Below are 72,089 nucleotides of genomic sequence, written 5' to 3' on the forward strand. Positions count from 1 at the left end.
CATAGACAAACACCGACAGTAGAATGGCCCATACTAAAGAGCTCAGTGACATTCAACGTGGCACCATCACAGGATGCCCCACCTTTCCAACAAGTCAGTTTGTCAAATTTCTGTCCTACTAGAGCTGCCCGGTCAACTGTAAGTGCTGTTATTGTGAAGTGGAAACAACAACAATGGCTCCGCTGTGAAGTGGTAGACCACACAAGCTCACAGATCAGGACCGCCGAGTGCTGAAGCGGTGGAGCAGTGGAAACACGTTCTCTGGAGTGATGAATTACACTTCACCATCTGGAGGTCCGATGGACAAATCTGGGTTTGGCGGATGACAGGAGAACGCTACCTGTCCCAATGCAGAGTGCCAACTGTAAAGTTTGGTGGAGGAGGAATAATGGTCTGGGGCGGTTTTTCATGGTCCGGGCTAAGCCCCTTAGTTCCAGTGAAGGGAAATCTTAACTCTACAGCATGCAATGACATTCCAGACAATTCTATGCTTCCAACTTTATGACAATGCCCCTGTGCACAAAGCATTGTCCAAACAGAAATGGTTTGTCGAGATAGGTGTGGAAGAACTTGACTGGCCTGCACAGAGCCCTGACCTCAACCCCGTCAAACACCTTTGGGATGAATTGGAACGCCGACTGCGAGCCAGGCTTAATCACCCAACATCAGTGCCTGACCTCACTAACGCTCTTGTGGCTGAATGGAAGCAAGTCCCCGTAGCAATGTTCCAACATCTTGTGGAAAGCCTTCCCAGAATAGTGGAGGCAGCAAACGGGGGACCAACTCCGTATTAATGCCCATGATTTTGGAATGAGATGTTCCACGAGAAGGTGCCCACATATAATTAGTCATGTAGTGTAGCTCTGAATCCACGATATGGCAGAGGTTGAAAAGCCATAACACATACGTTTTCACAACAACAGGTTATGGTCAATAATATCAAAGGTTGCACTGAAATCTAATAGTACAGCTCCCACAATCTTCTTGTTTTCAATTTCTTTCAACCAATCAGTCATTTGTGTCAGTGCAGTACATGTTGAGTGCCCTTTTCTATAAGCAGGGTGAAAGTCTGATGTTAATTTATTTACAGAGAAAAAACATTGTATTTGATCAAACACAATTTTCCCCTTCAGTTTGCTAAGAGCTGGCAGCAAGCTGATAGGTCTGCTGTTAGAACCAATAAAGGCCACTCTTCGGTAGCGGAATGACTTAGGATCCCTCCAGGCCTGAGAACAAAGACTTTCCTCTAGGCTCAGATAAAAAAAAAAAAGGAAATACCATTTTATTGGTCGCATATGAATGTTTAGCAGATGTTATTGTGGGTGTAGCGAAATGCTTGTGGTCCTAGCTCCAACCGTGCAGTAATATCTAACAATACACAACAATACACACATATAAAAGTAAAATAATGGAATTAAGAAATATAGAAATATACAGGAGGTTTACATATACTTAAGTTGGAGTCATTAAAACTCGTTTTTCAACCACTCCACAAAATTCTTGTTAACAAACTATAGTTTGGCAAGTCGGTTAGGACATCTACTTTGTGCATGACACAAGTAATTTTTCCAACAATTGTTTACAGACAGATTATTTCACTTATACTGTATCACAATTCCAGTGGGTCAGAAGTTTACATACACTAAGTTGACTGTGCCTTTAAACAGCTTGGAAAATTCCAGAAAATGATGTCATGCCTTTAGAATCTTCTAATAGGCAAATTTAAATAATTTGAGTCAATTGGAGGTGTACCTGTGGATGTATTTCAAGGCCTACCTTCAAAATCAGTTCCTCTTTGCTTGACATCATGGGAAAATCTAAAGAAATCAGCCAAGACCTTGGGAGCAATTTCCAAACACCTGAAGGTACCGCGTTCATCTGTACAAACAATAGTATGCAAGTATAAACACCATGGGACCACACAGCCGTCATATTGCTCAGGAAGGAGACGTGTTCTGTCTCCTAGAGATGACCGTACTTTGGTGTGAAAAGTGCAAATGAATCCAAGAACAACAGCAAAGGACCTTGTGAAGATGCTGGAGGAAACAGGTACAAAAGTATCTAAATCCACAGTAAAACGAGTCCTATATTGACATAACCTGAAAGGCCGCTCAGCAAGGAATTAGCCACTGCTCCAAAACCGCCATAAAAAAGACAGACTACGGTTTGCAACTGCACACGAGGACAAAGATCGTACTTTTTGGAGAAATGTCCTCTGGTCTGATGAAACAAAAATAGAACTGTTTGGCCATAATGACCATCGTTATGTTTGGAGGAAAAAGGGGGAGGCTTGCAAGCCGAAGAACACCATCCCAACCGTGAAGCACGGGGGTGGCAGCATCATGTTGTGGGGTTGTTTTGCTGCAGGAGGGGCTGGTGCACTTCACAAAATAGATGGCATCATGAGGAAAGGACAATTATGTGGATATATTGAAGCAACATCTCAAGACATCAGTCAGGAAGTTAAAGCTTGGTCGCAAATGGGTCTTCCAAATGGACAATGACCCCAAGCATACTTCCAAAGTTGTGGCAAAATGGCTTGAGGACAACAAAGTCAAGGTATTGGAGTGGCCATCACAAAGCTCTGACCTCAATCCTACAGAAAATTTGTGGGCAGAGCTGAAAAAGTGTGTGTGAGCAAGGAGGCCTACAAATCTGACTCAGTTACACCAGCTCTGTCAGGAGGAATGGGCCAAAATTCCCCCAACTTATTGTGGGAAGCTTGTGGAAGGCTATCTGAAACGTTTGACCCAAGTTAAACAATTTAAAGGCAATGCTACCAAATACTAATTGTGTGTATGTAAACTTCTGACCAACTGGGAATGTGATGAAAGAAGTAAAAGCTGAAATAAATCATTCTCTGAACTATTATTCTGACATTTCACATTCTTAAAATAAATTGGTGATCCTAACTGACCTAAGACAGGGAATCTTTACTATGGTTAAATGTCAGGAATTATGAAAAACTGAGTTTAAATGTATTTGGCTAAGGTGTATGTAAACTTCAGACTTCAACTGTACATAGAATAGTATATGTACAGCAATAGTTGAATCGCATGGACTTGACTGGAATGCTGTATATACTCTACAGTCATGGCCAAAAGTTTTGAGAATGACACAAATATACATTTTCACAGAGTCTGCTGCCTCAGTTTGTATGATGGCAATTTGCATATACTCCAGAATGTTATGAAGAGTGATCAAATGAATTGCAATTAATTGCAAAGTCCCTCTTTGCCAGGCATATTAACTGAATCTCCCAAAAACATTTTCACCGCATTTCAGCCCTGCCACAAAAGAACCAGCTGACATCATGTCAGTGATTCTTTCGTTAACACAGGTGTGAGTGTTGACGAGGACAAGGCTGGATATCACTCTGTCATGCTGATTGAGTTTGAATAACATACTGGAAGCTTCAAAAGGAGGGTGGTGCTTGGAATCATTGTTCTTCCTCTGTCAACCATGGTTACCTGCAAGGAAACACGTGCCGTCATCGTTGCTTTGCAAAAAGGGCTTCACAGGCAAGGATATTGCTGCCAGTAAGATTGCACCTAAATCAACCATTTATCGGATCATCAAGAACTTCAAGGAGAGTGGTTTAATTGTTGTTAAGAAGGCTTCAGGGCGCCCAAGAAAGTCCAGTAAGTGCCAGGACCGTCTCCTAAAGTTGATTCAGCTGCGGGATCGGGGCAGCACCAGTACAGAGCTTGCTCAGGAATGGCAGCAGGCAGGTGTGAGTGCATCTGCACGCACAGTGAGGCGAAGACTTTTGGAGGATGGCCTGGTCTCAAGAAGGGCAGCAAAGAAGCCTCTTCTCTCCAGGAAAAACATCAGGGACACACTAATATTCTGCAAAAGGTACAGGGATTGGACTGCTGAGGACTGGGGTAAAGTCATTTTCTCTGATGAATCCCCTTTCCGATTGTTTGGGGCATCCGGAAAAAGCTTGTCCGGAGAAGACAAGGTGAGCGCTACCATCAGTCCTGTGTCATGCCAACAGTAAAGCATCCTGAGACCATTCATGTGTGGGGTTGCTTCTTAGCCAAGGGAGTGGGCTCACTCACAATTCTGACTAAGAACACAGCCATGAATAAAGAATGGTACCAACACATCCTCCGAGAGCAACTTCTCCCAACCATCCAGGAACAGTTTTTTGACAAACAATGCCTTTTCCAGCATGATGGAGCACCATGCCATAAGGCAAAAGTGATAACTAAGTGGCTCGGGGAACAAAACATCAATATTGTGGGTCCATGGCCAGGAAACTCACCAGACCTTAATCCCATTGAGAACTTGTGGTCAATCCTCAAGAGGCGGGTGGACAAACGAAAATCCACAAATTCTGACAAACTCCAAGCATTGATTATGCAAGAATGGGCTGCCATCAGTCAGGATGTGGCCCAGAAGTTAATTGACAGCATGCCAGGGCGGATTGCAGAGGTCTTGAAAAAGAAGGGTCAACACTGCAAATATTGCCTCTTTGCATCAACTTCATGTAATTGTCAGTAAAAGCCTTTGACACTTGTGAAATGCTTGTAATTATACTTCAGTATTCCATAGTAACATCTGACAAAAATATCTTAAGACACTAAAGCAGCAAACTTTGTGGAAATTAATATTTGTGTCATTCTCAAAACTTTTGGCCACGACTGTACAGATGAAATGGGTAAAACAGTATGTAAACATTATTAAAGTGACCAGTGTTCCATTATTAAAGTGACCAGTGTGACAGATAAGAGTGGCTATTGAGTCAGCTACCATCCTCAGTAGCTTTCCATCTAAGTTGTCAATGCCAGGAGGTTTGTCCTTATTGATCGTTATTGAACAATTAATGATCCATTATGGATCATTATTGAACAATTTAAAAAAATCTATATCATTAATCTTGGCTTTGTACAGTTTGTTCTTATTTTTGTTGAGTTTTTCAATTTGCAGTATGTCAGACAGTCAGATGTGCAGGCAGACTTATTAGCCACTCCTTTTGCCCCATCTCCTTCAACCGTACAGTTTTTACATTTCTCATCAATCAATGGAGCCTTAACAGTTCTAACAGTCAGTATCATAACAGGTTATGTTGATCAATAATTGGAAGAAGCAATTTCATAAATTCATCAACTGCACGGTCTGGATGCTCCTTATTAATCACTTCAGACCAACAAATATTTTTAACATCATCCACATGAGAGTCACAGCAAAATATTGTGTTTATCTCTTATAAACTATTTTAGGCCCAGCTTTTGGAACTTTGGCTTTCCTGGATACAGCCACTATATTGTGATCACTGCATCAAATGGTTACGGATACAGTTTTAGAACAAAGTTATACAGTATTAGTAAAAATGTAGTCAATACATGTAGATGATGTTGTTCCTGTAGTGTTTGTAAACACCCTGGTAGGTTGATTAATAACCTGAACCAGATTACAGGCACTGAAGCTTCCTCTTGAGCGGACAGCTTGATGAAAACCAGTCAATGTTTAGGTCCCCAAGAAAGTATACCTCTCTGTTTATATCTCATACGCTATCAAGCATTTCCCACATATTATTTAGCTACTTACTGTTAGCCTAACACCCCAACAGTAAAGGCTTAAGATGTGCCAAGTGAACCTGCAACCACTACACTTCAAATAAGATCATCTCCAAGCATGACTTTTTATTTATCCTTTATTTAACTAGGCAAGTCAGTTAAGAACAAATTCTTATTTAGAATGACACCTACCCCAGCCAAACCCTAACGACACTGGGCCAATTTTGCACCGCCCTATGGGACTCCCAATCACGGCTGGTTGTGATACAGCCAAGGATCAAACCAGGGTCTGTAGTGGTGCCTCTAGCACTGAGATGCAATGCATTAGACCACTGCGCCACTTGGGAGCCCAAGAGGATATGGGATATGGCTCTGAATATATGACAGGGATATGACTCTGAATATTTACAGCAACACCTCCCCCATAAGCAATCCTGTCTCTTCTACAGATGTTATTTCCTTGTATTGCTGCTGCTGTATTATCAAATTAACTATCTAAATGAGTTTCAGAAATGGCTAATTTATGAATGTTATCTGATGTTAGCAAGTTATTGATTTCATGGACCTTATTATTGATTTCATGATCCTTTCTAAGCTACATATATTCATATAAAGGGATCGATATGATGGTGTTGATAATTTTCGGTCTATCATCGCAGCTCTACTAACACAGTTATTGACATGCAGGAGACCTGGTTCGAACCCAGTTAGTGTCAAGAGCAAGATTAAATAAGGAGTGGAACGGCTATCCTTAGAAGGGCCATGACAGGGCTATTCAACTATATTGTTATGTGGGCCATTTATTTTGTGACACTCCCTTCTAACACCACCTGTGATCACCATAGACGGAAATAGAAGGCACGTCCATGTTCCAGAGAGTCTTAGCTTCATAGCCAAAAACGGTTCAAATGCTAGAGCCAAATTCATAGCAGGAAAATAAATTAAACATGCCACATTGGCTTCAGAAACCGCCAGAAGCTTCCGATGACCACAGTGAGTGTTTGATTCTATCTATTCTCCTCTACCTTTCCTGGCTGACAAAGTACCAGGATGTTGTCTCTGGTTTTGAAACTACATTTAGAGAACTGAATTTGAAAACTGAATCTGAATGCATCTAAGAAGTTGAATATATTTTTTCCAAAACAATTTCTGATGGCACTGAAATCGCTTCATAGTTCTGCCAGACTGTAGGGCACTTCACCTGTGTGTACTTCACCTCTCTATCGCTATCTGGAAGGCCTCTCCTCCACTCCAAGTCATGGTTTCCAGTAATCCCAACAAAGACGTCATACTGTGAAAACTTTAGAGAACGTTCCATTAAGAGTCTCATTAGGTCACTAATGTGGTGTGCCTGAAATGTTTCCAAGAGACCATTACCTTAATGTCAAATAGAACTTACTCATGGGAAAGTTGCAAGAACATTCATGTGTACAAGGGTACAAGGGTTAGGAAAATATTCTATCAATGTCCCACCAAACATACACAGAACATAAGATATTAATGTTCTAGACACGTGAACATTGCAAGAACATTTATGTGTCCAAAAATAAATCAATACACATAACTACTTATTACTGTTGTCGAGCCAATCAAGGCCCTGATTGGTGAACCACTGATCGATTCACAGATCTTTGTCTTTTTTCCAGGTTAGGGATACTCATACGCACAGTGCTTTTAAGATACAGTGTTTTCAATTTACATATTTGACACACTTTAACATACATGATTACACTATGCATGTTCAATTAGTAATTATTATTCAACATATCCTGACCTGGGATTTGAACTTACAGCCTCTTAGTTCACAGTACTTATTTTTGCTATTTATGGGCTTTCTGGGTAGTTGTTTAATGTTGGAGGGGCATATTAACCTGTTTTAATGATACTCCTGAATCACTACGATCAATAAAATATTTTCTTGAGTGTACTTTTAACAGAGCTGAGATTTAATTCAAAGTGCATTCACCCCATTGCTTACACCTATCAAGTTGTTTCAGATCTACACGTGCGTAGGGAGAAGGGGTTAGGGTTTCTTCTGGACAGGGCCTAACTATCACTAGCGCAATAAACACGTCCTAGAGATATACATTATTGGGAGAGTGGCTAGGGAATATTCATCTAACCCTCAGAAAACTGTACACATGAATGTTCTTGCAAAGTCCCATAAAAGTTGCCTAGAGAATTACTGTTGTAACCACGTTCTAGATAAGTTCTGTTTGGCATTAAGGGAATGTTCTCCTACCTTTAACACTAAAACATGTTACCCTAACTAACGGAAAACTGGACACAAACATTAGGGGAACATTACGGATAACATTACGGGTAACATCGCTCTCCCTAGATGTGTTAGCTGGGATCTCTATGTTTATGGTTTAAGAGGGTATGTTAATCCATCATGTTTGTGAGAGAGGGCTATTGATATCGCTTCATCTCATGTGAGGATCCTCATCAATTTGGACTCATGGCTAAACAGTTCGTTCGCCAACTTCGTCACCTCATTCATAGACCACATCTGTGGAATTGTATTGAGAACTGGCACTGTTAGCATCATCCTTTTGAATGCTCCTCTAGTCAGTTGCGTGAGTATGTAATTAGTAGTATGTAATGGGGAAATATGCATGTTCCAACAAGAAGTTTAGCGTCTTGTATCCTCATCTCTTTGGATTTTTTCTGTCAGAGAAATACACATTTATTGGTGACTGGCAAATAATGGAATTAACTTCTCCCAAGAGTAAAAATGTACGTTCTCAGTTTACACTTAGACCCATTTGGAACAATGTTGGTCCTTTTGATGTAATGGTGTACAGCGTTGAACAGGTTGCTAAACAGAAGTTCCTAGATTAGAAAAGGACATTCAATGTTAATGTTATGGATCTCCATTTTTATTTTCAAGGTTCAGGTCTCTTTTTTAAAGGTTATTTCTAAGAACTACATCTCAACTATTGTAGCATATGGTGTGCATGGCTCAAAGGGCAAGTAATACCATGTTATGTGAAAGCAATGTCTAGCAGCCCACTGTATGCGCTTAAGGGTGCAAGGAGTTTTTGACAGGTAGATAGAAAAGAGAGTCTAATTACAAATATTAAGTGTGAGAGGGAGGAGTTGTCTGCAACATTAGACTAGGATAGGCTTAGCTACAGCGCTCTGCACAGTTCACTGCAAAACGTATTATATTTTACAAAAATTCATGCCACTCCATTTAGTATGATATGTTACTTTACATTAGATAACATTACATTGGCCTACGTAAATCCGGGACACTCAGATTAGTATGATATATTGCGTTTGGTATGAACATAGGTTACGTAAGGCAAAAACAAAAGGAGGGTGGTTGGTCAGGGTGGATGGGTTGGTATATAACGCTATTGTCTAGCAACACAAAGGTTGCGTTTTTGAATCTCATCATGGACAATATCAGCTTTTTAGCAACTTTGCAACTACTTTCTACTTTTTAGCTACTTTGCAACTACTTAGTATATTAACTAACCCTTCCCCTAACCTAACCTTAACCCTTTAACCTTACTCCTAAACCTAACCTTAACCCTAACCTTACCCCCTGGCATATCATAATAAAGCAGTAGAGCCTAATATATCACACTAAAGCAGTCAAACATAATATATCATATTAAACAATCAAGACATAGGATACTATACATCCTGCAATTCGGATTATATTGTACGACTACTATTACATTAGTAAGCCAATGTAATGTAACCTAAGATAAAGTAACATTTCATACTAAGTAGAGCCCCATAGTGGAGGTGTCATCATACCCATAAAACCTAACGGTCAAACAGGAAATGTTTCCAATCGTTTTTCCACCATTCATTTTTCCCATAGGGAATTTTAGAAACACTTAAAATAAGTTATGTTTGCCTTGTGGATACAGGCGAATATATTGATAAAAGTCACCTTGTCCTTGAAAGATTTACACCATTATCAAAATGTCACGCCAGAGTAAGCCTACTCGAAACACAGCTGTTATTTTAAGTGTTTCTAAAATCCCCTATGAGAAAAATGTATGGTAGAAAAAGGATAGGAACCATTTCCTTGTTTGACTGCTAGGTTTTATTGGTATTATGACACATACTGTGGTACTCTATGGAATGGCATGGATGTTAGTAAAATAAAATTTGTTTTGCTCTGAGACCAGGTTGCTCTGCATCACAGGTATTGGCTCCAGGTAGGACCCCTGCAGTTTTAACTAAATGACTGCCCCAGAATAATGGACCAGCTTTGTTAGAATAGAATTGTCAGTTGTGAGCTTAACATTTCTGGTAGTGGATTTTAGGGAGGATTTTTTTGGTACGATTTGAGAATGTAAAGATTTTTCTAACAATTTTAGTAACACACTTGTCTATACTAAAAATGTATAAATGAAAAGCTCTATAAATTAGCTAATAACTGTTTTAGTTTTTTTGCATTGGGGAAATCCCAGTTGGCACTCTGCTCATAGCTTGTACATGTAGAGACAGACCAAAATCTGTCAAAACAAATGATCTTCCTATACAAGGGTGTGAGGATGAGATAATATTCTCGGTTGATAGGGATCTCAACTGATTTATATACAGTACAGTTAGCCCTTGTGTTAGATACTACTTACAGTGTCTTTTATTTTTTCATATTTGACATGGTTTTGGAAACATGAATGGGCACGTGTCTTCTGAATGGCAGATAAACTGTAACAAACCTTTCTAAGCAGGGTTGAACTTTATTGGCATACAGGTCTAATGGTCTAGATCAACTATTAAACTGTGTTGACATATATTCATCTTCCTAAATAAACAGTAATATTTGTTTCTGATAATGTCATATTCCAAAGGTGTCAAACCAGCAGTGATTCTACTTTTGTGCCATGCCTGTGATCCATTTTAAACTGAATTTGTGATCCCCTAGTCTTTTTAACCCTAGTCACCTCTTTAGCTGCAGACTAACTAGGAACTGGCCATGACTTAGTAGACTAGTGGATACTGGCACACCATTTGGGAACCACTGAGACTAAGTTTAACACGTGGGATGGTCTGTTCTAAAAATCCTGCTACATTTTTGGATTTATCTTTTTTGTTACGCAATGTTTGTAATGGAACAGTGGTGTCAATTGTATTCCGGGTTCTCAGAAAAAATAATGTTTTATACTAGATGAGCGGAACTAAAGATGAAACGTTAGTTAGCCGTGAGCGAGTTTCAATTTGGAAACTAGTAACCCACTAGCAGAAAGAGTCCTTTGTGAGACGGAGATGTTGACGTCAAATGAACGCTGTGAAGACATAAATTCATAGTTTAGCTAGAACAACACAACATAGGGAGGATGAGCCCTGGTATCCTCCCCCTGTCTCCAAACTTGTATAACTAATTAGGGGTTTGCCATTAATAAGTTAAACTGACCAAGCCTGTCCTCTTGTTTGCACATGGTAGCCTTGTATCCACACAGTTGACTGACCAGACCAAAGGGATATCTGATACATACTATCATACAAATTACAATATGTTGGAGATGCTTGAATACAGCCATTACCAGGTGAGTTTTACCATTACCAACTGTTTTGGGGGGTTTGGTTTTCTATCAGTATGCAGTATTACTATCAGTGTTAGTGTCACTTGTATATTGTCATATTTATGTATGTACTATATTTGTACAAACATAAATAAATACATTGAATTCATGACATTGTCCTCAGGGCACTGTATAGTTCACTGTCACTGAGTAAAAGAAAGAAAGGAGCGTATAACTGGAGGCTGTGATTGAAAAGGTTTGGCTTAATGTTTATGATTGTACAATCCATGTGTTGATCTTCAGACATGCATTCAAGTCAGAAGATCAATCCACAGAATCTCACAGATCTTTATTGGGAGACATTTTACAAAGAACAAAGCCACATTTCACTGGATAACTATACGTTTCCATAGGATAAGATGGTCTACCCCAGGAACCTCATTACCGACACTGAACAAAACTAACTTTGGAAAAATGTTCACCGTCTTCCAACGTCTCTCATTTCCCCCCCACCAAGGTGCAGACCCATCTGGAGAACCCCACCAAGTACCACATTCAGCAGGCCCAAAGACAGCAGGTGAGGCAGTACCTGTCCACCACCCTCGGGGGTAAGCCTGGCAGCCAGGCCAGCAGCCTGCAGTGCCACAGCCAGCCCCCGGAGCACGGGATGCCCCCCGGCCCAGGCAGCAGTGCCCCCAACAGCCCCATGGCCCTGCTGACCCTCACCTCAAACTGCGAGAAGGAGGTAGGCATAAAAGAGAGGACACAGAGATCCAATGCATATACCATTCCCACTGGTTTTTCATTTTGATCTCACAATGGATTTATAACTACTTCAGGAATATGGTGAACTGGGTACAAAATACATATAGATTTCTGGTACACCTTTCAATGTTGTCTATCAGAACATTATTTTAACACAAATCTGGTACTTTAGGTTGGTTTATAATGTTTTTGTTTTATTTTTACAGATGGACGATGTCATTGATGACATTATTAGCTTGGAAACAAGTTATAATGATGATATTCTTGGATTTATGGACCCCGGCCTCCAGATTACAAATACAGTAAATTTACATCCTTCCCAATACAAACAACCTTTTCAAATGTTAAGTGCAATAGCAATCACTGTAATATTAAGGCAGTACAACACATTTACTGAAAAGGAACTACAGCTTTGCATGCTATAGAATATCAATATCTTTCTGACATGTTGCACTGCAATCATTGAATGTTCTGTTCCTTTCCCCAGCTCCCTATATCTGGTAACCTTCTGGACATGTATGGAAACCACGGACTTACCAGCAGTAACTCCTGCCCTGGTAGTTTATCCAACATAAAAAGGGAATTCTCAGGTACATTTTTGGTCTGCCGAGTATAACCAATAATTGACACGACACCATCAGCAAAGCATCTCCATATTAAATATTGTCAACCCTGTCAAATCCTAAATAGATCTTTTTTTTATTTGTTTATGAAACCATCGTAGTGATATACCAATAGTATACTAATAATATACTAATACTAACAGTTAAAGAAGCATATATGCGTCAATATTGTGTGCAATTTGTAAAATGCATAACATACTGTTAGCTATAAATAAAAAAAATTACAAACAATTTACCAATACTCAAGCTCCTGGCATGATGAACATACTTGACAAGACTGCATCCTGTGGCCAGTTTGACAACTACCAAAGGCCTGAGGGCTTTCCAGTTGGTACGTTGTTACTAGATTTTCACATTTTCAAACCATTGTTTATTTCCCTTTTTTTAAATACATTATTAAACTATTTTCATGGTGGCTCACTAACGTACCTGAACTAAAATGTCAGTGGGGATTCATAATAATCGATCTCAGATTGGATATTTTTGTGATATGCAGCATGAAAGGCAGTTATTTACAATTGCCTCTGTAAAGTATTTTGTGTATATTGACAAATTAGATCTATGTATCAGTAAAAATGTAGTTAAGATACCCAATGGGTTACATGAATGGTGTTTAGCTAGAAAAGGGTTGTAACCATCTTGAATTTGTAAGAAATAAGACACCTTCACTTGTCACTCAAAAGTGTTTCCCTTCCGTCCAGAAGCTGAGGTCCGAGCGATGGCCAAGGAGAGACAAAAAAAGGACAACCACAACTTAAGTGAGTTTCTTCGGCGAAGAGGAGTAATCAGTTATTTGGGATACATTGGTATTTTTCAAGTGTTGATTTGCATGTGTCCTCACGTTATATTATAACTCACTCCTTATTTTCTGCTTTTCTTCACCCTGTAGTTGAACGAAGAAGGAGGTTCAACATCAACGATCGAATCAAAGAGCTTGGAACCTTGATTCCTAAGTCAAATGATCCGTAAGTAGCCCAGTTTATCGACCAAAAATGTTGGCGTCCTCCAGAGGACATACGTCTTCATGCAGTTTAAGGATGCTTAGTTGCTACACGCTGACTGTAGACTATTGTCCCCTGCGGTCCCCTAGGGACATGCGCTGGAATAAGGGCACCATTCTGAAGGCCTCGGTGGACTACATCAGGAAGCTGCAGAGGGAGCAGCAGAGAGCCAAGGAGCTGGAGCTTAGACAGAGGAGGCTGGAGCATGCAAATCGGCATCTGCTGCTGCGCATACAGGTACGCACCACCAGAGGGAGCCAGTGAGCGTAGCACAAGGGCACCTTGAGAAGAAAAAAAGTTATACTTAAATCTCCTGGAAATGTATAGCCAGTATAAGTATCTATGTGTTCTTGTGTTTTCTGTGTGTCTGTGTAGGAGTTGGAGATGCAGGCACGGGCTCATGGTCTTGCGGTTGTGCCGTCCCCTTCCCTCTGCTCCTCTGAGCTGATGGCCCGAGCCATCAAGCAGGAGCCCATCCTAGGAGACTGTCCGTCAGACCTGTACCAGAAGTCAGGCCCCGACATGTCCCCTACCACCACACTAGACCTCAACAACGGCACCATCCACTTCAATGACAGCCCATTGGATGCAGGGGAACCAAGGGCCTATGGCTCCAACAAGGCCTCCACTAAACTGAAGGACATAATAGACAACCCCCTGTCACCCATATCATCCCTTCTGTCCTCAGTGTCTCCAGACGCCTCCAACAGCAGCGGCAGCAGGCGTAGCAGCAGCTCAAGCATGGAGGAGAATAATCATGGTTGTTAGCACTGCCCACGAGCTCAAGTCACACTCATATTTTAGCATATTGTTATTACTGTTATTGTTATTACTAGGTTCTGCTATGATCTATTCCATGAGACTTCTCTGCTAGCATCCTAAGATGTCCTCCAGCTTTCCTTCCCTTGTCCACAGACATTCTGTCTTTTGCTTTTGTTTGTTTTACAATGTCATTGTGTCATTGTTCTCTTTCTGGAACCAAACCTGACGGTTCAGATTAGGCTACTCTACTCCTAAACTGACTGCTGAGATTGACTGTACAATAAGATGAACTATTCATGCGTGAATTATTTGAGAGAAAGTGCACAACAACATGACAAGATTAGATTTTTTTTCATATCATGACTATTTGTTAAATTAGAGTTTAAAACATTTGTTTATTACAGTATATGATATCATACAGAAATATATATTTAGTTGAATACTTTGTTAATTAACTGATAATAACATTGTACTAAGCATTTAAGATGAGATAAGACTTCTTACCCTTAAATTAAATTCAGAAGCAATGGTTTGAAAGCCACAATTTTATTTTTGTGAATAAGAAACAACTTTCAGGAACAATGAATGCCCTTTTAATGCTGAAGTGAAGATATTTGTACAAAACAACATTGTAAATATAAACATTTTGTAAAACTGTTTTGTTTGTTTTTTTAATGAGTAGGTCTTTAATTAAGTGAACACATTTTATTTTGATTCCCCTGGCTATTACCATATAATTTACATCTGTGCTCTTATCCCATACAAAGTTGTAATGCACATGAAGATAACATTTTGAACAGTTCAAACAGATATTTAGCTCAGAAGGAGCACCTGCCAGTATTGTTCTTGTATGTCAGAGTGCTGAAATACTATACCTAATATTACTTTATAATCACTAATATTATTTCCTAATATAACTTTCTATAAGACCACTATATGGTTGACTGTAGGAGCTAGCCCATTTATAAAATAATGTAGTTGATGGAACCAACACATTCCCTATTTCATGTCTTCTGAGCCCCTTATCTGACCTAACCTGAATATGAATGTTATTATGTATTGTGTTGTGCCACTCAGTTCTCTACTTGCTCTAATCATGTGGTTGGTGGACCCGTGTACGAGGGTCAGAAGTATGAAGTGATTTTTGTTGTACTGTCTATCATTGTGTTATCTTAGGTGGCAGGTAAGCTGAAAACATTATACAGTTTAGTATCAGTGGAGCTCTGGAACAAGTGCCTTTCATTTCAGAAGAGTTAGGGGTAGTTTAAAATGCATTTACTGAACCTCAATATACATATTTTGTACAATATTAAAGTGCATTGTGCTTTAAAAAATGTGTTTGTAATTATGTATGTAAGACAACAAATGATTAAGTTCTTAAAAATGATTTAATGGAGAAGAAAAAGTGACATTAAAAATATCAATAGCAATACATAGTCATAAAACATACAGTTTTGATGAAAATCCCTTTTTGTAATGTATTAGTAGAACTGTGAGGGGTTGGTATTGTTCAATACGACAAGACAGGACATGCTATTTCCAATCAAATCAATCTGAAAAATCAACAGCACCAACAAATATCCTCTACAACTATGAAAAATTTTGAGCATTCCAGATATCTGTGCCAATATGCAGAAATGACACATCCTTGTTTCAATAATTTCAATCATTCAACATAAATCATCTACAGCAATACAACGTCTTTGGACCAGTTCAAGTCACTGTAGTCGCTGCTCATTACACCACTTCTCAAACGCTCTGTACAGGCTTTCATCACCCGTGTCATTGAAGATCTCTGCAGATGGAGAGAGGAACGGGATTGTTAACACCATCTTTGAAAATATATGCATTTTAAAAAAAATCTTTGTTAATGTGCTGAACTCTGGTTGACAAATTAATTTCTATCTCCTTACCTGCATGCCCTAGGCCAATGGGTAGAGGCATCCTGACCAGTCCACCAGAGTGCTTCAGCCTCTCACAAAGTGAGTGCTGCACCAGCGCCAAAGTAACGTCCTGATGCCACACAGGCAGCTCCAGCCCCACCATGCAGCCTATAACCCGCAGCTTTTCTTCCTCTGTCATGAGGCCTCTCTCACGGGCCACGTACACCATGTAGGACATATCGATGTTGACCGCCTCTCCGTGCAGCAAGGATGGGAGCACCTTCTGCAATCAAGAGGGTCAGTGTTCAGCATTCAGTACTATATGCATGCACAACTCTCTAGAGTGGAGTGTTGCACAGAGCCACGCCGTTTCTAGTCACTAGCTAACATGAACAGGTGTGAGTAAACTTGACACCATGCTCATCTAGCACATAACTACACTCAAAATGGAACAAGAGGTGACAAACGTGACAGGATGACATAATGATTCAAACCCAGTTACATGCAGTAGATCATGTAAATATTTGGCTTTGTTGTAATTTAAGGTGCAGAGGAACATAATTGATTCTACTGTACCATTTCCAGCTCTGGGCTGATAATGTGACCAAAGTCTACCAGTCTGTCCAAATCGTCCTCCCACAGGTTGGGGGCCAGCTCCTCTAGCATGGCTTCTATGGCCACGCGTGTGGACACGGAGGCAGCGTCTTTGTTGTCACCCTGAAGACGGCTGTCAGACTGGAACTTGGAGTCCAACAGGAACGGACCGTGGGTCTCCAAAAGCTCAAAGAGACCTCTGTGTTTCATCAAGGCCATCTGTAGAGCATACGTTTACATTACATTTACATGAAATAGTACATAAATCAGATCTACAGAGCCAAATGAGCATTAACATATTCTCTAAGACTGATGATGTATATTGCTCTCTACAGTATAAAGTCAGATAGTACATTATTGTATCTTAAAGCTAGAATCTTTAGTTGTTACATACATTTTTGGACTTATATAAGTATATATATATATACACCCATTGATTTTTTTAAAAGAATATAACTTATAAATGCTTCATGAGCTTAGTTCAACTGTCATACCCCATCAGAGCCCAAAATGCAAGCTCCAATGTTTGTAAACAAAGTAAATATCAACAAACCCTGTATAGCCTCAAAACATGGTTAAAACTATAAGTTTGATATCATGGATGGTCAGTCTTTGCATCCATAGCCGGGTCTATGAATTTGCGAGTGGTTACATCCCTCAGCTTTTTACCATAACACAGATGGGGTGACCGCTTTGTTTTTGTTTAAATTAAGGATTCTATTTTTAAGTTCATGTACAGTCATATATCCAATCCATATGTGTTGCTGTCGGGCATTGCTGCTCTACCTTTAACATTTCGGCCAGCCCATTGGAGATGTGTCTTCGAGAAACAGTTTGAATGAAAGACAGGTCTAGGAAAGCAGCCACCGGGGGTATGTAACCACCCAGCTTATTTTTACAGTTGGCAAAGTTCACCCCAGTCTTTGCCCCCACGCTGGCATCGACATAGGAGAGGAGGGTGGTAGGGACGCGGATGTAGGGGGTGCGTCTCCTGTAGAGGGAAGCCGCCAGGCCCACGATGTCCAGGCAGACCCCTCCGCCAATAGCAATGATGGGCTCTGTGCGTCTGTCCAGGGAGAACTTATGGACCTCCTCCAGGATCTTCATCACCAGCTCCATGGACTTGTTTTCCTCGGTGGTGGTCAAGGGCAGGATCCTGTAGAGAACATTACGAGCCTCAAAGTAGTCTGTGAGCTGGCAGCCATAGAGGTTGTAGACGGTCTGGTCCATGACCACGAAGCGCCTCAGGGGCTTGGTGCTGATGCTGCTCGTCAGGGCCTCCTGCTGCTGGGGGTCCCTGATGTGGCCCAGGAGCAGGGTGTCGTTGCTGGGGTCCAGCAGACCCAGGGACTCAATCACCTTGTAGGTGAAGACGATGGGACTGACCACTGTCCAGGAGGTGCCTTGCTCCGTGGTGCTCTCATAGCTGGAACATGATGTATTTGTTTGAGTTGCCAGATTGTACAGTATAGTACAGTATGTACAGTATATGTTTGGAGAACAAAGCCTGGGGGTAAATGTAACTTCACACCATTTCACTTTTCTGTGGTGGAAGCTAAATAATGTGGAAGAAATGTGTTTGCAAATGACTATGATAGTGTCGTCTGGCTGGGTAAACAGTGTGACAACTCTTCACATGGTGAAATAAATATTCCCTGTATATCACTGTATAGTGGATCTAAGAACAAAACGAATGTAGATGTATAAACCATGAACCTGATTTGTTATACATGTTATACCTTATAACGTTTTAATTCATTTTGTTAAATTGCAGACCTTAATTATATTTTAATAAAAGTTTTTACTCACATTTTGGCAGCTGATACTCGACCCTTCAGGTTTTTATTAAAACTCTTTACCGTTTTGCGTTTCCATGTACCATTGACTTGAACTAAATGAAACTCGTTATTCTTTACCACTGCAATATTGTGACATTGCAGTGGCTCTTCCACATGTGTCTTCCCGGTGATTGCAACATACGACATATTATGAATTGGAAGACAATGAGTGACAGATACGGAGTCAAGAAATAGAGCATCATGTCCATCTCTTATTACTGTCTGTATATATACTCGACACTCGACAGAAGATCACCAAGGGAGGAGCTATAATGATCAGTGTGCTTACAAAAGTGTTGCTAAAACCCTGAAACGGTTCAAATGTAGCCTACACGGACTTTACACGTGGCCCCACGTGATCGGTTCTTATACAATTTGGTTCAGTGACGTAAAGAAGGTAGAGATTTATGTAAGAGGGAATTACAATTTTTTTTTATATAGAAAATGTTTAGGCTGCTTAATAAAATAATCACTGCAATTAATTGTAAGCAGCTTCTGACTCCACATCAATACATATTTAATGTGTAACTGCATGTGATCACACATCTATATCTAAGTCAAGTCTTTAAGTTCCCTCGAAATATGCAAAATGCAAGGTACAAACATTTGCAAATGAACATGTAAAAAGTAAAAACGTAAAAGTAAAAACATTTTTTTAATAACTGGTAGGCAGCCTGTGAGGATCATGTATTTAGCCTACTTCTGACCCTACCTCAGACTTGTTTCCTATATCCAGAAAATCTGCTCTCAGTAGGACAACTGATGAACATGAGAAAGAATTTGGGGATCATTTGACATCTTTCTATCAGCGTTAGTCTACCATGTTTTTGTGTGTGCCAAATTTACTTTAAGGTAATAACATTTTCGTTTAGTTGATGTATGTTAAGTTATAGCAACAGTTAAAGGACAAAGTGTGTGTTTGTGGCACCAGATTAATGTTCACAGGTCAACCTTACCAGCCACTGTATTACAAGCAAATTCAGTTTACACACTTGGATTTTCACACTTGTGGATGCCTGATAGACAGGACAGCTCGTAAGGTTCAAAAGTCCCAGGACAGATACAGTAGCGCATGACTTGGCATGCAATTATACAGTCTTTCAGCTCCGTTGACATAGTCTACAACAGAAGACTGGTTTGTGCCCACTTGATGACAGTAAAAATACCCTCACTATGGAGAATACACTTTGTTGGGAAAGGTTTACACTAAAAGTTTGCCACTGATAGAATATCGGTCACGGTTTTCTAGGAAAAATGCATCGTTTTTTCGGCGTGTTTCATAAGTCATCAAAACCAATTTACAAAACAGAAACGGGTTTTTAGGTAACGTTAGAGATAGTCCCTGCTGCTTCGCAAGCCGCTTTTGTGGGACCTAACCGAGTTGACTACTTGTTGAGAATTTTGTTTTACGAACGTCGTGGGCATTCACCATGCACGCTGCCAAAGGTATGGTCGAGATACAATGCCATTATGTTGACGTTTTAATTGATTATTTTCCCAGCGTTGCGTAGCGGAGCGGGCACCCTTGAAATGCATGTCGATCTTTTTTTTCTCTCTGAAACTCGAATGAACAACCTGGTTTCAGAGCATTTCCTATTATTTTGAACGTTATTTTGCAATCCTTATTTTATCTTAGTATTTGTTACGTTTCGTATGGTATTTATTCACTTGTGGATGTCAGTCACCCATTTCGTACAACATGTGACGAATTACAATTCGTACAATATGTGACGAATTACAATTCGTATTATATGTTACAAATGTACTAAACATACTACATGTTACGAATTTACAAAATGTAGAATATTTAGAAAATTAGAAAAACGTACACTATGTTACAAATATGTAAAATGTATGATATGTTACGAATTGTAGCTAGGTGGCTAGGTTGCTAACATTAACTAGCTGGCTAATGTTAGTTAGGCTAGGGGTTAGGGTTAAGTTTAGGAGTTAGGTTAAAGGGTTTCTTAAGGTTAGTTTTAGGGGAAGGGTTAGCTTCCATGCAAAGTAGGTCAAAAGTAATACATAGTTGCTAATTAGCTACAATGCTATAGTTGTCCAAGATTAAATTCGAACTCACAACCTTTGGCTATACGTCCACCCATCCACCTGACCAAACACCATTCTTTCGTTTTTGCCTTAAGAAACCATCTGTCTTTGTAACCATAGCAAACGTAACATATAATACTAATTTAAGTGTCCTTGATTTACATTTATTATGTTACGTCTAGCCTATGAGACCATGCTGGAATGATGTTGTTGATAGGCTAGGCTACATAGTTGCTGTCTGTAGGATGCAGGAGGGCAAATATCAACTGGAAAGATGACAGGAAACTTGAACATAGTCTACACATAATCGATTCCCAGTTAGCAAAATGACGTTGAAAATGCGTATTTTCCAGACGTTGAAATTATGTACATTTTCGTCTCTGAATGAAAGTTGAACATACATCTTTTCCGGATGTTAAAAATACATTTTTTTCGGATGTTGAAAATACATATTTTCCGGACATTGAAAATACATATTTGACTGACCTTGAAAATACGTATTTTTTGGTCATTGTTCCTATGGGCAAATTTCAACCGTATATATACATGTAAATGAAGAAAACATATCACATTGCATTTTTAAAAATTAAAATAGGAAAATGGAGCAAACTGAAGATTGCATTATGGAATATGTATTATTACTCCCATTTGTCACATGCACTTATGTTAACTTTTTCAAAAGCTTTAGAACTGCCAATGATCATCTTCAAAGTTTTCAAACCAACAGAAAAAAACAACAGAACACTTCAACTACAATTACATTCTCAGTAACGGTTACAGAAATGTGTTTCTTGTTATGACTGTGATATTTGGTTCTACCTTAGTTGAATGCACTGACCGTAAGTCGCTCTAGATAAGAATGTTTGCTAAAAGCCCAAAATGTAAATGTAAAAAGATTTAGCCAGTATCACAAGTTTGACAGCATGGTACAGCACAGTACAGTAGAGTTCAAATCAAATCAAGTGCAACCTCTATTGCATGCCACACTGCATTTTCCCACCTTGACAAAAGGAACAGCTACGTGAGAATGGTATTCATTGACTACAGTTGAGCGTTCAACAACATAATTCCCTCAAAGCTCATCACTAAGGTTAGGACCCTGGGCCTCCCCCATGTGGAAAGGGTAGGTAACAACACATCTGCCACGCTGATCCTCAACACGGTGGCCCCTCAGGGGTGCGTGCTCAGTCCCTTCCTGTACTCCCTGTTCATGTCACGCTCTGACCTAGGAGAGCTGTGTTTTCTCTCTTTAGCTAGGCCAGGGTGTGATAGGTGGGTGGGCATTCTATATTTCGTTTTCTGTTTTGGCCAGGTATGGTTTCCAATCAGAGGCAGGTGTCTATCGTTGTCTCTGATTGGAAGCCATACTTAGGCAGCCTTTTTCCTTTAGTTTTTGTGGGTAGTTGTTTTCCGTTTTGTGACACAAAGACATTTGTGAAGGAGGTACAACAACGCCTATTCCCCCTCAGGAGATTGAAAAGATTTGGCATGGGTCCCCAGATCTTGCCAGTTGGTTGGCGCTCTGAGTACATGACCTAGTAATCAATATGGCCCCGCGGGCCTTGTGAATGTTGACCTGTTTAATGGTCTTGCTTCCATCGGCTACGGAGAGCGCGATCACACAGTCGTCCGGATCAGCTGGTGCTCTCGTGCATGCTTCAGTGTTGCTTGCCTCGATGCAAGCATAAAAGGCATTTAGCCCGTATGGTAGGCTCGCGTCACTGGGCAGCTCATGGCTGGGTTTACCTTTGTAGTCTGTAATAGTTTGCAAGCCCTGCCATATCCAACGAGCATCAGAGCCGATGTAGTAGGATTCAATCTTAGTCCTGTATTGAAGCTTTGCCTGTTTGATGGTTCGTCTGAGAGCATAGCAGGATTTCGTATAAGCAACCGGATTAGTGTCCCGCTCCTTGAAAGCGGAAGCTCTAGCCTTTAGCTCGGTGTGGATGTTGCCTGTAATCCATGGCTTGTGGTTTGGATATGTACATACCATCACTGTGGGGACGATGTCGTCGATGCATTTATTGATGAAACCAGTGACTGAGGTGTTATACTCCTCAATGCCATTGGACGAATCCCAGGAACATATTCCAGTCTGTGCTAGCAAAACAGTCCTGTAGCGTAGCATCCGCGTCATATGACCATTTCCGTATTGAGCGAGTCACTGGTCAGATTTGCCAAATAGAGGGCGAGGGAGAGCTTTCTATGCATCTCTGTGTGTGGAGTAAAGGTGGTCTAAAGTTATTTTTTCTCTGGTTTCACATGTGACATGCTGGCAGAAATGAGGTAAAACGGATTTAAGTTTGCCTGCATTAAAGTCCCCGGCTACTAGGAGCGCCGCTTCTGTTTGAGTGTGGTCTTAGTGCCAGCATCAGTTTGTGGTGTTTGCTGTTCTCTCTTTCCGAAGCACGGAAAACCCAGCCAACTGTATATTATCCATGTCGTCTTTCAGCCACGACTCTGTGAAACAGAAGATATTGCAGTTTTTAATGTCCCGTTGGTAGGATAGTCTTGAAGGAGCTCATCCAGTTTATTCTCCGGTGATTGCACGTTGGCCAATAGAACGGATGGTAGAGGCGGGATACCCACTCGCGGTTTTGGGCCTGGTCCGGAAGCAACAGTATATCCTTCGTCAGACTCATTAAACCAAAAATCTTTGTCCAGTTCGAGGTGAGTAATCGCTGTTCTGATATCCATAAGCTCTTTTCAGTCATAAGAGACAGTAGCAGAAACATTATGTTCAAAATAATTGACAAACAATGTGAAAAAAAAACACAAATTAGCAGAATTGGTTAGGAGCCATCCCCTCCGGCACCATTATTCCATTCAGAAAAGTACAGTAGGGTACTTTACAATATAGTACATTATACTGTACTTGCTATACTGTGTTGTACTGTACAATGGTATACTGTGTTGTACTGAACTATACTCTACATTACTGTACTTTCCAAACTTGTGAAACATAGAAATCTATGATTGGCACAGATTTGGTCCGGACTGAACCAAATCTGAACCAATCATAAACGTCTATGTTCAGACCAAGTCAAGTCCGGACCAGATGTCTGTGGATGTTGAAATGAAGGCCGGTCTGGACCGGACCAAATCTGAACCAATCATAGAAGGGGGAAAAAACGACATCTGTGGACATTGAAATAGAGACCAGGGCGGACAGACCAAATTTAAATATCTTTTCAATGTCCATGGATGTGGGTGTCGGACGGTACTCACTGAGTTATATTTGCTTTTAAAAATGAAACATTATAATATTGATTTGAATTCAATTAAATAGGCTACAAATACGCAAAAGTTATAACCCAACCTGTTGCAGTAATTCATTGGTCCTCCTTCCAGGTTTCATCAGTCTTTGGTAGAGCTCTGTGTCCACCTAGTGGTGTAGTTCTGTTATGACACAGAGTAGTCTGATTTGTCAGATTATAACACGTCTTTATCATTAGAATCACTCCTTCACCTTAATCATCACCTTATTTTTTTAGCCTCCCTGTCTCTAATTTTGTATTTGTATAATGGTCTACAGTACTCATTAGGCCTATGCCGTATAGGCTTGTGTACAGTTTGTTTGTCTTGTATTCTCTGCAGTCTCTGACACCCCGATGGAATTCATGGTGGATTTCTTAACCAAAGCCATTGAGATAGCAGATGGCAATGCCAACATTCCAGAGGAGCTGAGGGTCAACCTACAGAAGGCCCTGGACATAGCGTGTGATCTAGACGGCTACCTGGAGAAAATGAGCAGCCAGGAAAGTGCACCTCTTGCTGAACTGTATCAGTGAGTATTTCCTGTGTCTGTCCCACAAACACAGTACACATGCATGGTTTCTCATGCACATGTCTTACTAAACCTCTTACTGATCTGTAGGAAAACGATGGAACACAACTGGGAGAAAGTTGTCGAGGAGGGCAAAACTCAGTTCCGGCTTCCAAAAGAGTGTGTCACATCACAGGGCATGCGGAAGTTGAGCTGTCTTTATTACCTGCATTGGGTAGAGTTGAGTGGATGCATGGTTAGAGAGATACATATTTAAATGTGCTAAATATTTGTCTTTCATTATGTTTAATTGGCAGGCCAGACTCTGAATGTCCTGGTCCACATGAGTAAAGCCAAGACGATCCTTGAGATAGGCATGTTCACAGGCTATGGGTCTCTGTCAATGGCTGGAGGACTGCCCGAGGATGGTTCACTGGTTGCCTGTGAGCTCCAGCCATATCTTAAAGAATTTGCTCAGCCCATATTTGACAAGTCTCCACATGACAGGAAGATAACAGTAAAGATTGGTTCTGCCATGGATACCTTGAAGGTGACTAGTTAAAGCATGTTGCATTAGCCTGCAGTGATTTCACATGTTGATCTGCGCCTTTAATAACCAGGTTATGAAGTTATGTGGATATACAATGCAAACCACGTCACTTATGGAAACATAACTATTTATATTAAAAGTGTAATAGGTATAATGCGTGTAGTAAGTAGGCTATGCTATATAACATAACCATTACCCCTGTTATTTGAGTGACTGGTAGGGGTAAATGAAAATACACTGTGTCCATACATGTAGCTCAATGACAGTGAATGGTTCAGTGCTGTGATAATATTGTCTCTTTTAAAGGAATTGGCTGCAGCAGCCGAGCAGTTTGACATGGTCTTCGTTGACGCAGACAAGAACAACTACATGAACTACTACAAGTTCATCCTGGACCACAACCTCCTACGGCTAAGTGGTGTGATATGTGTGAATAACTCTCTGTTCAAGCCTAAGGTCTACCTAAAGGACACCTCTGATGAAAACGGTTTTGCGCTTTGAGATTTTAACCAGTTTGTCACAAGTCATCCTCGTGTGGAGCAGGTGAATGGAGAGACATGGCTTGTAGTGCCTGATTATTACAGGGTATTTTCTCTTGTGTTAATGAAGAAGTGTTTGTTTTCAAGGTCATTCTTCCTCTCAGAGATGGGATCAGCATCATCCGCAGAGTACCCATGGCACCAGCATGTGCAGGTACACAGGTAATGTAAGACACATCCTCAGAACCACATTTAGTACATTTTTTGTCCAAGTTTACTTTTAGCATTGGTACTATCATTGTTCATTGGCAATGGTGGTTACTACTACCATAAGTCAAATGGTGCCTTTACAGTACTTAACAGCTCATACAGACTTTTTCCCTGATCGTTTACTACTCACAACTTGTGTCTCAGAGCAAGGTAACATACAATGCGATATTCCGGGGTGTGAACGGGAGGTCGATCCTGGACTGATGTGTCTGGACGGCAGGGTGGCCTATGTGACAGGGGCAGGCCAGGGTATAGGCAGGGTGTTCGCACATGCTCTGGGAGAGGCAGGAGCCAAGGTGGCTGTCGTGGACCTGGACCAAGGGAAGGCTGAGGGCGTGGCTGAGGAGCTCACACTAAAAGATAAGGGCTTGTCAATAGAAAACAACACTATGATTGTATGTTACAATGTTGGCATTTCATATTACACTTCCATGTATTTGCCAGCAGATGGTGCTCTACTGTCACGGACAAGTAGAGGAAATACTGTATATTGTAAAATTCCAGGGCCAACTGACTATATTATATCTAAAAAAAAACTTGAATGTGCACCATGTTTTACATATGGAGACGAATTATATAAATGATTTCAATATTATCAGTATAGAATAGGGATTAATATTTTCCAAAAAATCTACCAAGTTTCTGTTATGGTTGCATTCTGGTGGCAGGGAAGTCAGGCGCAGGAGAGTGAACTTTGTATAAACAGAGCAGTTTAATGAATATACAAAAAACTCCAAAAACCAAAATATACAAAATAAAATAAGAGGGTGCAAAACCCGTCGCACACCAGAACATAACTTGCACCAATACATACAACAAACAATCACCGACAAGGAGGACATGAGAGGAAACAGGGAGTTAAATACACAACATGTAATTGATGAGATTGGAACCAGGTGTGATGGAAGACAAGACAAAACGAATGGATAATAAAAAATGGATCAGCGATGGCTAGAAGGAGAGAGACCGACTTCGGCGGAAGTCGTGACAGTTTCAATACCGGGAATAATTCATATTCATCCAGAGAGTCCCAGGGAGAAACAAGAAGTGTCCATTTAAAGTGTTTAAAACCCAGATATGGTCAATATGCCAGGGTTCTCCCAAAGTAAGAGAGGCGCTGTGCCATCTTGTTGGCTTGGCTGGGCCACTATGAAATGATTTCAGAGCAAATAAAATTTATATTTCGTAGTGATAAAGTAGCTATCTTTCATCGCCAGTGACATTGTTGTGGATTGCGAAACAGGCCTTTCATAAATTCTTATCATGTTCCTCAATTAATTCAGCACATTTCAGCAGTAGACTATCTCCAAACAGAGCGCACTCAGGACACACATATTGCACCCCGGATATAGCTTTGTCGAATCATACAAACTTTGTAACGGCAGTCAAGCTAAAGTGAAATTACCAAAGTTGCTAATAAGCTTGCTAGATAACCTCCTTGAACTAATGACAGAATATCTCCTATATTTGGCAAGTTCAAGTTGATGATTATGCAGATTAGCTCATGAATAACGGGGAGATGAAAAGGGGAGATGAAAAGGGGAAATAGTTTAAATATCAAGGTATCTAACGGGGACCAACTCTGTTTTAATAATATCTGTGTCTACTTTCATACCGTTTGTTGATCACACATTCTCTACCGAAGCGCTCAAATGGGCAGCAAGTACGAGACAGCGCAGAGATTTTGACATGCGTAGGCGAGAGACGTGTTTTGATAATGCTACCTATGGATTACAGAATAAAGTTAGGAATTTTCATGCGAGATTCATGTGGGATTGGAACTGGATAGAAAAATAGCCTAGGCTCTAGGACAGGAGAAGATGATAGAATTTTCCCTCATGCCTCTGAATTCTTAACAGTCTGTCTGTGACAGAGATGCCTATGTAGTGAATTGTGCATAGGCCTGTCAAATTTGGGACTGTTGGAAGAGTCGCAATGACAGCTCAAAGAGACATGTTATTTTATGAGCTATACTGTAGGGGTTTCCTGTAGGGTTTATTCACTTTTTTCAGGTCGCATGTGGAGTGGTGACTTTGTGTGAAGTAAATACACTAGGCTAAAGGCTTCCATGTGACAACCTGTTTGGATAATATGCTATAATTATTTTTGATAATCTACTGCTGCGCATGTTGTGCATTTTGTGGAATTCCATTAGTGCAATATTTGGGGCAAATTTTGTAATTTCCTGTGTCTTGTCATAATTTTTTGAGCTGAAATGTGGAGATTGTTTTCCGGGACTGTCCCGGGATCCCGGTTACCCTTGTTAATCCTTAGTCTAGACATGTTGCCTATTGTCACATTTTAAACAGCCGCTACTTTTTAATACAGGGATCAATTGCATTGCGATTACTGCTGACATCGGCAAATCTGTGAATGTTGAGAGGATGATTGACAGCATTGTGTCCAAATGGGGAGAGATCCAAATAGCATGCAACAATGCAGGGGTACACATGGACTCAGCCAGTGAAGACACCAGTCAGGAAGAGTAGGACCAAACCTTTGATGCCAACTTGAGGGAGACTTTCATGTCCTGTCAGGTGTTTAACTCCTCTACTGTATACTACTGTAGGCCTGTTTGATCTTTTCCATCACTCAGAGGGTCATAACTGTGTCATAGAAAAATGTAGTTTGCATTTCAGTTCAGCTTACATGTCTAACTGTCTTGGGTGGAATGTTTGGCCTGTAAGTTACACATGAAATATATAGGAGAGTTTGAGTTAGGGTCTTTGAGTAAGTATGAATAATAATGAAAAGTGTACACTAATGGTGCTTTTCCATTGTGACTTACCCCCACACCAGTGGGCCGCTAATGTTTTATGTTAATGTCAGCTCTAGTGATATTGTGTTTCTATCAGGACTGTGAAGAAAAAAACAATTTGACTTACAAAAATTATGTTTTATTGTCACATACACTGGATAGGTGCAGTGAAATGTGTTGTTTTACAGGTTCAGCTGGAGTAAATTAGGGTTAATTTACTTGCTCAAGGGCACATCGACAGATGTTTCACCTTGTCGGCTCGGGTAGGTAGCGACAGGTAGCCCAACACTCTAACCGCTAGTCTACCTGTCGCTCTAAAGACTAAAGATTTGTGGTCGGCCACTAAAAATTTGTGGCGAACAGAATCAACAACCTCTGCATCATTCAAGACTGTAGCTGAAAAGTACCAAGGGCCTTGCCTTTAAGTTAGATCCGTACCGTCAGAGCCATGGTCCAGTGAGACACGGGAGCCGGCCTGCAAAGATGGTCTGAGCCTTTTGGGTAAAACACCAGGGTAAATCTTCAATGGAAATGCAGCAATAGGGTGTCAATACTAAAAGTGTGAAGAATGTTCCTAATATGTGTCCATTCCCCCTGAATTCTTGCCTCAGGCTGCAGGTAATGTGATGCTGAAGCAAGGATATGGGAAGATTATTGACACAGCATCCATGGCCAGTCTAATAGGTGAGTGATGATTCTATCCTGTATATTTGTCTTCCTTTCATCTCCATGTATTGTGAGCCAAGTGAAGAATGGTGAGTCAAGTGAAGAATAATGAGATGAGCTTTGTTGCTGCATTGATGTCTCCTACACTGAGAAGTACATGTAATACACATCACAGTGCTGTTTTGCACCAGAACATAATTGTATACAGTTTGTTTCTGTAGCGTTGCAAACAGACTTGACTGGGCTTCTATGGTAAAAGACATGTCAGTGTCTTTTAGTGAGCTTAAAGTGACATTAGAGGAAGAGAACTTGTTGACCCATTTCTCAAATGCAATCTATGTCTAACAGTATAATTGCTACTACTGCTAATCTTCATCGTATAACTGTTTATTCAGGCCAATGCTATAGTGATTTATCCACCCCCCATTATTCTCCCGCTGCAAACGCACAGTTGTGATTGCTGCTCATAAAGGCAGTTTTGCATCATAATAAACATCCTGAGCAGTGGGGAGGATGTGGAAGAAAGGCAACCTGAGGTCCAACATGTAAAGGGTGTTTCCTGTGCAACAACCCTGCCTGTGCCAAGGGCCGTGTTTAAGCAGCGGAAGATGCTTTCAGATTTTACTGAGTGCATTGTGAAATCTGAGTTATTCACAGCCCAGTTGAAATCCTCCTACAGGTTCCTCCAGAGGAACAGCAGCACTTCATCAGCAGTATAGTCAAATCGCCAATAAACTCCTGTACCATATGGGCCTCAGTCCCAACTACAGGGGCAATCTGTAAAACAGGACCATGCTGGTAAATAGAGGCCGGCATAAAAAAAAGTGATCAATTACTCACATTACCAGCAGTCCTGAAGGAATTTACTTTATTGGTCTGGACATCTGTTATAATATTGTCATAATGCATAATCAGATGGGACTTGTTCTAGCCAAGTAGGGTACCAAAAAGCAGCCGTGAATGTCCAATTAAAATGCACAATGACAGCTTTTTGTCCATCTGCTGAATAAAATGTGTTTTTCCCCCCTCTCCATCTCAAGAGAATGATGGTCGGACACACAGGAGGAGGAGCATTAAATGTACACTACATTACCAAAAATATGTGGACACCTGCTCGTCGAACATCTCATTCCAAAATCAAAAATCATGAGCATTAATATGGAGTTGATCCCCGCTTTGCTGCTATAACAGCCACCACTCTTCTGGGAAGGCTTTCCACTAGATGTTGGAACATTTCTATGGGGACTTGCTTCCATTATGCCACAAGAGCATTAGTGAGGTCGGGCACTGATGTTGGGCAATTAGGCCTGGCTTGCAGTCGGCGTTCGATTCATCCCAAAGGTATTCAATGGAGGTTGAGGTCAGGGCTCTGTGCAGGCCAGTCAAGTTCTTCTACACTGATCTCGTCAAACTATTTCTGTGTGTACCTCGCTTTGTGCACGAGGGCATTGTCATGCTTAAACAGAGTCCAATGGTGGCGAGCTTTACACCACTCCAGCCAAAGCTTGGTATTGTGCATGGTGATTTTAGGCTTGTGTGTGGCTGCTTGGCCATGGAAACTAATGTCATGAAGCTCCCGATGAACAGTTCTTGTGCTGACGTTGCTTCCAGAGGCAGTTTGGAACTCAGTAATGAGTGTTGCAACTGAGGACAGACAATTTTTACGCGCTACGCAATCAGCACTTGGCGGTCCACGTTCTGTGAGCTGGTGTGGCCTACCACTTTGCGACTAAGCCGTTGTTGCTCTTAGACATTTCCACTTCACAATAACAGCACTTACAGTTGACCGGGGCAGCTTTAGCAGGGCAGAAATTCGACAAACTGACTTGTTGGAAAGGTGGCATCCTATGATGGTGCCACGTTGAAAGTCACTGAGGCCATTCTACATTTCCCTATGGAGATTGCATGGCTGTGTGCTCAATTTTACACACCTGTCAGCAACGGGTGTGGCTGAAATAGCCAAATCTACTAATTTTGAAGGGATTTCCACATACTTTTGTATATATAGTGTATTTATACATGCTAACAATATATATTCCAATATATATGGTCATATTTTTCATGCTGTTTGACTGTATTGGGAAGAGGATGTACAGTGTTTGACCTGACTGAGCAGAATAGAGGGAGTAATGGCAGCGGCACTGTCATTCAAATGAATATATCTAGGGCTGTGGCGGTCACGTAATTTCATCAGCCAGTGATTGTCAAGCAAATAACTTTCGGTCTCACGGTAATTGACCGTTGAATTAACATAAACACATTTAGCATCTCCTGGCTTCCACACATAGCCTACAAGCCACTGATGCAGACCTTTGGAACATCTACATTTAAAACATCTACATTTAAAAAAGTCTAAATCCATGCAATATAGCCTTCTCCTTCACAATAAATCCATTACTTATTTTAGACAGGTATAAAGAAGCATGATATGAAGAAATAGTTGTCGTTATGTTATGTCCTGATCTGCCTATGCCAAATGGCTGTGGGCAACACTAGTTCCTTTAGCAGACAAGATTTCCTTAGAATTCCATGGCATTATTTTATAGTATAAAGAATACAATTGAACAAAGCTGAGTAAAATAGAAAGGATATTTTCTCAAAATTTTCTCAAAATTATTTGAGGGAGTGTGCACATATATTCTGTGTTGAGCGGTTAACAAAGAAATAATTATTCCTATATGAGTTATTAATGTAACTTTAGTTGTTCTACAAACGTTGGGCTATATGTTTTGATTTTTAATACATTGTAAGGCTGCATGATGCGACTCTAGTGATGATTAGAAAAAAGTTGCTTGAAAGGCATGAGCTCTGCTTTGTTTTTTTGCGCAGGCTGTACACACTTCATCAGTCACTCATTCACAATTTGACAAGCACTTGATAATGTCTTGAATTTCACGGCAGCATCCCCTTTGTGTGGCCGTAATGCACCCTAAAAAAATACATGCCTTTTGCGGCCAGTGGCCATTGTGCCCTTTCCTTTACTTAGATTTGTGTGTATTAGGTAGTTGTTGTGGAATTGTTAGATTACATGTTAGATATTGCTGCACTGTCGGAACTAGAAACACAAACATTTTGCTACACTCGTAATAACATCGGCTAACCATGTGTATGTGACCAATAAAATTACATTTGATTTGTTTTGACTTAAGTGCTCTCACACACATGGCTCTCCATCACGTGATCGGGTCTTTCTCATAGGCTACAAGTGAAGACAGACACCGGGGACGCAACTGCGCGCATCCTTATCCAATTCCGACATGCGCATTGAAGATATTGGAAGAACTGTCCACATTTACTTTTCGTCAGCCAACAAGATGAGTAGGCCTAATGAACAGCAAAAGCACTAGCCTATGTCAATATATTATTCCCCATAGTACAGAAGTCGACCTATTCTGTGCGAGAAATACATATTCCAAACAGAGTCTGGGACAGTTGTGAGGCTGCGATAGTTCCCAAATTGATACTACCACTAGTATCAAAAACCTTTTGTATGCAATGTGGCTGACGCAACAGATCAGAATGTTTAGCTTAAAATGTAGATAAACTATTAGGCTGTTTCTTCACATTATAAGCTCAGCGATGCGCACATGGCAGTAGGCTATAAGCGTGAATGTTCCATTAGCGGGAAAACACCAATATCACAAGTGACTGCAAATGCAATTATGCATGTAATGCTTTTATTATAAAGGTACATTTTTTTATGGTGCAAATTATCTTCCCCAAATTTGAAATGCGCAGCTTATGTATGCTAGTTAGGTTCTACACCCCTTGTAAAGTAGATTAATGTGCTTAATTTTAAGAAATTATTTGGCCACTTTAGTTGTGATACAAACCTTATTAAAACAAATAGGCCTAGGGGCTAGGCTACATGATGTGTGCAACTATGATTCAAAAAAGTCACACCAAAAAAGCAGATTTCACAAGTGATAATATATAATTCACAAGTGATAGGCTAATATTGTCACCCATCAGACTATTCTTGATTTAATCTTGTCTTTACATATGTTATTTAGTATATGTGTGAAATTTGTTTTGATTTAGAATGGACCCTTATCATACACCTGTATCGAAACAGGGGCAGCAGGAAAAAATATAATCTACAGTATGCACTTAAATAGCGAATGGAGGACACTTTTCCCGTGGTTCATTTTCATGCCAACCAGGTAGGCTATACTCCTGTTGTAAATATAAGCAATGTGCTTAATATTAGAAATGTTGAGAAATACATATAGTAGCCTTAGCCTATAGAAAGCTGATTAGAGGGACAATAGAGTGCTGAGTACCAGGCAGTTAGCAAGTCTGGTCGGATAGTAATGTCCAGCAGCAGCATCAGAGCTTGGAGAGTTAGTTACCGTGACTAAATGGTCACGTGGAATTTGGCTGCCTTCGTGACACGTGACCGCCGGCGTGGCGGTAATACGGTCACCGCAACAGCCCTAGATATACCTGCAGTTGCCACCAGCATGTTAACGTACATAAGAACAAGGTATCATTTCTTTAATAAGAGCCAATCTTTCTGTCCTGAGGACTTGAGTCTGTGTAGGCCTGCCTGATGAAAGGGCTTGTTTTCCCCCACTTAGAATGGGCAATAAGTAGCAGGGTGAATGTTAGAGGGTTTTAGAGAGTGCTCTCCTTCTGCCTCTCTTTCTACCTCTCTAAGGATTACTGCTCTTAAAGATGGAAAACATCAATGCAGGTGTATTTGAAGGATGAAGGCCTGTTTTGAATGGTATTTTGGAGCCGTATCATCAGGTCTTCAGTGAGGATTAGCACTGTTAGGCTTTTTTTAGCTGTGTTTCCTGTCCTGATAAATCGGCTTTCACCTTCAATCTGGGTGTAAGCCCTGGGCTCTGCTCCTCCTCACGTGTTCTTCCTCTCCTCCTGGGCTGGGGCCCAACCCAGGGGCCTGCACCTCCTCCTCAGCCTCCTCACTCCACCATGGAAGCATCCTCTTCTCACATCAGCTATTTTACTTTCTAAACAGAAGCTCCAGTCCAGTCTGTCTCCCCAGGACCGGCCCCTGCCTCTCTGCAGCTGTGTCATATTTATCATCTCAGTCCCGACCGAAGCAATTTGGCAGTGAGATCACGGGGCGACGAGGTTAACTACTAAAGTTGTATGTAACTTGGAGGCTTCCTTGTGATGATTAATCAACCAGAGGAAAATGAGCCGCTGTCCCAGCATCCCATGCAGTGTGCAGCATCTGTGATGGTCAAGGCAAACAAATGGTGTTGCCTTTGTTGCTGAACACGGTGCAGAACCGGACATTACAAGCAATTAATTTGACATGGCTTCATCCACGGGGTCCCCAGCAGCTAATGGAGGTGTTTTCATGTACCATCCAGTATGAAAGCAGGGAGCTGAGTTATGATTGAAATGAAGCAACGCTCCAAATGAATTACACACAGGGGTACTCTCGGAGAAAGTGTGTATTGAATGTGTTTCATGGTTGTTAAAGGGGTAAGGTTTGGTTTTTAGACATTGAGTGCAACTTACATGGTCAGAGATAAAACAGGTGACATGTTCACATTGGTTGACAGTGGTATCTTTGTTATTTTGCCTGTCCCCCTCCTCTGCAGTGTCCCATCCACAGAAGCAGCTTGCCTACAACACCTCAAAGGCAGGAGTGCTCAAACTGACACAGACACTTGGCACAGAGTGGATAGACAGAGGGGTCCGAGTCAACTGCATCTCGCCGTAAGTGTTTGTCTCCCATGTTTGTTATAAACAGAATAGACCTACAGTATAGTATCAATGTCAGGTACTGTATCACCATGCCGAAACAGTTTACACATCACTTATAGGCACAGATAAAAAGGAGATTTCAATCCTCACTTGGATTAAGAATGTACACATACAAAAAGTCCATGTATTTTTTTTTTATTGAGCTGCCAAGTGCAGTATATCACATCATTACAGAACTATAGCGCTGAGCAGTGATTGAGTGATTTTCTCCACTGGAATAGCTCCATTTGAGAATGAGGCACCAATTTAAGTCCTCAAACAATGTGCTCAAGCTTAATTGGATGACGTCTTGAGGGATGAATCAACCAAACACTTGCTCTAATTGTTATATTCAATTAGGGAATCAAATTAGCATCATCACTACAAGTGGCTCCACAACAATAGCTTGTTGTTTGTGTATGTTTGTCTTTGAAGCCGTGCGGCGGGAAGACGAGAACTGAGAAAGAGTTCTGCCTGTGTGTTCAGTGGCGCATCCCTTAGCCACAGCCATCACTGAGCAAATCCGTCCAGTGACTCGGCTCGGCGTGCGGGCCCCGTCACAGCCCCAGAACAAAGCGCCCGTTCATGCGCCAATCGCCGCTTTGCTTTATTTATCGCCAGCTTGTTTGCTCATTTTAATTTGCAAAGAAGCAATTCTTTCCCCCTGCTAACTGGCTGTCTCAATGGGCCGCTGATTTCTTTGAAGTGACAGTCGGTAAATATGCATAAAAAAGGGACACAATTAGCGAGTGCGAGGTTGACTGCAGCCTGATTTCATTGGCAACTTTAGCCGCACCGGTGATAAGCTGCATTATCTACAAAATTGGTTGAGGGAAAACAGCACCTCTGATTGCCAGGAAAGGTTCCAGATAACTGGGTGCTGAAGAGAAATATAATTGAGGTGGAATATGTTAACTATGGTGTCACATGCTCCTTGGAGGCACTAATTTATCCAAATGTTGGAATTTGTATCAAGGCACAGCCTAGAATACTGTAGGCCAAACATGTTAGGTCTGGGCTAAAGATGAGTCGACCGTGAAGCTTTTAGCTACTGTCATATTGATTGTGTGAAAAGCCTGAAGTCGTCTCACATTAAACACAGATATGTTGACATGTTTATCCAAGTTATATATTTAATTAGGTGGAGAGAACATCATTGGTCATGATACACTAATGCTGACATTAGACTGGAAGAGGCATCGTCTAGACTTGAAAGTACCTATGTCTCAGAGGAGGAAATCAGACGAGGAAATGCCTACAGTACCAACACACCTGTTTCCTTTAAATGCCACTCAAGCACTCTGCCTGAGAATCAAACCAGCTCAAGCACATATCAGGCAGGAATCAAAGTGAGATTGTGAGCAAGACGCAGAGAAAGTGCTTATCTACAGGCTCCTGAAGGCAAATTACACCCAGGGTCCCATCGTACCCGGTGGCGCTTCCTGCGTCGTGCCAGTCATTAAACGGCACGAGTCCCACTGTAAATACCATCAGAGATGCTGCGCCGTGCCCTTTCTCTGAGGATAATTGGGTTTATTTTTGTCACCAAAGTGGTGGCTCTGAAACACGATGCCGCTGTCACTCCTGGCTCTGAAGTCTGATGTCTCTGATTCCTCTTGTTGATTTTTTTCTCCCTCCATCCTTGTCTCTCCCTCTCTCATTTCAGGGGGATTGTTGACACCTCTCTCATCCACTCAGAGAGTCTGAGGCCTCTGGTGCAGCGCTGGCTGTCAGATATCCCTGCTGGACGACTGGCTCTAGTGACAGACCTGCAAGCTGCAGTGGTCTACTTGGCATCTGACGCCTCCGACTACATGACAGGGCATAACTTAGTCATAGAGGGTGGGCAAAGTCTGTGGTAGAGAGAGGGAGATACTTTCTTTGTTCCACCCTTGGATCACACAGAGAGGGAGATACTTTCTTTGTTCCACTCTTGGATCACTCTTGGGAATAGGCACCTACTGTGAATGATCTCCACAGGGAGAATGGAATAACATCGAGAGATTAGGTCAGGGTGATTACCTCACTGGTTTACCATTATGTCAGATTGGAGATTATTTTGTTAAATTTCATACTGTACTCTTCCAATAAATGGGTCATATTTATTTAGACACAAATGTGCTTTTATATTATATCTATGATCATTTTCTTGACAGTAAAGCACATCCTTAATACGCTGACCCTTCTACATGGTGCAAATCTGTTTTTTCATACAGAAACCCTTTAATCGCTTGCCTCTGTGAGTGACTATTATAAACAAGTATTCAAACCATTGGCCTCGTCAGAGGTATTTTGTTTCATCAGTGCCAAGTAGTTGAAAATGATTCATACAGTAGTTCAAGATATTAATACGCTAAACTCATGCTCTTTTCGACTGTGCAAGCGAGTACAGTACGTACTGGTTTGGGCAAAGTAGATGGCGAAAGGGGATCCTATAAAGTTGCTCCACTGTACTGAGATGTGTATGGCAAGATACTGTACACAAGACAGTTTGTCCCTCAAAAGAAAATGGTTTCTTCTTACTATAACGTAACCCTTATGGGGACTGTACACTAAAGTAAGGTTTCTAAACTAGCTAGACATTGTTGCATAGAAATGTGTAATATCTCCCTGTTTGACAGGCTCCTGGGCTGTGGTTGTGTGTTTCCCTGGGTACCATAGCATACCCCTGTCCTTCCCCTGTTCAGCTCTTCTCTCATGGTTTTGCTGATTGGTCCCCCAAGTGGTGCTTACGAGCCGCATCTTAATTGCTCCCTGTACTGTTTATGTGCTGCAAAACAATACTTAAAGGAGAGGTTAGCTGAGGGCACGGCCTCAGTCACTGCAATTATACCAAAGGAGTGTCCAATTAGCACCATCTATGCAATGAGACAGTGCTCGTGTTTGTGTGAGCAACTTCTCACTATTAGTGGCTGTACTCAGATTTACATAATGGGGTCTGGTCATTAACTGAGAGAGTGAGTGAGAGGATCCCATTTAGATATGGAAAGATCTGATGATCTCTGCATTTCAGTTGGATTTGATGTCGAAGACATCCCAAACCTGCTTGGTAGATACACAACTCTGAACTTTGAATTATTTTATTTTCCTCACAGGAAAATATCAGAAATTAGATTCCTGCAATCAGTTAATGTGAGAATTTATTGAGAATGAGCTAATAAACATAAATGTGTAAATGTGCCTAGAGCAGGTTCTTTGTTAGGCATTTCATCAGATGGCCACAAAGGGGCGGTCTAGAGTCAGGATACTAGCTGTTTCAATGTTGGGCTATAAAGGACGTTGTATGCCACTATCTGAGAGCAATAACAACTGGTCTGCTATATATATATATATATATATATATATAAATATAAATATATATATATATATCAGAGAGTAATTGTATCAGTATCAGAGAGTAATTGTCAAGGTTCAGAGCAATTGAAATGCTACCTAACCAGTTAATATTGAGTATTGGAATAACTGTTGTTATCTATTGTTGCAATTATTGTTGTCTATCAACAATGACAAGCCACCAGGGTCTGACAACTTGGATGGAAAATTACTGAGGATAATAGCGGACGATATTGTCACTCCTATTTGCCATATCTTCAATTTAAGCTTACTAGAAAGTGTGTGCCCTTAACCCTGGAGCGAAGCAAAAGTCATTCTGCTACTTAAGAATAGTAAAGTCCCCTTTGGTCGGCTATTTGAGCCAGTAATCAGCCTGCTACTAACCCTTAGTAAACTATTGAAAAAAATTGTGTTTGACCAGATACAATGCTATTTTACAGTAAACAAATTGACAACAGACTTTCGGCACATTTATGGGGAAGGACATTCAACATGCACAGCACTTACACAACTGACTGATGATTAGCTGAGAGAAGTTGATGATTAAAAGATTTTGGGGCTGTTTTGTTAGACTTCAGTGCGGCTTTTGACAAGATGAATCATAGTCTACTGCTGGAAAAACGTATGTGTTATGGCTTTACACCCCCTGCTATAATGTGGATAAAAGTTACTTGTCCAACAGAACACAGAGGGTGTTCTTTAATGGAAGCATATCAAATATAATCCAGTTAGAATCAGGAATTCCCCAGGGTAGCTGTTTAGGCCCCTTGCTTTTTTCAATTTTTACTAACGACATGCCGCTGGCTTTGAGTACTCAACACTATACACGTCAGCTACTACAGCGACTGAAATGACTGCAACACTTAACAAAGAGCTGCAGTTAGTTTCAGAATGGGTGCCAAGGAATACATTTGTTCTAAATATATGGTTTTTTTAAACTAAAAGCATTGTATTTGAGACAAATCATTCACTAAACCTTAAACCTCAACTAAATGATGTAATGAATATTGTGGAAATTTAGCAAGTTGAGGTGACTAAACTGCTTGGAGGCGCACAGTACTACATAGAGCCATGACTACATGGCTAAGCACACAGCCAAGACAACACAGGAGTGGCTTCGGGACAAGTCTCTGAATGTCCTTGAGTGGCCCAGCCAGAGCCCAGACTTAAACCAGATCGATCATGTCTGGAGAGACCTGAAAATAGCTGTGCAGCAACCCTCCCCATCCAACCTGACAGAGCTTGATAGGATCTGCAGAGAATAATGGGAGAAACTCCCCAAATACAGTTGTGCCAAGCTTGTAGCATCATACCCAAGACGAATTGAGGCTATAATCGCTGCCAAAGGTGCTTCAACAAAGTACTGAGTAAGAGTCTGAATACTTATGTAGATGTGTTATTTCCATTTTTTATTTTTAATAAATGTGAAAAAAATTCTAAAAACCTGTTTTTGCTTTGTCATTATGGGGTATTGTGTATAGATTGATGAGGGGAAAAAACAATTTAATGCATTTTAGAATAAGGCTGTAATGTAACAAACTGAGGAAAAAGTCAAGGGGTCAGAATACTTTCAGAATGCACTGTAGATATGTTGTAGTAGAGTAGGGGCTTGAGGGCACACACTGAATGTGTTGTGAAATCTGTTTTGAATGTATTGTAATGTAAAAAAAAATGGTATAACTGCTTTCATTTTCCTGTTCCCCAGGATCCATAATACATATAAATACAAATCTACAGTCAGAAACGTAACTAAAGACAAACACGACTTCAGTTAACACCTTAGTCGATCATTCCAATTTTGTTGTATCTAAACGCAGGTTGACTGGGGACACATCGGACATACAGTTTATTTTTGCCCATAAACGAATGCATGTAGTTATAAGGCATAACTATTGTAGTGTCCACAGCAACATGGTACAATCTCCATCCTCTGTACTGCTGCCTCCAACACTTTAGTCAGGTGTTTATTCTCAGCATAATTCTGTGGCACCGTCTAAACTGTTTTGATGTTATTATGTTTCGTATTGCTCTAAACTGTTTCAAAGCCCTTTTTAGAGGTCTTGCTTTCCCTGGAAAGTGCAGCCACAAGAGCCAAATCTAGTATTTTGAGCTGAAAATGGGGTCTCTCTTTAAACCTATGGCTTGCTTCATGAGGTGTAAGTGATCTTGGATACATTATTTATGACCTCCTTGTGCTGCAATTACACTCAGGAGCGGGGCCCACGAACATGCCGGTGTTGTGCTAAACAGTTCTTCAGCACAAAAGCACTTGTGCCCTCACACTTCAAATCAACTTTGATTAATGTCCATGCCTGTCCTGGCATGCAACATTTTACAGCAGAAGCGATTCATGAGTAGCCCTGGGTCGATGCGACAACAGGAGGAGACAACACAGGACTGAGCGCAGCCTGTATCTGGGTGACAGAGTATGTCAGGGTTTATAGATGACATATTAACATTTGACAACATCAATACCCTTTTATTGATGTATTTTATCGTTCCTTAGGCCTAGTCTAGTGAGTGAGATATTTGAAAATGAAATGTATAGCCTTGTAAAGGCTCCCATTGCAGTAGACCTGTGGCCTGCCTGTCATCACTTATCTCATTGTATACAACACAGGAAATATGTTAGTGTTAACAAAGTCATGCTTTTAATATGTTTTGAATGCTTTCATTTCCAACAGATCAGTAAAACCTACTTTATTTCAGTTAAAAGTACAAACGCACCGATTCAGTGTTTTTCTGCTGCTCATGTTGGTCTTGCTTGGGTGTGTTATGTTCACAAATCGTACCCTGGCGGTTACTGTTGTTTGTCCCTCTTGACATAGCCACTACCACTTCCTCAAAATAGTCAAGAAAGATAAATCAAGATATCTGTAATTCATTTTGATGTTTTTGCCAAGGTCTTACTCACACAATTTTACATCTACAATTGCTAAGGTGTTTGGTGCAGTATTTCTCAAAACTACACTTAGAAAAAAGGGTCGCAAAGGTTTTTGGGGGCTGTGCCCTAGGAGAACACTTTTTGGTTCCAGGTAGAACCCATTTTGGCTCCAGATAGAACCATCTTTGGTTCCATGTAGAGCACTCTGTGGAGAGGGTTTTACATTGAACCCAAAAGTGTTCTACTTGGAACCAAAAAATATTGTTCAAAGGGTTCTCCTATGGGGACAGCTGAAGAATCCTTTTAGGTTCTAGATAGCACCTTTTTTTCAAAGAGTGTAGTCAGTGCACTGCAGACCGTGACGTTATTGAGTCAGCTGTTGTTGGCTGCGATCAGAACAGACTTCTGAGAACATGTCTACAACTTCCTCATCAGCAAGCTGTCAAACTGTTGTAAATAAGCACATGCTACACACTGTTTATCAGTTCTCAAAATCACTAGTCACAGTAGTTGCTAGCAGGCACATTGAGCAGGCAGGCCACGTTAGCTAAATCAGCTTATAAGTCAGTGGCGAGTGACGCCGTGTGCAACTTTTACCAGTGTGCATCTGGCTGGCAGTGTTTCATAGCGAATCATGTTACAAAACAGGTTGTGGCGGAACACAAGATGCTCGCGAATGGGTTTAGCATTTTGGAATATTGACAGTGGCAGTTTCCCAAAACAGTGGCAGACTGTGGAGTGATCCCTATCAAACACATCAACAAGTGGCCACTCCATCAAGGGCTTAGGGGCCAAGTGTTCTTTCAACAGAACATTGGCAACGCGTTGTCTTATGTAAACATGTCCGAGTCCAAGGCGCTGCGCAATGGGCAGGACAGTCTCACTGTCTGAAGGTTCTGCTGCTACGATTGGATAGAGCGCAATCAGCGCAGCATATTCTCTGTGCATGACAATTCTCCCTAGGCATTACCATCTCGTGTTAGTGGGCAAGTGGGCATGGCCAAACCCAACCCTCATGTAAGTCGTGACGACCTCAGTTACACAAATCCCACAAAACAGTTTTGGAATATACTGACTATGACCAAAATTATCATACTTATACTTTCTAGTACATTTTGGCACTGGAATAAATGTTTCTGACTAATATCGATGCCACATAAGGCTGTTTTCAACCAGAGAAGTTGTTTTTTTTTGCATTCATTTGCTTTTTAATAACCCCTCATCTCAACCTTATTTGAGGTCAGATATGTGTAAAAGTTAGGAAGGGGTGGAGATCAGAAAATGGGAGAACAAGAACCTAGTGATAATAGAAAATGGACACAACAAAACCCTCTGTTTCTGCCATGTCTCTGTTAGGGGTTAGCATTTGTTAATCCTTGTCCTTCAAAGTTGAACAAATAGCAACCAACTCCAGCGAGATAAAACAATGGGAACAAATGCAGGGAAATAATAGACACACAGATGCCAAGTAACCTTTACAAACTGCAGAGTGGTTGACATTTTAGGGACCTTGATTCAAACTTGGGAATAAAAGTGGTTTTAATTATATGCATGTTTAAATGAGCAATTATTGATAAACCCTAGCTGCTCAAACCCAGGGGATGGAAATGGCCATCAAGACTGTTTAATTCATTTTTTAAAGCTCTTTCCAGTACATTTCATTACATTTTCAATTGAGAAATGCTGCCCCTATATCAGTACAGAGTTGTGTTTTCTCTGATGGTGAGGGTTTGCATCAGGTCTCGTGCTCTAGGGAGTGTGTGTATGTGTGTGTGTGTGTGTGTGGTCACTAGCTGTATAGATAGGTGGTGGTATGTAGACCTAGCCTTGTTTGTCAACTCATGTGTTATTCATTGGGGCCTAGTTTTGCTGTTTGCTGGTATCATGCTCACTTGCTGACTTCCATAATTTAATTGTAGGTGGCTGCTGTGTATATGTACTGTGAGGTGGATTTTCAATAAATAATAAAAAGGTGAACATTTTGTCAACCTATGTTATGATATTGTATTATATTTGAACGGAGGTAGCAAAATAGATGCATACACATGCATTATTAAAAAAAATAAAAAAACTGGAGAGGCACCTTTCTGCTCATTTCTCTTATGAATTGCTTCTGTCTTTGAGTTCTTTTTTTAATCTACAGTAAAACTCATGAATTCATGATTTTCATTACCAATGGTGCATCAACTGAACCAATGCTTTGCTGACCAAGCAAATTGCTGTCAAGTCCGTTTGAAATTGACTCTATAAAATGATTCAAACTTTTGAATAATTCAACTACTGTGTCTTTATTGTTTTCTATCATTATTTTAATGACTGTTGCTAAGATGATTACAGTATATTTGTCCCTACCATAACAGTAGAATGACTGGGTCCATTGCCAAAGCTGTTTTGATTCAGCTTCCCATTCAATTAGCTAAATGATATGGGCAGACTGTGTCATGCATCTAAAACAATACTCCATCGACACTTTTGCTTTAGATGGTATGACATCTTAAAACGTGTCTAAAAACCAATTCCAATATCTGTATCCTGTATCTGCATTACAGATGTATAAGGCTTTTATTCAACATGAATACTGTGCGAGGGAAATATTGTTCTCTAATTACAATGCTGCTAATGTATAATTTCCTCCCCATGTGGGATTACTTTCATCTTCTCCGTTTAAGATGCACATTTTGTTTGGATACTCAAATTACAAACACGCTATTGAATCTGACTGCACAAAAGGCATTGATCATAACCCCGATAGCTCCACTCCAACTTTGATTTAATTTGCACTTCCATTAATATCTATGAAACGTCGTCCTAGGCATATTGATGGTATTGTAAGCCCTGCCTTCATATAGTATTCCCCAGCGGCAATAAGGAAATGTTGCGTAGAATTAGGCTGAGGAGCAGGCTCAGTGGAACTGGCACAGCACTCAGAAATTCATTATCCTAATAAAAAGAGGGACATAAGCGAGAATCTTAAGATAAATTTCTCTTCCCCACACAAAGCCCTGAATTTGGCTGGAGTGGAGAATTCAAACTTATGCACTTCTCATTATTGCTGCCTGTGCACACGAGGGTGTTCTCAAGACCCTGAGACGTCTTTAAAAAAAATGCCTGATGGTTCAATAGAAAAGCAATCACTTAGCACCTCTCCACTATGAGGCATTCAGCATTCAGCTTGCTAGGGTTATATGGATACACATGGCTGCGTCTCTGGAGCACCCTGGTTGATTATTACATTAATGAGCAATACTTCCTGGAAATGCTTTATTAGAATAGAATAGGGTTCACTTTATTTTTGCTGCAGTTGATTCGGTGACTTCCTTGGCTTACACTACAGTATCAAACTGAAAGCATTATGTAAAATATGTTATTTTGATGAATGAGTTCCCATCTCTAGCTTTTGTACCGTGTGTTCATCCCTGGTTGAGATTTTGACATGTTGTTTCCTTTAGGGACCACACCACTGGAGCCTAGAGACATGAATTATGCTGTAATTATGTTACAGTAAAGTAAGCTAGCTGTTGTGCTGTGCTGAAAACCATTTGAGGTCTTCAAGTAGTCTACATTAGTCTACAGCTTTGCGTGGCTTCTCTAGCATCAGAGGAACCCCAATACAAGGAGGTATTTGGGCCCCTGGGTGAATGAATAGATGGACACTGTAGTAGAGAAATGGTTGGTAGTTTCCTGTACTGAATCATGATTATAATTAGCAACATATCTGAAAGGCGTTTGTACATGCCTCTTGCTTCCAATACCTCTGCTTTGGCACCGCTGTGGCTAGTTTCTGTGATCTACTCGCAGAATCTTCATCTTTTTGTTTTGCTCATTTTCAAAAGGGATTCCGCTTCTTTATGGTTCTGCCATAGTGATTCATTTGCAGGTCATTAAAAGAAACCGTGTCTTTTGAAAGCGTTGGGCTGCTCAGGTGGCGAGGCCTGTGCAGAGAGACACGTCGTAAATAAAGCCAGCTACATTTCAAATGCCATAAATAGGGGGCACCTTAGGTCCTTGCATGATTGCAGACATCGAATCATTTAATTTATGCGTGTCTAAAGGAGACCTCATTAACATTCAAGTAGCACTCGTCTGTCTAACGGGATCGTTCCGTAGGCTACATGGGCCTCACACGGAACATGTTTATTTGGTCTACACAGCATGGTTACACCACATTCAGCAACCTCTCTCTTTTAATGTCATTGGAGGCATCGAATGTAACTCTCGTTAAGTTGTATGAGAATACGACACAATGATTGTGTGCTGCGGTGGAAAACAATTGACTAAATGAGTGGTTATGTACTGTGCGGTGTGTACACGGGAACAGGAATATTTGAGTGTTGAATGAAGGACCATTTGTTTGATTGTAGGTGAATATTGCATGCTATACATAATATCTTCACAGCTGATCACACGAGATAATGGCCTCCGCTACAGTTTGATGAAGATAACTGACCGCTGTGATGTTGATTTTTGTAAAGAGTTTCTCAAGGTTATGTTATTACCACAATCTCCTTAGGTAGACCTCAGTAGCTTTGGAGCCTCTGAATCATGCGTGACAGATACTCAATAGTAATTGGCGGGGATTGCCTCTGACATCAAGTCTGTATCTGACAGCTTGTTCTGTGGTCAGATCTCCTATTTAACACACCAAAGAGCGTGGCTGCTTCACACGCCACATCTGACACCAGGTTTGGATTGGAAGTGTTGACCTCCCTCTATACGATACATCATAAAGGTGCATATATTATGCTCCCCAATAAAAGAGCTCAAACTGTACAAATAAGATAAACATGTAACAGCTAGCTTGTCTTCTTATAAGTATGAAATACAGTACAAACAGTAGATATGGTACAAGGCGTGGTTTTAATGCGCAGTTGCTAATACCTCAATGGTTTTTATGATACTTTTTTTCCCTTCCGAACTGGACGACAGTATGTCTAAAACTTCTCCTCGACACGTTTCAACTTAAAACCGAAAGCATCTGGATTCCGTAACAGACATGAACATGACAAGAGGCGCATTCCCTGAAGATAATGACAAGACCGTGCACAATAGGCCTGTGTAGATTTACACGGGTGGGGAGGTGAATAGGAGGAGTTATGCTCGTCAGCAGAAGCCTGAAAGATACGGGAGAGATCGATCTGCAGCTAATGCAGTTCCCATGATTCCTTTGAATAAATTCTCCTAACGGAGGACAGGCACTTATGAGGTACCTGGTGTTAGGTACCTCCTAACACCAGCGTTTCCTTCATCAGCCCTGGGAAGCTGCTCTCCCCTGCTGGCCTGAATGAGGCAAGGCGGTGCATTTTTTTAATGACTCCAAGTTAAACACTGTATTTAGAAGGACGTGTAAAGAAAGAGACATGCTCTTTTTCTGTTAGCAGCTTCCAGCATTTTGATGTCTCTAACAAGAACACAATAAATTGTTCCTCATTATTCAGTATAAACTCCAATGCGCCGGGTCCCCATCCCCCTGTGCCACACTCTAAATCACCTCCCCCTTCCCTCTCCTCCTTCTGCAACACAGCTCTTTAATTTCCTCTACGCTGTGGGGGGTGGGGGCGGGAGGGGCACGGAGAGCTTGATGCACTCCATCATCCCCTGCCATGTTTGCCATCCCCTCCCCTACCCTAGACTCAAGCTCCCCTCCCTCCCTTCCCCTTCTCCATTCCCGTTACCCACCCCTCACCGAGATCTGGGCCCCGCTATGGGACAAAACCTGGTGGAGTGGTAGGGTCAGCCAACCTGAGAGGATACCCTGGGCATCAGCTATCTTCGGCGAGAGAGACTGACGACGAGATAGCAGTATTCTGCGCTATCAGGCGATCATCACTATGCCTCCAGCCTTCATTCAGGAGCCAGACCGTACATGGGATTTTCCTTTCCTCCTCCTCCTGCTCTTAATTGTTAAAATTAGGTCATTAATTGGAGGCTGAGTCAAATCACCTGTCATTTCAGATGGGAATTAGCTGCTGATTGAAAGGTATCATAAAAGCCTGCCCAGGGCCTGGTTGGTACGGCTGTGCCTGCTGGGAGGGAGCTCCCTTTGTGCCTTGGCACACTCAGCCCACAGGCCCAGAGCTCACTCTACTTTCTCTACTGTAGATTAGGCCTGTGCTCTTGAGTGACACACATCCACACACATGGCCCAAATATAGATTCAAGAGAGGCAGTAGTGTCATGCTCAATTCCTGGAGGATGCTGTGAGAGTGTTAGTTTCTACAGCGCCAGTGCCCCTGGCCTAATTGGGTAGGATGCACATAGCACACACATGCCATTCCTCAAAGAGTAAGGTCAAGTTCCTTTAAACGGGTAATCGTGAAAGCAGACATGTAAACTAAACTGGGACAATAGCAGGGGTACACATGTGTTTAATGGGTTTAGGCAAGCCTTACTGAAATGGTCTTCATTGGTATTACTGTTGTGGTATTAGGAAGAATTGAAACATTAGAAAATATGTTTGCACTATGCTCCGAGATGTTTTTACACGTTCATAAGTAGAATGCCTTTTCCTTGAAGAAACATTCTCAGAAATACAGCAGTTAGGCCAAATAAGGACTGTGCATTCTTCAATATGTGTGTAATTTGGGAAAAAATGTGAGATTTTGACAGAGGAAATACAGGGCCTTATGAGAAACACATGCATCAACATTTGTGTCAGCGATGACGTAAACTGATGACACACCCAAACATTCTTCACTTCTCTGATGGCTACATTTTGCACTTCAAGGTACAGTGAGCATTACCTAAATTCACTTATAACGCTCCATTCGTTTTAAAAAATCACAGTGAATATGTTGGCAATATTAACACAGAAAGACCATTAGAAAAACATGCCTAAATTATTCCAAAGGCACAGCGCTACATAAATCCCTTGGAGGGACCACATCTCCACACGGACCGAGTCTTGAAGAACAGTACGTAATATGCTGACAAACCCGCTGTTTGAAATAAAACCCTCTAAACACATGATGTTAATATTTAATGTTGCTGTTCCTCATGAGGCCGTTCTGTGCTGTGTGAGAGGGTCTGGGGGGAGATGGTATTAGTACTGCGTGCTCTGGAGGAAGAGCCTGCATCATGCTAATGAAGCGATTGGGGCCTCAAACTCCAAAGAAAAACTCACATCCGATTAGAGAGCAGAGGTGCATGTCAACATGCCAGCTAACGCAGCAGATAATAAGATCAACTTTAGTTAATGCAAGTCTAGCATCACTAAACACAATCATGGAGAACTATCCCAGCACATCATTATACAGCCACAATAACAAAGCAGATGTTAAAAGATGTTCCACTCTCTGCAAAAGTGTTTTCAGTTCAGCTGTGAACAATGGTGTGATGTGCAAGGTAATGGGACAACGCTATTCTCTAATCAGCCATTTGAAAGCATGCATGTGGTACAGAACACAGCAATGACAGCCACTTGACCTTCTCTTCTCCTGCTGGACTGAGCTGGGACATCTAGCTGGGACATCCTGTGAACCGGGGCTCTAAAGGACAGGCCATTTGGATGTGATTAAAATGCATTAGAGATCCTGAAGCCCATGCTGCTCCCCAAGCTATCAGGTAATTTGACAGAGTTCCAGCGAGTTTAAGACATGCAGATGTTTTCAGTTTAAGCCAGGCATCTGTTTATGCAGACACACTTTATGTTCGGAAAATCACAAAGGACCTCCAATAGATTTTATGGTGCCGTATTAGCTAGAGTAGTCAGCTTTGTAATTGTGCCGCTGCAGGTAATAAACAAATTGGTCACAAGCAGCGTTCCCTGTAGATATGACCAGAAACATACAATTTTGCACAGTATGCTTACTATCCATGGTCATTAGGTGTCTGCCTACAGTATTAGTGTCAGTGCTGCCGTACTGCGGTCTAGGGAGGCGTGTCACTCATTTCACATACTGTTCCTAAATCCTTTTAATAAAACGTCAAGGTTCAGTTTTTGGACAGCAGTTTAGCATTTTCACAAATACCATCCTTATGCATGTCGACGAACTAGTACTGCTTGCTTTCTCATAGCAAACATAATAACAGCAATACATGAGACCTCAGTGTCTCAGACAACTGGGGTGTGACTTTCTTCTTGTTGATACAGAAGCCTTACCCTGTTAGACCTCGCATCTGATAATGGAAAGTAAATGTTTAGCGAGTGGAGATAATATAGCGACACAGTGGTGTAGCGTACACTGGCCCCTCTCCGCCTGACCTCCCAGTGAAACAGATGATGCATTACTTCATGCTGCTCTTGCTGTGTACTTTACCTAGAGAGAGGGACATACCCACCGGTACTCCGGTGTCCATTTCCTATTAGGTGACAAGGACCCATTTCAGATTGAAGTGATCCAAACAGTCAGTCGCCACTTGAGAGAACTGTCTTCACGAACAGAGAACGGAGGTCGAGGGGAACTACAAGGACGAGTGTCCTAGACATGCCGTCTCCAACTGGTTCTGTTGAAACAATGACACTCAAACTGAAATAGGCCTAGTGAACATAGAAGGCTTTGTATTTCGATAAAAAAAACTGACATGCAGAAGCTGGAGTGTGTGTTGATGTACAACACTTCAGTGATGGAATCCACAACCCTCAGAGCGGGCATTGTCCACTGTGTACCTCAGTGATCTCTGTAGTTTGAACCTCAGCACATAGGCCTAGCTTTGCAATAATACACATGCAACAAGCTAGGTCAATGTCCAGGTCAGGCACATGACATGATATCTATACGTGCAGACACAAGGTAACTATACTGTAGATGTACAGAGCAGTGACACAGGGGAAGGTGTTAAGCTACACATGAGAAGTCATGGTTTGACCCCTCTACCATCCTTCAGTAAATGCAATTTCAAGTGTCCATGATGAAAAATATCATGGACAACGGTCGCTAAGTGCATCGTTGGAGCATGTGTCGATAGTGATAGGATCGAAGAAAGGTAGCGCTGCTCTCAGATCAGATCAGATTACCTTAACATGATAATTATTTCACAATACTGACGACAGATCAGCTTCTAGAAAGATATTGGCACCTACGGTTATTCTAGTGCTTACCCAATAAAAATACACAAAATCACAGATTTGGCACGTCATTGCGCATGTTAGACTACACATCATAAAATATAATGAGACAAATTACAGACAGTAGCCTGTAACAAAATATAACTTAATTGATTGAACATGGAATGCATTTCAATATGATAACCAACTGTTTATATTTGATCTCGCTTTTCATTTGAAGAATCTTTTTCAACTGAATTGCAAAGACATTGGCAACTTTGTATTTGTAGTCAACTTTGTTCTGAAATTATTGAGGCTCACAGCGCTGGATAAAGGGTCTTGTGTGGCTCAGTTGGTAGAGCATGGCACTTTCAATGCCATGGTTGTGGGTTTGATTCCCATGGGGGACCAGGATGAAAATGTATGCACTCTACTGTAAGTCGCTCTGGATAAGAGCATCTGCTAAATTGCTTAAATGTCAAATAAACCATAGCGGAGATCTTCTGTGTATAAAGTGATATGGGAGGGCAAATAAGCACTTAGCTGTTCTACGAGTGGTCTGAGGCAGGTGTTAGATTACAAGTGTTTTCAAGTGCAACCTTAATAAAGATGGCTTTGGGAGACAGCTCAGAGATTTAAAGATGCTCCTACAAAGGTTCTAACGATCATCTTAGCCTTTAGATGCTTTTGGGAAACCGGGCACATGTGCCCAAGAGAAGTGTGCACTGTAATATATGCTTCAAACGGCCAGTCCTTTACCTTGGGATTTGTCTTCAGGACATAGATCCTCTGTGCTCCTAAAAGACCTGTCTGCCCTCACTTATTGTTTTGGAACATTTTAAAAGCTTCCACTCTCTCACTATGCGTTCCTTTACATAATTTAGGAAATCACCTCTCACTCCCATACAGAGAGACAACTGTGGAAGCTGTTTGGAGGCATAACCAATTAGCATCAGCCTCTATCTCAGTAGGAACAATTTAAAGTTTCACCGTGGCTGCTCTGAAACAACATGCTGTGGGCCTTTCCACTACCCTTTGCTAAATGCTGCCCCCCTGGGTGCCATCAAATATGAGGTCAATGGGCTAAAATGATAACCATGAAGAGACAGGATCATTTCAGTTGGTGAGAAATGCATTGGGATTTGGTAAATATGTTAATCAGTTAGAATAAGGAGATAATGCTATAATATAAACAGCTTTTCAACACACATACTGTAAAACTAGCTAAATATGTCAGGCATTTTGGATAAGTGTCCAAACAAACAAACAAAACAAGAGTAACTTTCATAATCTATTCTATACTCCAACATCTTTATAACTACGTCGTGAAACATAATTTTGAGTAAATTGCATAATAAATATTTATCTAATCACTGCATAGCAATGTTACTGATTTATGTTTTTAATATGTACATATGCAATCAATTGTGTTGATTCATTAGGTAAAAGTGTTTCCACTGCTGTGACTAACTTATACATTATATGATTTTCTTCTACTGTTGTTTCTGTATTTAAATTATTTATACATTTTAATAATTGATCGTAAAAATGCATTTAAACATGCTTACAGCAAAGTGAAAGCTAATTTGTCACATTTCAAATTCTTACAGTAGAGGGTTACAAATATCTAGGTCTGTGGCTTGACCATACAGGATGGGAATTGGGCATACAGTTTTGTCTTCAGCTACAGCACATCCTATTACTGATGTCCTGACTACCTGTTTCTAGAAGACAAGCCATGAATCAGAGACCAGTGCTATAGGGAACTTTGTCTTTGTCACTTGGACTGTGGAGTGTATTAGAATACAGATGTCGGGTCTTAACTTGATCACTCTCTTCTCGCTGAGAATTTTCCTGCTGCATCAGGAAATTCAAATGAGCCTCTTGATTCCTTAAAATGAGCAGTTCTCTTTCTTCCCATGCGGGGGCAGTCGAGTCATTGGGATCATCAAATAATCTTCTTGCTCGCTCAAACATTAGGCCTAGATCCTTTTACTGCAACATTCAAACGTACAAAATGTTTCTGAAATGCAGCCCTACACATTAATCACTGATTTAGTTAAACATTTCAAATATGGACAGTCAGGGATATTTTACCCCCGATCTTGATAATGAAATGGCCAGACACTTTTGGATAGCATCAATAGGAAACAAATAAAATAACAACAGTAGGTTTACCAGGCTACACCACCAGTTCTTGTCAGATAGATAAATCACCCTCAGTCTGTTAAAAAAAATGACTAAATTGTTCCGATGACAATACCAAACAAAGGGCTTCACTTCAAGAGCTGTGGTGGAGATACAGGGTTTGATGGACTTCTTCTTCTTCTTCTTCTTCTTCTTCTTCTTCTTCTTCTTCTTCTTCTTCTTCTATGGTATTATGGCAGTCCGCAAACAAGCGTTAGAAGTACATGCCGCCACCTACTGTGCGGCTGGTAAACTATAGAAAAAATATCCATTGTAAGAAAAATAAAGGGGGAAAAACCGACATCATACAAAATACGAAAAAAGGAGCCTGTGAGGGTGGAACATCCTTTGACATGATTTCTTGCAATGCCTCGGCTATCCCAAAAAGCATTCTGCTGAACTCACAATAATTCAAATGTTCTCTGATTTCTTCTTTGTTTGTGCTGTGCCGTTTATGATCATTGCAATTAATGTTACTAAGTCAACCTTTTCCACCTGTAATAGGATCCCTTGATTGCAGAGAAACATTCATTGGTGCAGTCTCAATTATTATTGCGTCTTCAATGCCACTCGTTCCTTCCACTCTTCTCACCGCCTCCAGATAGGAGACACGCTGGACAGCCCTTATTCTCCTTTACCCTAACAGGGCAATCTGGGGACTCGGGCACATGTTTGCCACTGCAGTTGCAGAATATAACCTCAGCTGGCATACAATATTCTTCCTGTCTGCATACATGCCCACATTTTTTGCATTTAGAATACAGGGGGGTCTTGTGCACAAAAGCTCTCACAGGGTATCTCATAAAGCCTAGCTTTACATGAGAAGGGAGAAAATAATTTAAAAAACTATAATATGGACCAAGTGGGTTTCCTTACTCCAATCACCATACAAGTCAGTCGACGTGCACCAATCACGTCCTCTACTTCTTCAGGTATATCATCTGCATCCACGTCATGCGCAACCCAAGAAAAATACTCTCTTTGACAGGCGCCCTGCTTCAGAAATCCATACACCCCCCAAAAAACGCCCCCTCACCCAACGCCTCCATCATACTCTTCGTGACTTCGAACAGATCCCCCAGGTAATATTGATGCAAAACCCTCACTCCGACTATAAACGAATCTAGGGATTTCTTCGTTTCCATCACAACTTTACTTATTTTGTTTCCTTTCTTTTTCATGACTGTAGCCCACTCGTTCGCACTCTCTGAAATGTCATCTTCCCCTGACACACCATCAGTTTCGAACAGAGCAGCCCCACTCGACGGACGACTTTGGGAGTCAAGGAACTTAGGAGTGTTGATGAAAAGCTCTTTTCAATGCATTTCATTGGTCAAGGCGTCGTGAAATGTTCATACAGACATAAACGTGGAGTTACGTGGTTTTCATCCAAATAACATACATCTATGTATCTGAAGTGATTTGGTGAAATGTAAAGGAGTAAAAAGTATGTAACTTTCTTCAGAAATTACTTGAGTAAGGGTACAAGTACAGCAGTAACTAAAGTAGTAGTTCCTCCAAAAATACAAAGGGCAGTGGGCCGCATTCAAACCCATATGGGGTCAGCGGCTGTAGCAGCTGGACCACACAGGGACTGAGGCAACCAACAATTTATTTGACCTATTGATTGCCTTAAACACATAATAAAACAATTCATTTAAAAAAACGGATTTTCCCTCATTAAATATACTTCTACCCCCTACAAATATGTCAATTTATTATAATCCACATAAGAATTCACACGAGACGTGCTGTAGCCTGTACGTTGTCTACATAGGCTACATGAACTGATGCCAAAGTGGACCTGCGGTCTAAGTTATTGTATAGCCTACAAACAATTCTAAATATTTAACATTTATTTATTCACATACTCCTGCTGCAGGAGGGTCTTATTAAGATCCGACATCTGAAGTTCATGAGGCTGATGTGAATTAATCTTGTGTGGCTAACCTCCTGTGTCGGCTTGATGAGAGGAGGAGGAGGAGGAGGAGGAGGAGAAGGAGCAGGGGGAGGAGGAGGAGAGAGTCTGAGGAGGAGGAGTTTCTGCTGAACAAAGAGGTAGTGGAGCTGTCCTTCTCCATGGGCTGCTGAGGATCATGGGAGCTCTGGTCTTTGTCGCCTTTCCCTGGACCTGGCTCATACTCTGGAATGACGCTCAGCTTCCGGACACTGACAGGGACCTCACTCAGAACCCCCCGTCAAACAAAAAGGAACGTATTCTAAGTACCCACACAAATGAGTATTTTCTCTCTCTCTCTCTCTCTCTCTCTCTCTCTCTCTCTCTCTCTCTCTCTCTCTCTCTCTCTCTCTCTCTCTCTCTCTCTCTCTTTCTCTCTCACTTACAGGCAAGCAAGATACGCTGAAAAACAATGTACTATAGCTATTCACTGGGGCGACATTATTGATTGAAAACGCTTATAAAGACTTTAGAATGACTAACCTCCCTTGAATCTGACAACTGTCCCTTCTCCAACACAGAATAGCAGCTGGGCTTGGTTTTAAACTATCCTCAACATCAGCCTATTTTCCACAGAATAGATCTATACAGTTATGGAACCAGACCTGCACCTCCAGCTGTTAGGGGCTTTAGCAGGTGCCACTCTACAGATTGGCGAAAACATCATCTTGTGATACTTATGCTCTAGGTTATTCACTAGGAGGAGTTTCAGTACCTTGCCGTGTGCAAACTAGCACCAACTTCATTATGGGTTTGGGGTGGAGCACTATTAGTAAAAAAGATGATTATTCAAAACTTTGTTGTAAGTCTATTATTTTCCTTGGGGCAGTACAGTCAGTGCCTTCAGAAAGTATTCATACCCCCTTGACTTATTCCACGTGTTGTGTAGAGGACGGATTTTTTTCTCACCCATCAACACACAATACCCCATAATGACAAAGTGAAAACATGTTGTTGTTTTTTTTAATCAAATGTATTGAAAATTAAATGCAGAAATATCTCATTTACATAAGTATTCACACCCCTGAGTCAATCAATACATGTTAGAATCACCTTTGGCACCGATTACAGCTGTAAGTCTTTCTGGGTAAGTCTCTAAGTGCTTTGCACACCTGGATTGTACAATATTTGCACATTATTCTTTAAAAAAATCTTCAAGTTCTGTCAAGTTTGTAGTTGATCATTGCAAGACAGCCATTTTCAAGTCTTGCCATAGATTTTCAAGCTGATTTAAGTAAAAACTGTAACTAGGCCACTCAGGAACATTCAATGTCATCTTGGTAAGCAACTCCAATGTATGTTTGGCCTAGTGTTTTAGGTTATTGCTGAAAGGTGAATTTGTTATCCAGTGTCTGTTGGAAAGCAGACTGAACCAGGTTTTCCTCTAGGATTTTGCCTGTGCTTGGCTCTATTCCTTTTCTTTTTATCCTAACATGATGGAGCCACCACCATGCTTGAAAATATCAAGAGTGGTACTCAGTGATGTGTTGAATTGGATTTGCCCCAAACATATTGCTTTGTATTCAGGCAGTTGGGTAAAGTAACTAAGTAAAATATTTTGAAGTAGAGGCCTCCTGAGTGGCGCAGCAGTCTAAGGCATTGCATCGCAGTGTTGCGGAGTCACTACAGCCAGGGGTTTGATCCCAGGCTGTGTAACAACTGGCCGTGACCGGGAGTCCCATAGGATGGCGCACAACTGGCCCAGCGTTGTCCGGATTAGACGAGGTACGATCACGAATATCCTACCAAAGGGACATCAAAAACTGTAATATTTCACGGAATCGTGGCTGAATGACGACATGGATATTCAGCTAGCGGGATATACGCTGCACCGGCAAGATAGAACAGCACACTCCGGTAAGACGAGGGAGGGTGGTCTGTGCATATTTGTGAACAACAGCTGGTGCACGAAATCTGAGAAAGTCTCTAGATTTTGCTTGCCTGAAGTAGAGTATATTGTGATAAATTGCAGGCCACACTACTTGCCTAGAGAGTATTCAGCTATACTTTTCGTGGCTGTTTATTTACCAGCACAGACAGATGCTGACATTAAGACCGCACTCAGTCAGCTGTATAAGGAAATAAGCAAACAAGAAACCACTCACCCAGAGGCGGCACTCCTAGTGGCCGGAGACTTTAATGCAGGGAAACTTAAATCAGTTCTACCAAAGTTCTATCAACATGTTAAATGTGCAACCAGAGGGAAAAACAATCTAGATCACCTGTACTCCACATACAGAGACATGTACAAAGCTCTCCCTCGCCCTCCATTTGGTAAATCCGACCACAACTCTATCCTCCTGATTCCTGCATACAAGCAAAAATTAAAGCAGGAAGCACCAGTGACTCGGTCTATAAAAAAAGTGATCAGATGAAGCAGATGCTAAACTACATGACTGTTTTGCTATCACAGACTGAAACATGTTCTGGGATTCCTCCAATGGCATTGAGGAGTACATCACATCAGTCACTGGCTTTATCAATAAGTGCATTGAGGACGTCGTCCCCACAGTGACTGTACATACATACCCCAACCAGAAGCCATGGATTACAGGCAACATTTTCACTGAGCTAAAGGGCAGAGCTGCCGCTTTCAAGGTGCAGGACTCTATCCCGGAAGCTTACAAGAAATCCTTACAAGAAATCCTGCTACGCCCTGCGACGAACCATCAAACAGGCAAAGCGTCAATACAGGGCTAAGATTGAGTAATACTACACCGGCTCCGACACTCGTCTTATGTGGCAAGGCTTGCAAACTATTATAGACTACAAAAGGAAGCACAGCCGCGAGCTGCCCAGTGACACGAGCCTATCAGACGAGCTAAATCACTTCTATGCTCGCTTCAAGGCAAGCAACACTGAGGCATGCATGAGAGCATCAGCTGCTCTGGACGACTGTGTGATCACGCTCTCCGTAGCCGATGTGAGTAAGACCTTTAAACAGGTCAACATACACAAGGCTGCGGGCCAGAAGGATTACCAGGATGTGTGCTCTGGGCATGTGCTGACCAACTGGCAGGTGTCTTCACTGACATTTTCAACATGTCCCTGATTGAGTCTGTAATACCAACATGTTTCAAGCAGACCACCATATTCCCTGTGCTCAAGAACACAAAGGCAACCTGCCTAAATGACTACATACCCGTAGCACTCACGTCCGTAGCCATGAAGTGCTTTGAAAAGCTGGTAATGGCTCACATCAACACCATTATCCCAGAAACCCTAGACCCACTCCAATTTGCATACCGCCCAAACAGATCCACAGATGATGCAATCTCTATTGCATTCCACAATGCCCTTTCTCACCTGGACAAAATAAACACTTATGTGAGAATGCTATTCATTGACTACAGCGCAGCGTTCAACACCATAGTACCCTCAAAGCTCATCACTAAGCTAAGGATCCTGGGACTAAACACCTCCCTCTGCAACTGGATCCTGGACGTCCTGACGGGCCGCCCCTAGGTGGTGAGGGTAGGTAGCAACACATCTGCCACGCTGATCCTCAACACTGGAGCCCCCCAGGGGTGCGTACTCAGTCCCCTCCTGTACTCCCTGTTCACCCATGACTGCATGGCCAGGCACGACTCCAACACCATCATTAAGTTTGCCAATGACACAACAGTGGTAGGCCTGATCACCGACAACGACAAGACAGCCTATAGGGAGGTCAGAAACCTGGCCGGGTGGTGCCAGAATAACAACCTATCCCTCAATGTAACCAAGACTAAGGAGATGATTGTGGACTACATGAAAAGGAGGACCGAGTACGCCCCCATTCTCATAGACAGGGCTGTAGTGGAGCAGGTTGAGAGCTTCAAGTTCCTTGGTGTCCACACCACCAACAAACTAGAATAGTCCAAACACACCAAGACAGTCTTGAAGAGGGCACGATAAAGCCTATTCCCCCTCAGGAAACTAAAAAGATTTGGCATGGGTCCTGAGATCCTCAAAAGGTTCTACAGCTGCAACATCGAGAGCATCCTGACTGGTAGAATCACTGCCTGGTACGGCAATTGCTCGGCCTCCGACCGCAAGGCACTACAGAAGGTAGCGCGTACGGCCCAGTACATCACTGGGGCTAAGCTGCCTGCCATCCAGGACCACTACACCAGGCGGTGTCAGAGGAAGACCCTAACAATTGTCAAAGACCCCAGCCACCCCAATCATAGACTGTTCTCTCTACTACCACATGGCAAGCGGTACCGGAGTGCCAAATCTAGGACAAAAAGGCTTCTCAACAGTTTTAACCCCCAAGCCATAAGACTCCTGAACAGGTAATCAAATGGCTACCCGGACTATTTGCATTGTGTGCCCCCCCCCCCCAACTCCTCTTTTACGCTGCTGCTACTATCTGTTTATCATATATGCACAGTCACTTTAACTATACATTCATGTACATATGTACATGCTACCTCAATTGGCCCGACCAACCAGTGCTCCCGCACATTGGCTAACCGGGCTATCTGCATTGTTTTTTGTAACTTGTCAATGTGCATAACTTATTGATTCTGAGAGCTAAGTAGAAGTATTGATATATTTAATTTTGATACTGGGAGGCTCTTTATATCTTGTATAGTTTTACAGAGAACAGAAAAGTTGATTAATCTGCTTTTCATGGACCTATTTGAATGCTTATTAATGAAGTATTGCTTTGACTGCTCTACCCTGTTTATTTTTCTACCACCTATTCTAAATGAATTATTTACCACACCTTTTTCTCTCTTTATTTAACATTTAATGTCCTATGATTTATTAACAGCTTGGACATATTTTCTTAACATGAATACACATTATTGATCTGCTAAATAATCAAAAGGAGATACAATACAAATACGCATGGCTTTGGGCTGTTTTGGCTGGTTTTAATATTTTATTATTTTTCCTAAACTGGGTAAAACTTATGATTCTATAAAACTTCTAGAATATCAGTTTGTGTACTGAACTATCTAATAGTTGACTTGAGCGATAATCCCAATATTCCACAAATATGGATGTTTTCATCTGATCTGTCAATTCTCACTGACAGTGATTGAACAGGAGAAGCTGTACAACAAGTTAGAAAGAGTTGCAGAATCAATTAATACGTCTGCAGTGTACCAGAGCTGAAAATCATTGAGATGCTCCTGGGTTAGATAATACATTAGGTAATTACTGCAGTTGGTCTGTGACCATGACCATTAACTAATAGAGAAGTAAGGCTTGTGGTTATAATATGTACATTTTTATTTTTATTTTTTATTATTAACCCCTCCACCACACCTCACTTCGGAGGACAAATATCTTTTCGTTTTTTTTTTCAGCTTTCAGCCCTCACCCTCCGATCCACATTTTGCATACACATTTTACATACAAGGTACTTTTATATAAAGCAGTCACATAACAATAATACTTTACAAAGCATAAACTCTTTAATCCCAACCCTCGACACTCTCAGCCCATCCCACCTATCACCATAGATCACCCTCGTTTGGTTTCCAAGTACCATTTATTTTTCATTTGTGCTGTGATGTTTTACATAATTCCATAAATAAATATAAACTCAGCAAATATAAATATACACTCAGCAAAAAAATAAACATCCTCTCACAGTCAACTGCGTTTATTTTCAGCAAACTTAACATGTGTAAATATTTGTATGAACATAACAAGATTCAACAACTGAGACATAAACTTAACAAGTTCCACAGACATGTGAATAACAGAAATGGAATAATGTGTCACTGAACAAAGAGGGGTCAAAATCAAAAGTAACAGTCAGTATCTGGTGTGGCCACCAGCTGCATTACGTACTGCAGTGTATCTCCTCCTCATGGACTGCCCCAGATTTGCCAGTTCTTGCTGTGAGATGTTACCCCACTCTTCCACCAAAGCACCTGCAAGTTCCCAGACATTTCTGGGGGAATGGCCTTAGCCCTTACCCTCTGATCCAACAGGTCACAGATGTGCTCAATGGGATTGAGATCCGGGCTCTTCGCTGGCCATGGCAGAACACTGACATTCCTGTCTTGCAGGACATCACGCACAAAACGAACAATATTGGGGTGGCAGGGTAGCCTAATGTTTAGAGCGTTGGGCTAGTAACTGAAAGGTTGCAAGTTAAAATCCCTGAGCTGACAAGGTACAAATCTGTCAGTCTGCTCCTGAACAAGGCAGTTAACCCACTGTTCCTAGGCTGTCATTGAAAATAAGAATTTGTTCTTAACTGAAAAAAATGTATGAAAATGTATGAAATGTATGTATTCATTCACTACAGTAAGTCGATCTGGATAAGAGCGTCTGCTAAAAATGACTAAAATGTAGTTAAATAAAGGTAAAATTTAAATTGTCATGCTGGATGGTCAAGTCAGGATGAGCCTGTAGGAAGTGTACCACATGAGGGAGGAGGATGTCTTCCCTGTAATGCACAGTGTTGAGATTATGCATTACTTCGACGATAAATGCGAAACTGACTATCACCCCTAGTGAGACAAAACTGTGACTCGTCAGAGAAGAGCACTTTTTGCCTGATCCAGCGACGGTGGGTTTCTGCCTATAGGCAACGTTGTTGCCGGTGATGTCTGGTGAGGACCTGCTTTACAACAGGCCTACAAGCCCTCAGTCCAGCCTCTCTCAGCCAATTGCGAACAGTCTGAGCACTGATGGAGGGATTGTGCATTCCTGGTGTAACTCGGGCAGTTGTTGTTGCCATCCTGTTCCTGTCCCGCATGTGTGATGTTCAGATGTACCGATCCTGTGCTGGTGTTGTTACACGTGGTCTGCCACTGCGAGGACGATCAGCTGTCCGTCCTGTCTCCCTGTAGCACTGTCTTAGGCGTCTCATAGTACGGACATTGCAATTTATTGCCCTGGCCACATCTGCAGTCATCATGCCTTCTTGCAGCCTGCCTAAGGCACGTTCACGCAGATGAGCAGGGACCCTGGGCATCTTTCTTTTGGTGTTTTTCAGAGTCAGTAGAAAGGCCTCTTTAGTGTCCTAAGTTTTCATAACTGTGACCTTAATTGCCTACCGTCTGTAAGCTGTTGGTGTCTTAACGACCGTTCCACAGGTGCATGTTCATGAATTGTTTATGGTTAATTGAACAAGCATGGGAAACAGTGTTTAAACCCTTTACAATGAAGATCTGTGAAGTTATTTGGATTTTTACAAATTATCTTTGAAAGACAGGGTCCTGAATGTGTCAATAGTAAGTAAGTAAACTGTGATAGGACCAAAGAGTTAATCAATGTGATTTTCCATAAATAGACAAGTATTTCCCTCTCCGTGGTTGCAGAATCGTATCTATTTTTGCTAACTTTCTATTGAAATGAATTGTGGTAAATTAATTGATATTTTTGGAGATGTGAATACCAAGTATGTCTACTTCACCATCTGCTCATTTTTTGGTAAATTACAAGGTAGTGTGAACACTGTATGTTTTAACGATCCAATACGTAATATGGTACACTTGTCATAATTAGGTTTTAATCCAGAGAAGCTATAAAAGTGATCAAGATCTTCAATGAGACTGTGCAGGGATCCAGATTGCAGACTTAAGAAAAAACTAGAGTCATCGGCATACATTGCACTTTAGTTTTTATCCCCAGGATTTTTAACCCCTTAATGTTCTTGTTGTATCTAATTTTAATAGCTAGCATTTCAATGGCCATAATAAATAGACATTGGAGACCATGGACAGCCTTGTTTACTCCTCTTAAAAGCTCAATATTTTCTGAGAAGTAATCAGTATTTACAATTTTACATCTGGGGTTGCTGTACATAACTTTACCCCAATGTATAAGAAATTCACTAAAATTAAAGTAGTCCAGGCATTTATATATAAATTCTAGTCGTACTTTATCAAATGCTTTTTCAAAATCTGCTATGAAGACCAGGCCTGGTATCTTTGATGTTTCATAATGTTCAATCGTTTCAAGTAATTGTTGTATATTATCTTCAATATATCATCCATGTAAAAAACTTGTCTGATCAGGATTAACAATATCTGGTAAAACCTTTTTTATTCTATGTGCTATGCATTTTGCCAGGATTTTCACATCACAACATTGAAGTGTTAGAGGCCTCCAGTTTTTTTAAATTGACTGGATCTTTATACTTACAGTACCACCTGGGTCCTGTTTTAGTAGTAATGACATTAGACCTTCTTGTTGAGTACCTGAAAGTCTACCATTTGTATAAGAGTATTTAAAACATGCTAATAATGGATCTTTGAGTACATCAAAAGGTCTGATATACCTCTACTGGTATACCATCAAGCCCTGGTGTTTTTCCAGACTCAAAAAGTCATTTTCTGTAAGTTAGCCTTCACACAAATTTGACATTATTATTATTATTATTATTAGGAAAGAAATCCTTACAGTTAACATCATTCAGTGGAAATGGAGGAGACTGAAAAGGAAACATATGCTTAAAAAATGTTGCTTCTTCTTTCAAAATATAATTTGGTAAATGATGGATAACTCCATCATTTGTAACGAGTTTCTGTAAATTATTTTTTGGTAGAATTTCTATGTCGAAGATTCAACAAAATGTTTTGTGCATTTTTCACCATTTTCCATCCAATTTACTTTATTTTTGTAATACATTACACTTGATCATTCTTGAATAAGTACCTGCGCTGTTACTTCCTCTATTTCCTTTATCAGTCTAATCTCTTTTGACCTAAACTGATTTTGTTTTAATGATGAGTATTGTATTGAATGGCCTCTAAAAGTACATTTGAAAGTATCCCATACAATAAGGGGATCTGCTGTACCTATGTTGTGCAAAAAAAAGTCAATTATTAATTATTTTGTCTTAGTTAAGAACAAATTGTCTTCCAATAGGCTTTGATAAAATTTCCAATATCCCCGTCAACTTGGAAATTCTGTAAGCGTTATATGGAGGCCAATTTGATGGTGGTCCGATCGCATTCGGCCTTTTATTAATACTTTTTTTTACTTTTTCTGCCAGCAAGAATGAGACTAGGAAGTAATCAAGACAGCTAGCTTGATTAAGCCTCCTCCATGTATATCTCACTAGGTCAGGGTTTTTCAACCTCCATATATTCACCAGCTCTAATGTATCCATGATCTTCGTGATCTCCTTAAGTGCTTGAGGGTGATAGTTTCTAGAGTGATTTCCTTTACGATCCACGGAGGTACTTAAAACCGTGTTATAATCTCCCACAATAATAATAGATGGTTTCGTTGCTTGTGAGCTAAATAGATGATTATATATATTTTCAAAGAAGTGTGGATCATCATTATTTGGCCCTTATAGATGTTTAAGTTGTTGCCTCCATGGTGCACAAAGCTTTTCTTATGAAACTGCCATAATAATAATGTATGTAAATAATCAAAATGTCTGATATTTGACATTGAGAACATTGCTCTTAGATATTTTTCAATAAGGTGAAGTTCATTCCTTTTAGAAAACTTACCATATCTTACCAAAGACAATTTATTTTCCCTTTCTTCATCTGTTCTGGTTTTCTGTTCTGTCTTCTGATCTATTGATGCATAAATCAATTATAGGATGTCTTAATAACACATCATTGATTGATCATCTGTCAAAAAGGTTAATTTACTGTTTTGGATACACATTCATGCACTGAAACAGTCAGAGTTTAAATGCAGAATGCAAGCATTTATACGACTTAATTAGGCTTTTGCACTCTCTGCCTCTAAAATCACAAGCCCTCTGTTCATCCTCGAGATAAAAGATAATATATATATATTATTATTATTAAGGATCAACATTAGCTGCTTCCAAGGCAGCAGCTACTCTTCCTGGTGTCCAGCAACATTAAGGGAGTTACTGTATATACAATTTTAAATATTACATGACATTACATTTCGTAACACTTTACACAACACATTCATTGTGTTCCCTCAGGCCATTACTCTACTATCACATATCTACAATAGAAAATCCATGTGTACTGTATGTGTGTGTAGAGTGCGTGTCTTATCATGTGTATGTGTGTCTGTGCCTGTGTGTCTCTTCACAGTCTCCACTGTTCCATAAGGTGAATTTGTATCTGTTTTTTAAATCCGATTCTACTGATTGCATCAGTTACCTGATGTGGAATAGAGTTCCATGTGGCCATGGCTCTATGTAGTACTGGGTGCCTACCATTGTCTGCTCTTGACTTGGAGATTGTGAAGAGACTTTTGGTGACATGTCTTGTGGGGTATGCATGGGTGTACGGGCTGTGTGCTAGTAGTTTAAACAGACACCTCGGTGCATTCAGCATGTCAAAACTTCTTACAAAACTAAGTCGTGATAAAGTCAATCTCTCCTCCACTTTGAGCCATGGGAGATTTACATGCACATTATTAATGTTAGCTCTCCATGTACATTTAAGGGCCACATAACTGAACAGTAGTCCACTGCGACCAAACTAGAGCCTGTAGGACCTGCCTTGTTGATAGTGTTGTTAACAAAGCAGAGCAGCTCTTTATTATGGACAGACTTCTTCCCAAGCAGTTTAGTCACCTCAACTTGCTCAATTTTCATATTATTTATTACAAGATTTAGTTGAGGTTTAGGGTTTAGTGAATGATTTCTCCCAAATACAATGCTTTTAGTTTTTGAAATATTTAGTACTCATTTATTCCTTGCCACCCATTCTGAAACTAACTGCAGCTCTTTGTTAAGTGTTGCAGTGATTTCACTTGCTGTAGTAGCTGACGTGTATAGTGTTGAGTTATCCGCATACATAGATAGACACACTAGCTTTACTCAAGGCCAGTTGCATATCATTAGTAAAGATTTTAAAAAGTAAGGGGCCTAGACAGCTGCCCTGGGGAATTCCTGATTCTACCTCGATTATGTTGGATAGGCTTCCATTAAAGAACACCCTCTGTGTTCTGTTTGACATGTAACTCTTTATCCACAATATAGTAGAGGGTGTAAAGCCTTAACACATACATTTTTCCAGCAACAGAGCATGATCGATAATATCAAAAGCTGCACTGAAGTCTAACAAAACAGCTCCCACAATCTTTTTATCATCAGTTTCTCTCAACCAATCATCAGTAATGTGTGTAAGTGCCATGCTTGTTGAATGTCCTTCCCTACAGTGAGGGAAAAAAGTATTTGATCCCCTGCTGATTTTGTACGTTTGCCCACTGACAAAGAAAGTATCAGTCTATAATTTTAAGGGTAGGTTTATTTGAACAGTGAGAGACAGAATAACAACAAAATAATCCAGAAAAACACATGTCAAAAATGTTATAAATTGATTTGCATTTTAATGAGGGAAATAAGTATTTGACCCCCTCTCAATCAGAAAGATTTCTGGCTCCCAGGTGTCTTTTATACAGGTAACGAGCTGAGATTAGGAGCTCACTCTTAAAGGGAGTGCTCCTAATCTCAGTTTGTTACCTGTATAAAAGACACCTGTCCACAGAAGCAATCAATCAATCAATCAGATTCCAAACTCTCCACCATGGCCAAGACCAAAGAACTCTCCAAGGATGTCAGGGACAAGATTGTAGACCTACACAAGGCTGGAATGGGCTACAAGACCATCGCCAAGCAGCTTGGTGAGAAGGTGACAACAGTTGGTACGATTATTCGCAAATGGAAGAAACACAAAAGAACTGTCAATCTCCCTCGGCCTGGGGCTCCATGCAAGATCTCACCTCGTGGAGTTGCAATGATCATGAGAAAGGTGAGGAATCAGCCCAGAACTACACGGGAGGAACTTGTAAATGATCTCAAGGCAGCTAGGACCATACTCACCAAGAAAACAATTGGTAACATACTACGCCCTGAAGGACTGAAATCCTGCAGCGCCCGCAAGGGGCTGCAGAAAGCACATATACATGCCCGTCTAAAGTTTGCCAATGAACATCTGAATGATTCAGAGGACAACTGGGTGAAAGTGTTGTGGTCAGATGAGACCAAAATGGAGCTCTTTGGCATCAACTCAACTTGCCATGTTTGGAGGAGGAGGAATGCTGCCTATGACCCCAAGAACACCATCCCCACCGTCAAACATGGAGGTGGAAACATTATGCTTTGGGGGTGTTTTTCTGCTAAGGGGACAGGACAACTTCACCGTATCAAAGGGACGATGGACGGGGCCATGTACAGTCAAATCTTGGGTGAGAACCTCCTTCCCTCTGCCAGGGCATTGAAAATGGGTCATGGATGGGTATTCCAGCATGACAATGACCCAAAACACACAGCCATGGCAACAAATGAGTGGCTCAAGAAGAAGCACATTAAGGTCCTGGAGTGGCCTAGTCAGTCTCCAGACCTTAATCCCATTGAAAATCTGTGGAGGGAGCTGAAGGTTTGAGTTGCCAAACGTCAGCCTCGAAACCTTAATGACTTAGAGAAGATCTGCAAAGAGGAGTTGGGCCAAAATCCCTCCAGAAATGTGTGCAAACCTGGTGGCCAACTACAAGAAACGTCTGACCTCTGTGATTGCCAACAAAGGTTTTGCCACCAAGTACTAAGTCATGTTTTGCAGAGGGGTCAAATACTTATTTCCCTCATTAAAATGCAAATCAATTTATAACATTTTTGACATTTTTAACATTTTCTGGATTTTTCTGTTGTTATTCTGTCTCTCACTGTTCAAATAAACCTAGCATTAAAATTATAGACTGATCATTTCTTTGTCAGTGGGCAAACGTACAAAATCAGCAGGGGATCAAATACTTTTTTCCCTCACAGTATATGCATGCTGAAAGTCTGTTGTCAATTTATTTACATTAAATAGAATTGTATCTGCTCAAACACCACTTTTTCCCAAAGTTTACTAAGGGTTGTTAACAGACTGATTGATGGGCTATTTGAGCCACTAAAGGGAGCTTTACTATTCTTGGGTAGTACACTTAATTTTTACTTCAGGCCTGAGGGCACACACTTTTTAGTAGGCTTAGATTGAAGATATGGCAAATAGAAGTGGAAATATCGTCCACCAATTTTCCTCAGTTATTTTCCAACCAAGTTCTCAGACCCCTGTGGCTTGTCATTGTTGATAGACAACAATCATTTTTCACTTCTTCCACACTCACTTTACGTAATTCCAAATTACAACACTTGACTTTCATAATTTGATCAGTTATACTTGGATGTGTAGTGTCAGCATTGGTTGCTGGCATGTCATGCCTAAGTTTGTTAATCTTGCCAATGAAAAAATCATTAAAGTAATGGGCAATATCAGTGGGTTTCTACACTTCTGTTTAATAAACTTCTAATTCCAGTTGCAGGTGGATCTCCATAAATCAGAGTGCATTCGGAAAGTATTCAGACCCTTTGACTTTATCCACATTTTGTTACATTGCAGCCTTACTCTAAAAAGTATTAAATCGTTTTTTCCCCTCATCAATCGACACACAATACCCCATAATGACAAAGCAAAAACAGGTTTTTCAAATTGATAAAAAACATAAACCCAGAAATATCACATTTACATAAGTATTCAGACCCTTCACTCAGTACTTTGTTGAATCACCTTTGGCAGCGATTTCAGTCTCGAGTCTTCTTGGTTATGACGCTACAAGCTTGGCACACCTGTATTTGGGGAGTTTCTCCCATTCTTCTCTGCAGATCCTCTCAAGCTCTGTCAGGTTGGATGGGGAGCGTCACTGCACAGCTATTTTCAGGGCTCTCCAGAGATGTTTGATCAGGTTCAAGTCTGGGCTCTGGCTGGGCCACTCAAGGACATTTAGAGACTTGTCCCGAAGCCACTCCTGCTTTGTCTTGGCTCGACACAATCATGTCTCGGAGCTTTACGGACAATTCCTTCGAACTCATGGCTTGGCTTTTGCTCTGACATGCACTGTTAACTGTGGGACCTTATACAGACAGGTGCCTTTACAAATCATGTCCAATCAATTGAATTTAGCACAGGTGGACTCCAATCAAGTTGTAGAAACATCTCAAGGATGATCAATGGAAACAGGATCCACCTGAGCTCAATTTCGAGTCTCATAGCAAAGGGTCTGAATACTTATGTATATAAGGTATTTCTGGTTTTTATTTGTAATAAATTAGCAAAAATTCTAAAAACCAGTTTTTTATTGGTCATTATTTGGTGTTGTGTGTAGATTGATTAGGGGGAAAAAACTGTTTAATCCATTTTAGAATATATACTTTCCAAATGCACTGTTTGTACTTTTTGTACCGAGTGAGAACAATCGGGACAGAGCACAATCAAGACCGAGCTTCAACAACATCAGCAGAGCTGTGGCACGGTGGAGAAGATGGCCAGAGACAGACAGAAATAGAGTGCCTATGCGATGGGGATGAGTGAGTCAGTGTACCAAATGAGAAATGCCTCTTGCACGTGTGTAGATCTTTGTTTGGGTCATACTGAGTGACACGTTCTGTGACGCGCTGTCATCTTGTAAACGTCGCTTTGAACTGTCTAGTTCCTGCAAAGAAGTTGGGAAATGTAGATGTCCGGCAGCTAAAATGGCGAGGGAACTCCTCGCTTAGTGCAAAAAGTGGATTTATTACAGTACCTTTCTCGATATTTCCTTGTTATTGAAATTCCACCTGCAATTAGAAACAGGAGTTTTTAAGACATCGGAGGCATCCAAGTCTAGAACTAATAAAGTATCAGCAGGTTAAGGTTGGTTGAATGTTGTATGACTGCATTATCTATGGACCATATTCTTGAACTTAGAGACTGATGTTCAAGCTCTTTGGCTAGCAGGCAGGTAGACCCCTTCCTATAGCCCCGGAGGCCTGAAAAAGCCGTGCATAATTACCAGTTGGTAATTGGATTGGGTTATACCAACTTACTTCTCCAGAGAGGTGAAATCTCTCTAAAACACAGCTCAGTAGAGTATTATGCTACACTCATAATAAATGGAATACCACCATGAATTAACCTGCATAGAACAAAACGTCCATGGCAATACATATTCTCAAAACTAAACTAAACCTATGCACAAAAACGTGCGCCTCCAAACTCGGTATGAATGGTCACCCAATTCGGCTCATCCCCTTGCCCTATGACCAGGAAGCGACGTCCGAAGCACGAGAAACAACGGTCACCTTACCCTACTCAGACGTTGCATGCATCAATCAATGGTTGCATGCCACATCATCGTTGTTATTGCAATCGCCATCGGGCACCTGATTGCTATAACATATGATGAGGTTAGCTGATACATAATATACCTATCCAGGTATTGTAAGATCTGGCATGCGTCAGCAATGCCTGGGCAGAGGAATGCGCACAATGTGAGTGAGCTGTCTATTAATATATCTAAAGTAAGTAATGAATTCATTTGAATGATAGAAAAATACATCATATTTAGCAGACCATGAAAAATAATTTGCCTATTGAGTGAAGTTTCATAAACCAAATGCTTGTCTGAGATAGAAACATGATGTAGCATGTAAACCAAACAAACTGAGGAAAAGTGAATGAAGCTGTGCATTTCTCAAACCACAAGTAAATATAGTATGTTATAAACTGGGTGGTTCGAGCCCTGAATGTTGATTGGCTGACAGCCGTGGTATATCAGACCGTATACAACGGCTATGACAAAACATTTATTTTTACTGCTCTAATTATGTTGGTAACCAGTTTATAATAGCAATTAGGCACCTCAGGGGTTTGTGATATATGGCCAATATACCACGGCTAAGGGCTGTGTCCAGGTACTGCATTGTGCCTACGAACAGCCCTTAGCTGTGGTATATTGGCCATATACCACACCTCCTCGGGCCTTATTGCTTAATTAGAAAATCAATTTGGTAGGCTACCTAATAATGTTGTGAATGCTGTGGTAGCTAATCTAACATAAATGATATGAAACCGACATCAGTGTGCTGCTGCTTTCTCCAATGTCCCTGTACCACACTCACCCCTTCTAAATTCACTACACAGGGAGCAACCCTGGCCATTGAGCTGAGCCCAACTGTGGATGTGGGTCACGGCACCAGTGAAACCGACGTCAGTGTGCTGCTAACAGTATTCCTCCAGAACTAATGATCCTCTGCTCGTAAACCACACTTGACCGCACTCCTTAACAATGTACCAACCAATTGAGCTATACAAAAGGATCCAATTGGATAGCTCCGTCTGCGACATTTCAAGTTAACTATGGAGCTTACGGCACATTCTTAACTCTGTTACATATAGTAAACCTCTATCCTATAGGCACAAATTCGGCCACAGGTAGACAATCAAATGAATGTGAGTGCAAGTGAATCATCACAACTAGACATTTGAAATCCTACAATGTTGTAAACAGTGTTGTCATTATAGGCCAATCAAGGAAAACTTGCCAATGTTGTAGGAGTTGTAGTGAATTTACAATTTGGTACTCCAGTAACTTACAGTCCCTTCCACATCACGTGTGCCTTCAAAACAATAGTACCAAAGTGGGGCTTTGCAGGGAAACATTGATATTGAGCTGCATTCAAATTTCAAGCCTACCAATTGACACTAATTAGTGTAAGTTCAAGCCTACCAATTTACACAAATTAGATTTGACATTAAAATTGCATTTAAAATGATGCCCTGCTGTGTTTGCATATGTTTAGCACAAAAGTGGCATTGCTCAAATGGTAAATATGACTCCTGAGGAGAATTTAGAGGGAGGGCTTCTCATATTTTAAACACACAGACACACACACTTTTGTAATTTAAAATCTATTGAAGTACTGTATGCTACCGTAGAACATGAAGAAACTTTAAATATTTCACTAAGACCACTAACCCTAACCCTACAGTATGTGATTGTATGTCATACCAAATTCGTAATTATTGTTATCCTCAGCATGAGTTGGCTGTGACAGCTGGTTTTCATCTATCATTGTTCTACGTCAATCATACATCATGCAGGTGAATATATACAATTTAACTTTTATGGAAAGGTACTCAATATGAAATGTGTTTTGAGCCTGAGACTGCAGAAAAGTCGCAGTGGCTGACATGACACCCATTAGAGCATTCCTTAATGTAGACGTGTGTGATGGCCTGAGTCTGAGATCAAGTTCAGGTACAAATTACAGTACATCTAAGTGGCAGTTTACCCACTGATTCAGGGTCCTTGTAATGCACTCCATTATTTACAACAGTAAACATGTCTTTTCATTACTCTCTCTCCCTCTCTTTTTCTCCCTCTATCTCTCTGCTCTCTCTTTCTTCTCTCTTTTCTCTTTCTCCAGCTCTCTTTCTGAGAGTGTGTGTGTGTGTGTGTGTGTGTATGTGTGTGTGTGTGTGTGTGTCTGTGTGTGTATATGTGTGTGTGTGTGTGTGTGTGTGTGTGTGTGTGTGTGTGTGTGTGTGTGTGCATGCACGTGTGCGTGCACGTGTGCGTGCACGTGTGTGTGTGTTTTTTTTGTGGTCCTGATGACAGGTGTTTCATAGAAAGAGTTGGATGGACAGGGTTGTAGGATTTTTCAGCAGTCTCAATGTCATAGTTAGTGGAACATAGCATAGGGTCAGAGGTGCGTCTTGTCCAATGAGGTCTATGGAGGATAAATGTCATAGACAGGTCTGGTGAAGAGACCAGCCTCCCTGTCACCTTGAAACAAAGACAAAGGAAGAACTGATGTCATATTCAACTCTAAATCAGTCTTTTATTTGAAATTGGTTACATTGGGCTGGGTACGTTCACCTGTTTTGTCACTTCTATAGCCTATATTAATCATTCACAGGTAAATAAATGATGTAAACCACACATTTCATGAATGAGCAATAGTTTGTTTGTTTGAATAATTGCAGAACTGTATATGAAGTCTTAAAGTTGAATAAACCTGGCAACAGGATTTACATTACCTCCAAATTACCTATTCCAAGAGACTGACGAAAATATGTATTTTAAGCTGACAGCTTGACATTTGTTTAAAGACATCAATGAATCAGTACCTAGCAGAGGGAGAAATGCTACTTAGTGCAAAAACTGGGTAGTGAATTTTACCTCCAATACTAACATTAAAGTGTTTCCATACAGGATTAGGTGCTAATCCCTCACGGATCACCATGGAGAATTGGCCCTTGCTTGAGAGGGAATGAAGCATGAAATCAA

At 41.0% G+C, this 72,089-nt stretch overlaps 2 protein-coding genes and 1 pseudogene across 5 annotated transcripts; 2 read left to right on the forward strand and 1 right to left on the reverse strand.

The window, feature by feature from the left end:
* Nucleotides 1-10,644: 10,644 nt before the first annotated feature.
* On the forward strand, nucleotides 10,645-15,505 carry LOC115150869 (microphthalmia-associated transcription factor-like). Of its 4 annotated transcripts, none has more exons than XM_029694628.1 (9): nucleotides 10,646-11,044; nucleotides 11,538-11,765; nucleotides 11,992-12,087; nucleotides 12,273-12,375; nucleotides 12,656-12,739; nucleotides 13,110-13,166; nucleotides 13,298-13,373; nucleotides 13,499-13,646; nucleotides 13,785-15,505. In XM_029694628.1, the coding sequence occupies exons 1-9, from the start codon at nucleotides 11,012-11,014 to the stop codon at nucleotides 14,175-14,177; spliced, it is 1,218 nt and encodes a 405-aa protein (XP_029550488.1). In that variant the 5' UTR covers nucleotides 10,646-11,011; the 3' UTR covers nucleotides 14,178-15,505. The 4 variants fall into 4 exon arrangements, with proteins under 4 accessions (XP_029550490.1, XP_029550491.1, XP_029550488.1 ...); XM_029694629.1 differs by having other exon boundaries at nucleotides 10,647-11,044; nucleotides 13,113-13,166; XM_029694630.1 differs by lacking the exon at nucleotides 12,656-12,739 and having other exon boundaries at nucleotides 10,645-11,044.
* A 35-nt stretch (nucleotides 15,506-15,540) lies between these two features.
* Nucleotides 15,541-18,915, reverse strand: LOC115150868 (2-epi-5-epi-valiolone synthase). Its single transcript, XM_029694627.1, has 5 exons — nucleotides 18,458-18,915; nucleotides 17,435-18,074; nucleotides 16,631-16,867; nucleotides 16,085-16,337; nucleotides 15,541-15,966 (listed from the first exon to the last, which is right to left on the reverse strand). The coding sequence occupies exons 1-5, from the start codon at nucleotides 18,631-18,633 to the stop codon at nucleotides 15,890-15,892; spliced, it is 1,383 nt and encodes a 460-aa protein (XP_029550487.1). The 5' UTR covers nucleotides 18,634-18,915; the 3' UTR covers nucleotides 15,541-15,889.
* Nucleotides 18,916-23,735: 4,820 nt separating this feature from the next.
* LOC115149826 (uncharacterized) lies at nucleotides 23,736-37,020 on the forward strand (annotated as a pseudogene).
* The last annotated feature ends 35,069 nt before the right edge of the window (nucleotides 37,021-72,089 follow it).

Source organism: Salmo trutta, chromosome 16 (assembly GCF_901001165.1).
Source record: "Salmo trutta chromosome 16, fSalTru1.1, whole genome shotgun sequence".
NCBI lineage: Eukaryota > Metazoa > Chordata > Actinopteri > Salmoniformes > Salmonidae > Salmo > Salmo trutta.

Coding starts and splice junctions, on each gene's coding strand:
- LOC115150869 (XM_029694628.1), top strand. CDS start 11,012: ATGTTGGAGATGCTTGAATACAGCCATTACCAG. Junction 12,088..12,272: donor GCCTCCAGATTACAAATACA/GTAAATTTACAT, acceptor TCCTTTCCCCAG/CTCCCTATATCTGGTAACCT. Junction 13,374..13,498: donor ATTCCTAAGTCAAATGATCC/GTAAGTAGCCCA, acceptor GCGGTCCCCTAG/GGACATGCGCTGGAATAAGG.
- LOC115150868 (XM_029694627.1), bottom strand. CDS start 18,633: ATGTCGTATGTTGCAATCACCGGGAAGACACATGTGGAAGAGCCACTG. Junction 16,868..17,434: donor GGCTGGCCGAAATGTTAAAG/GTAGAGCAGCAA, acceptor TATGCTCTACAG/ATGGCCTTGATGAAACACAG. Junction 16,338..16,630: donor TCAGCCCAGAGCTGGAAATG/GTACAGTAGAAT, acceptor TCTTGATTGCAG/AAGGTGCTCCCATCCTTGCT.